Below are 72,089 nucleotides of genomic sequence, written 5' to 3'. Positions count from 1 at the left end.
TTAATATATCTTTATAACATTCAGAGCTTCGTTTTACTTATATGGAGTTTCAAGTCCCCCGCATAGTCATAGACTTTAATGATAAATTCCTGGCTAATTGCAGATACCACTAGGGGGAGCATAGAAGTTTACTGCATACTGTTTATACATTAGACTCAATAATTAAAGTTTACCATATGCCCCTAAACTCTCTCTACTGGTGGCTGTTGGGAGCCAGAATTTAATTACCTAATTGTATGACAGTGTTGGGGATTTGGAGCTCTGTATTAGGAAAACAGGGCTCCAACCTCTATCAAGATATATTAAGAAATTAATAAGCACAGCCTATTTAACCTAAAAATAACATAATATTAAAAGGTGGACCTTCACTTTAAAGTAGCCCTGCCTCTGTGTATTTAAAAGTTCTGTATTTACTGGCATATTACATGTATAAATTATGTGTAAATAAAGAAAAGGCAAGTGCATGGTGTATAAGGCTTGGAATAAACTGGCTACCAAAACGCATCAAAAAGGTATTAAAACCCACTAATCCTCACTACATAAAAGATTGTTCAGAGAATATCTTCTATTCAAATTAATTGGTTTGACTTTGTTAATAGTGACATGAATAATCAGTAACCAGACTAAAAGATTCAGCTAATATTTATCATTATCATTATATTGACCAGCAAAGGGCCAAAATAATCTCCTGCTTAATGATTGATAGTAACATAGTAATAAATACTATGATTCTGAAAATCCTGGAATCAGCCCCCTTTATTAATATTGTAGAAATGGATCCTGGAGCTAAATTTGAATCCCTTTAGTGCAGTGTATAAAACAATGACAGTATGAAGCAAATACAACCCATACCCAATATATAACTCATAATTTTTTGTAAATCTGCATTGCTTTGTATACTGTAATTCTACATATCTAGCGTATTAAAAAAAATGTGTGCAAACCTGATTTACATCTATTGTAGCCTAATAATCCAGAATGTCACCTGTTCGGAATGACAGATGATAAAAGAGAAAAAAGAGACACATCACAGGTAATCCCCAATTTCTAAAAAAATATTTATTTTTTTAATCAGGTATTTCTTATTGAATAATTGGTTTATGTAAAAACACATAAACACACAACTCTCACAAGTAAACAACCCACCAACCCCCATGGGAGACAGCCAGTAAGGTTTAAGTGTCTATTGGTGTCCTAACGGTGTCAAGATGTAACGAGCCAATAAATGTCCATGCGTAAGAAGAATAAGCTCCAACAAGAGTGCATGTCAGAAGAACACACAATCCAGCTATATCTTAGGTTAGACATACAGTATATCCCAGAATGATTTTTACTGAAATTAGAAAGGGCAAACATACAGTACAACAAATAAGAAAGTCATTATTAATTGCATTAGATGTGAGACGCCTCACTAAGCAAAGCCCGGGCCATACTCAGTTGGGTATTTGCCAATATTTGGCTTGGTAAATTAGGACTATCAATCCAACTTTCCAATATAGATTAAAATTGTGATATGCAATTTTCTATCAGATACACTCCATGTTCCAATCCAACGATCCCATTCCTCTCAGAAATACATTTTTCTACTGTGGGAGGACTAGCTTGTATCTAATAGGCTGCAACTATCTTCTGAGCCTGATACAATAAGTGTTGTCCCCTAGGCACATGGACTCTCCTCAACATATCTACCAAAAAAACGTCTATGAATATAAAAAATATAAAGAACACTCCATAGTGCAGAAAAATCTTAAGAAGATCATTTCACAGGTTGCTCACTTTGGAGGTTTGGCCAAATTCAGGCACAACACCATGTAACACATGTGAGGAATAGAGATCAGCCGCTGCTTTCCCTTTAGCCAGTTTCTGAATCCGCACACACCACCACCACCACAGATATTATAGGAAAACAGGAAAAAATGGGATAATGTGCGCTGCTGATTAAAAGCCCAATGCTTGACTGAAAAATAATTATTTTATTGTAGGTACAGCTACAGGGTGACAAGTCCCATAAGATGCGTACTGAAATGACTGGTGAGGGTCCCATACATCCATGGTAGGCAAGAACATAGTGAAGACCAGTATCCGAGTTGTCCTAGGCAAGATGCATGTCATACAATCATAAGGTTTACTGGTTTTCACGGTGGTTGATGCATGCGGGGCTTCTCTCACAGTCAATTAGTGGAGGGCATCACCTGAGAGGTAAGAAGAAATGAAAAACAAAAACAAAGCGAGGCAGAGAAATGTCCTGTATATGGTCAGTATGTCTCCTAAAATCTATCACATTCCCATAAAGTTCATGTAATGATGAATAATGATAAATGTTTTACCTCCTCTGGGCCCAGGTGTCCACCCTCAACCACCCACCCAAATTTTTGCAGAAATTTTGAGCACTATCTGTATTTTAATACATGATGTGAAATTACTTACTTTTCTGCGGATTTTATAATGCTTGTAAGGGCAATATATACATATGATATATGAAAACATCATCTATTGGTACGTTACAAAAGTGATCATAGTATATAGACTGTAGGTTAAAAGATATAAATTGAACTTTTTTGACTAAATATGTAGAACCTCTTGGGCCTAACAATGTAAGATGCTGGACAGCTTTGTAGTAAAAAAAAAACAAAAAAACAAAAAAACAGCACAATCGCAGTGTTAGGGTATGTGCACACGGTAGCAGGCTTTTACGTCTGAAAAGACAGACTGTTTTCAGGAGAAAACAGCTGCCTCGTTTCAGACGTAATTCCTCCTCCTCGCATTTTGCGAGGCTTCTCTGACAGCCGTAAATTTTGAGCTGTGCTTCATTGAGTTCAATGAAGAACGGCTCAAATTACGTCTGAAAGAAGTGTCCTGCACTTCTTTTGACGAGGCTGTATTTTTACGCGTCGTCGTTTGACAGCTGTCAAACGACGACGCGTAAATGACAGGTCGTCTGCACAGTACGTCGGCAAACCCATTCAAATGAATGGGCAGATGTTTGCCGACGTATTGTAGCCCTATTTTCAGATGTAAAACGAGGCATAATACGCCTCGTTTACGTCTGAAAATAGGTCGTGTGAACCCAGCCTTAAAATGGAAACCACGTATTCAATCCATGCAAAAGAAGGGTTCTCTCTCCTTTCTAAACGCAATGTAACATGGAATAACCGCTGGGTAGACGGTGTGCTGCTACCCCTACTCCTGTCCTGGCAGCATCTCCGCATGGAATGGAACTTCATTGAAACACAGAGTAGTGTTTTACTATACTTGGATATTATCTTCACAGTTTGGTATTTATGAAAACGATCTTTTGCTAATTTCTTTCTGTTTATTTATTAAAATATCATGTATAAAAAAGAAAAATGTTTAAATGAAGAACGTCTACCGTGCAGTTGTTGGAAGATACTGAACAGCTACAGAACATCTGCAGTTTTAATCTATAAGGGGTTGCGTTGATAAAATGGAACCTATAGCCACATTTAACTTGATGACTGCACATTTCTTTTCTAGCCATTTAATATTAGATCTACCGTATGTTCTGAATATATCAACAACACAAAAGAAATATGAGCAATTTTGGAACCAGAGCATTGCAGTGAACAAAATATTCCTAAGCCTTCCACAAACCTTTCTCAGCAAATAACTTTATTCATAGCTTCACACACAATACTATCTAGCACAATAAACTCAAGATTTTTGGGGGATTTTCTAGTCTGCACCATGTTCGCTGGGGAAGATGTAAGTGACAAAATGTGTATGGTATTCAACATAATTATGCGCATTACCACTAAGTTCAAATGTGATGAATCATCTGGGGTAATGGTTGCCATTGAATATTTTTTAAGTAAAAAATAAATGCGTTACATATCTGAGATTTTTGATGAATTTGGATGAAAGGTGCAGCTGCAAGGATGCAAATTCACAAGTTGTGGCTTTGAGGATAGATCTGCTAGTATGCTTACGATTAACACAGCTAAATTGTCTCATATTTGTATTACTATGGAAACTTGAGAGGGATCTTCATATAGTTTAAGTAGACTGCCATGAATTAGAAAGTTAGAAGTAGTGGGTGATATATAGCATAGTAAGCCCTTACCGTTTATGTTGAAACAGAAGCATTACCGCCAGCTGCACAAAAAAACATTCTGGATATGTACCATGTGATCCACAAAAAAATTGGTATAAATGGTTTTAAGGCACTGGGATGCATATAAGCTTGCGTACACTACTTACTCAGTAGATCTATCAGTGCTTGTCTATGTATTATTCAATGTGTACTTTGTAGTGTACATATGCATTATTTATGTGTTTTGTATATATTTAATAGGGTTGTCCACTTTAGACAATCTCTTGTTGTTAGAAGAGTCCCCTGGCGGTAAATTGATCACAGTATTCCACTGGGACCCCCTATAATTAGCTGCAAACTGTGCAAAGGGATGCAGTGTGCTCTGACAGTGATTGACTGCCAGGACTTGTTAACTGAGGGAGGTGAGAAGCGAGGCCTAAAAAACAGGAACAAACTTGTAGACTTCGTGTGACTAGAAGACCGAAACACTAACTCCACGCAAACTAATATGGCTGATAGGAAGTAGACTCTTCGTGTTGCAGTTAATAGTTAGAATGCATAAATTGGGTATGTTCACACGTAGCGTAATAGCTGCGGAATCTAGGTCAGATATGATAGAGGAGTTTTCCACAGCAAACCCAACTTGTGTGAACAAATCCTTACACAACAATGAAATGCAGGAACATTTTTAATTTGTCACATTCTTTTTTTCTACTTCCCATTTATATTGTCAGCACTGCTTAGAAATTATTTTTACTTATGCTTATTACTCTTTACCTCCCTCTAAACGGAAATAACTAGTCTTTTACATTCTTATAGGGAATGTGTCATCAGAAAATGACAACATTTTTTGTGCTGTTTTTTTTTCTAATGGTCCATGATATTATCTATATTTTAAAATAATCCCGATATTTTGTAGTTTTCACTCTGGCCACTAAGCCTCACAAAATACTGACATTTCCTGTTCTGTAGAGATTCCTTCTCAGCAGCAATCTCATTAACATCCCAGGCAGGATTACAATGAAAAGTAACACCTATATACAGTGCTGTGAAAAAGTATTTGCCCACTTCCCAATTTCATTTTAACATAATTATCACACTTGAATATTTCATCAATGAAAATTACCCCAGTTGCAGTGGCGCAACTGCTGCTGTAGCAGCCATAGCGACTGCTATGGGATCCGCGGCATGAGGGAGCCCTTGCCGACAGCCGGCACCGCCCCCCCCCCATGCCTGGAGGCTCTGTCTGCTAGCAGCCGTATGGCTGCTACAGCGGTAGCAATGCCACACTCAATGGTGTCTGCATCCTTCGGATGCAGATGCTATTGAACACTGTGACAGAGCAGGGAGGTATCCAACCTGCTCTGCCATAGGCTACTGTACACAGTGGCGTAGCTATAGGGGTCACAACAGTCACAATTGTGACCGGGCCCCTAAGCCCCTGTAGCCACACTGCACTGACCGCGCTGGTCCCGCTTGCTGAATGCTGGAGCAAGGATTTGACTGCTCCTATGTAGTGATGTAATCGCGCCTGTCTGCACCTAGTCACTCACAGCACAGACTGGAGGAGAAGGATCCTCCACCCATCGTGGGAACGGGGATAGGTAAGTAATTATGTTATTATTTTTGTATTAGGCACTATGGGGTAATATACTGGGTAGGGAATGGGGGCTGATATGGTGGCTGCTATAGGAGCATTTTACTATATGGGGGGCATTATACTGTATGAGTGGCATTATACTGCTGGGGCATTATACTATGGGGACAGCTATGGGGGACATTAAACTGTGTGGGGACAGCTATGTATATTATTATACTGTGGGGGCAGCTATGGGGGGAATTATATTGTAGAAGCAGCTATGGGGGGCATGATATTGTGTTGGCATCTATGGGGGGCATTATACTGTGTGGGGGCAGCTATGGGGGGCATTCTACTGTGTGGGGCAGCTATGGGGAGCTTTATACTGTGGGGGCAGCTATGGGGGTATTATGCTGTATGGGGGAATTTGTTTGGGCATTGTACTAAATGGGGGCATCTGTGTGGGCATTATACTGTATAGGGCATCTGTGTGAGCATTATACTGTATGGGGGAATTGTACTGTATGGTGGCAGCTATGGGGGAATTATACTGTGTGGGGGGCACTATGGGAGAATGATACTGTGTGGACTGAACTGGGTGTGTATGGGTGGGGATTGGGTGGGATAAGAGGCGTGGCTTAAAAGAAAATTGCCACTGCGCACCGCATTGCTTGTCCCTCTTTGTGATACTTGAAAGTATAGCACTGTCTACAGGGAGGCTGTATAGCCCTTTCTACAGGGGGTGCTGTATGGCACTGTCTTCAGTCGGGGCTGTATAGCACTGTCTACAGGAGGGGGCTGTATGGCACTATTTACAGAAGGGCATTATCTACAAGGGTGGGCTGTGTGTGGCACCCAGGGGAGGGGGACCCAGTCAAAAGTTTGCTATGGGGCCCTGTGTTTCCTAGTTATGCCCCTCCCCAGTGGCTACTATATCAGTTAACAAAATTCAATTGACAATATGGCAATGTGTAGCAGGCTAGAAGATCTCAAAGGCAGCACATGATGCCAGGTTCTAAAGAGATTCAAATACAGATGCTAAACAATGTCATTGAACTCTACCAGTCTGGAAATGGTTACAAAACCATTGCTTATGCTCTGGGACTCAGCGAACCACAGCGGGAGCCATTATCCACAAATGGAGAAAACTTTGAACAGAGATGTACCTTCCCAGGAGGGGCTAGTCAACCAAAATTTCACCAAGAGCACATCAAGAACTCATCCAGGAGGTCACAAAAGAATCCAGATGAACATATAAAGAACTTCAAGCCTCACTTGCCTCAGTTAAGGTCAATTATACAATTTCACAATAAGAAAGACACTGGGCAAAAATTGCATCCATGGGAGAGTTGCAATGCGCAAACCACAGCTGACTAAAAATAACACAAAGGCTCATCTTGCATTTACTAAAAAAAAAATCTAGATGAGCCTCAAGACTTTTGGGATAATATTCTGTGGACTGATGAGTCAAAGGTGAATCTTTTTGGAAGACATGAATCTTATTACATCTTACGTAAAGCTAAAACCGCATTTCAAAATAGGAATTTCATACCAACAGTCAAACATTGGGGTAGTGTGATGGTCTAAGATTGCTCTGCTTCTGCAGGACCTGGAAGACTTTCACAATTGATTAAATTATGTATTCTGCTTTCTATCAGAAAATCCTGAAGAAGAATGTCCTCCTGCCTGTCAGCTCGTGACCTAAAGCTCAAGCGCAGTTGGGTTAGGCAGCATGACAATGATCCGAAGCACATGGGCAAGTCAACCTCTGAATGGCTCAAAATAAACAAAAGTAAGGTTTTGGAGTGGCCGAGTCAATGTTTTGACTTGAATCCCATTGAGATGCTGTGGCAAGACCTTAAATGGACAGTTCATGCTCAAAAAAACTCCAATGTAAACTTTAAACAATGAAAACAATTCTGCAAAGAAGAGTGGGAAAAAATCTCTGCAGCGATGTAAAAGACGTATCACAATTTATTGCAAACGTTTGATTGCAGTTAATACTGCCACGGGTGGCACAACCAGTTTTTAGGCTTAGGGGGGCAATTACTTTTCACATGGGTGATATAGCTTTTGAATAAATCTTTCTTTGTTAGTAAAGCTTCATTCACATCTGCGCCAGGGTCCCGTTCCGACGTTCCATCTGAGTTTTCCCTCGGAACGGGACCCTGACTGACACAATCGGAAACCAAATGATTTCAATGGTAACGGATCTGGTCCCAATGGTTTCCGTTTGTCTAAGTTGTGCAGGGGTTCCGTCGTTTTGATGGAATCAATAGCGTAGTCGTACCATGGCGCATATGTGAACGAAGCCTAAATGCAATGATCATTCAAAAGCTGCAAATTGAGTTTACTTGTGTTTTCTTTATCTTATATAAAAATTTGTTTGATTATCTGAAACATTTAAATGTGAAAACCCGCAAAAATAGAAGAAATTGGGTGAGGGGCAAATACTTTTTCACAGCACTGTATAGATATCACAGGATCACACCATTGATAATAACTGATGGACGCACCTCTGCACAGATCTCAGAGCATGCCTGAAGGACGCGACCCTTAGAAGTCAATGGGTCACCTCCAGACTATTGTTTTCTATGGACCATGTGGCTGCTGTAAAGCATATATCTGCATTGATTTTAACAGAGCAGAGTAGCAGCTCAGGCAAGATTGCTGCCAGCATAATTATGTACAGACAGTAAAATTAGAAAAAAATCTACAATCAGAAATTAATAACGAATTAGAAAAAAAGAATATGTGTCAGTATCTGGTTGTAATTATTAAAAAAAAAGTGACACATTCCCTTTAAAATAACCATTAAAATAACCATTAACACTGATTGACAGAGCGGACCCCTTATACAGCAATTAGCACTACCCTTCAGAAACAAGTGAGTGAGGACTAAAAAATGGAAATGAAACTGCCTATAAAATGTAAGCTGTGTTCTGGACAGACCTGTTTTGTGTGTATTCTATGTATGTGTACTCTTTTGTGTTTATGTAAATAAGTATTTTAATGTATGTATGTATGTTTATATGTATGTGTGTATGTATGCATGTATGTATGTGAGTATCTATGTGTATATTGTTTATGCTTGTATTTGTATGCCTATGTGATAGTATATTGTGCATGACTGAGTGTGTTTATCCAGTACTTGTATGTATGTAGGTGTGAGTATCTGCATGTGTCATTTATTCATCTTGGCATCTATGTGTACATATGTGTGTGTGTGTGTGTGTGTGTGTGTGTGTGTGTGTGTGTGTGTGTGTGTGTGTGTGTTTTATAGCTTCAATTTGCATTCAAGGGGGCCCCGATCTGGATTTTACTATTTGCCCCATGATACATCCCCCCCCCCTTTTCATGGCCTTGATCTAAAATTAAAGGCCCTATTCCACAGGCCAATGATCGGGCAAACGAGTGTTCATATAAACACTCGTTCCCGATCATTGCCCTGTGCAAACGCTCGTTCACTGGCTGATCTGCTGGTTTATGCAGCATTACATTTTTTCATTGTCGGCAACACATCTCCCTGTGTAAACAGGGAGATGTGCCGCCGACATAATGAAAATTCATGGGGACGAGTGAGCATAGTAACGATTGCTCGTCCCCATACATTATTGATAATTTTTCCTTTTAAAAGAAGCAAACATGCGCCGATCAACAAGCTGCCTGTCTTTTATCGGGACGTGTAATAGCACCTTAAGACCTAAGAATTTGGATAAAGGAACTGATAACTGTACATTTTGCACAATACTTTTTCTTCTTTTGTTGAAGAGACTTGTATTTAAATGGAATTTCATTTGCTGCAGATTAGACGGATTACCAATTTAAGCATTGTATTTTTATATGAAAGGAGTTATGTCACTTGATAATGACTCTGAAACAAAAAACTCTTAAAAGAAAAATGATAGACATAATAATTCAACTTGCTTAAGCACCAGTTTTGGCCAACTGCAGTATATAAACCCTGCATGAATAATTGCATGTGTATACATTTTATCAATTATACTGCAATGTTTATCTTTTTACACTATTTATAGATATGTTATACAATGGCTCTAAAATGTGAATAATAAAATATATTAGAAATTTAAGAATAAAAGCAAACACTACCTTGTTTATAGATGCAATGTATTTTATAAATTGTTTTGTAGTTGTGATAAAATGTGATACTTTGATTAAAGTAAGCAGAAATTAATAAAAGTAATAAATGATCATCTACTGCATTAAACTCTATGTAATTATCATGAAAATGATACCTAATTCTTACTGGTGCAGAATGATGGAAGGTGTCTCATAAAAAACAACACCTCTAAAAACAGCCGCCATGGCAACCACTGATGCTTGTGGGTCCCACTCCTGGGACACCTGGCGACCAGCCACACATTTCCCCAGCAATTGTCCGCTTTAGGGGAAATGTAGTACTACATGGCAGTCATCCAAATGGGCCACCATGTAATACATGGCCGGGATATGTCTGCAAGAGTGGTAACCACTTTTACGTAGTGGCGCTACACTCTCGCTCATAGAGGGGGAGTTCTAAGCAGCAAAAATCACTCTATGATGTTTATTTGCCCTAATAGGGCATATGGACATTGGTTAATTTGCCATAAGACAACCCCTTTAAGATATCCAATGGACATCCAAAATATTCAATCCATTTCTTACTACACCAGACAACTCAATCTATAGATTCTATTCACAGATTTCTAGGCACAAGCCACACAGATGAATAATTCCTTTATTATAGCATTATGGAACTCTCTTGATATTAAATTGAAGATTTAATATGGGAAATAGATCAGTTACAAATTCGTTATTTCAGCTATTCCCTGTGATATTTGTATATTATATGATATCATTTGTAAAGAAGGTTTTAACAATGTTTTGTCTCCTTCTTTGTTCTTTATTTTACAAAAAGTATTTAGGACTTAAAGTTTTTTTTTCCACGAACGACACTTATCACGTACTCACAGGTCAATGATAAGTGTCTGATCACTAGGGGTCCCACCGCTGGCACCTCCACCAGTCACAAAAACAGGGGTCTCATGTCCTCTGTTTGAATGGCACGATGGTTGGACATGACAGCTGCTGCTCCATTCAACTCTTTGGGACTGACAGAGAAAGCCAAGTCCTGTGTATAGTGATCAGTGTCCTTCATGGGAAAACACTTCTATGAGCCATTTATGTCAACTGAAGTACCAAATACACTCTCAACTATATGATTTTCTTTTTTTATTTACTGATATAATTTTCCCTATGTAAAGTAATCACTAGATAATGGTTGCCACAAAGTGATGTCCTTGGTACACACTTGACTGATCTGGCCTACAGTAAAGTGAATAAATATCTGTCTCTGGCATAACTCACCCTTTTCCTAATAGCAGTGTTATGACAAATGTGTACAAAATAAAATACAATAAGGGCTTAATAGAAATATTAATAGTATGGTGCAAAACACAGTAGAACACATTTATATAAACTGCCACAGACAGTTGGTTAGAGTAAATAAAGATAGGGGGAAATTTTGGCCTATTTTAATCATTTTGTTAATAAGGTACATGCAAAAACTGGCCGATTGCCTACAGGTCAAACCAGTCATACACTGTTAAAAGGTAAAATTTGCATAAGTTCTTATAAGATTTTGATGATTTTGATGCACGTGATGAACAGTCTTGGCAAAATTACCCTTTTTATTAAAATGTGCCCCATTGCTCCTTATGCTGTAGAAATGTTAGGACATAGTTATAAAAGCCATAGATACCAGCCGATAAACAACTCAAAAACTGATTTTTAGTTTTCTTAGAACTCTGCATTAAACTTTTCCTCTGTCATTTCTCCTGGAAATGTATGAATAAATTGACAACTGGGGTTTACCAATTGAGTGAAGGGGTCCGAACAACTGGCGTCCACCATCCGGGTTCAGACCACGGTCTCCCATTTGGGTATTCTGGGTATATAGTATGTAGTTAAGAAAATAGCCGAGCAAGATTCTCTTTTTTCTAATGATGGGTGGGGCACCAAAAGAAAACCCCATACAGGGTGTCATATAACCTACGGCCAGCCCTGCAGACATGCCAGAAGATCTCACAAGTCTTTTTTAAATAAAATCAATGATCACTAAATAAGGGCGAATTGATTCTACACTAATAAAATTTCCCAAAAATACAAAACTTTTAAGGGTTCACAGTGCACTAATCATTGCAAAATGGCAGATGCCGGCAAGCGTCGGACACCATTTTACAGATTTAAAAAATAATCACATAACCTTTGGTGGGCTTCTCCATAATCCCAATTCGGACCGAATCAAATCAGACAGCCGATTCAATAAAATTGGACACAAAATGAATTTTCGGGAAATTCGTCTGTCTTTAATGATCACTTTTTATTCAGTAAATCTGCAAATTCTTGAATCCTGTAGATTCTGGTCCATGTTCATACCTTTTTGCTTCACTTCTCTATGTTAGTTTCAATGTGAACTTAACTCTAGGAACACCCCATATTTTATATAATTTCAGTACAATGTTTTCACGTACTATTACAGCTACTTATTCTTACCAAGTCATTTACTTGTTAAATTTTTATTCTATCAAACCAATGTTATTATCCTATCAGTCATGTGCCCTGAAGACAAATAGAACCTTTCATGCTCAGCTGAGTGCACCGTGGCACAGACCATGGGGCTCTTAGAATTACCTGTTTGACCTCCACAGTTCTGGAGACATTGGTGCCATTATTATTGGCACCAATATGTAAATTAGCCTATGTACTGTCAGTGGGGCGTTCCTAGACATGGAAAGGCAGAGGGGTAAGATAGTCAGAGCTGTGACACTGTCCAATCAGCTGCGGATAATGTCAAAGCGCTACTGCTATGTGATCTCTCTTGCGAGATCCCACTGTCTTTTCAACACTGGCTGACAAGAGCTGGAGAGAGAAAGAGAGTACCTGCGCGTGCGCACACACACACACACACACACACACACACACATATGCTGCCGTGATTCACAGCACAAACTCTACTGCCGCCGCCAAGTCGGGGAAGCTCTCCTCCTTTCTTCTGCCAGTGATGAGAAGACAGTATGATCTCGTGTGTAAGGAATCTGGTGGTCTGCAGCTGCTGCAAGGTGGACTGACTGTATTTCGTCACATCAAAACAAGTTACTGTATGTTCCGCTGCATTGTTGTCCAAAGTAATTCCAATGATTCCTGGTTTTGTCTTACAAATACTGAAGCAAAAATACTGCCATGTGAAAGTGGCCTAAAATTGTGAGCTTTTATGGGCAGGGACATCACTTCATTTGTCTTATTGTTATTTTTTTATTATTTGTGTTTGTTACCCCCTTAATTCTAAAGCGTTGCAAAATATGTTGGTGTTATATAAGTAAAAATAATTATTATAGTACTATGTGCAGTAACATAGCTTCCATTTGCATTACCATTGATTTCAATTGTAATGCTTCCGCTGCAAATGGTTTCCGTTTGTTTCTGTTCTGTAAGGTCTCCATTTTTTTGGCGGAAACAATAGCACAGTCGACTACGCTATCGGTTTTGCTAAAAAAAAACGGAAACCTTACGTAACGGAGATAAACGGAAACCATTTGCAACGGAAGCATTACCATTGAAATCAATGGTAATGCCCACGAAACCTACGGTTTTCCTTTGGCTTTCCGTTCATGGGTTCCTCCGACGGAAAGGTCTAACAGAACTGATGAACGGAAGCCCGACGCTGATGTGAACACAGCCTTAGCAGCACAGGATTAGTAACAGTAGCACCAGTGAGGAGACACATAGGATATCGCAATGTTTAATCCCCCTTTATGTCCATGAATATGCATTGACAACTCCCTCGGATATAAGAGAGCAACACTGTTTCTTACATGTCTAGAAACGGTATAAACGTTTCAAATCTGTATAAATGATAAGCTCTACAACTTTCTAATATACTTTGTGTTTCAATTCCTCACCATTTTTAAGATGTACATAAATCCGGAAAACCCCTTCAATGTAATATCTATAACAGGCCCTTCATCTACCATGTGCCATTTATAATACTGGTGTCTTTGTATTTGGCAGAAGGGCTTTTAGTCCGTCAATGCTTCTGTTTATTACTATCAATGTGAATCAGCAATAAAACTTTTTTGTAATTACAATATTATAGGAAAGGGTATGAACTTTTCTTAAGCCTAAAAATTATATTTCTGTTTACTGCGGGATTCTTACATCTTGTATTTGGACTCCAGAATATACTTGACAAATTACAAGGCTTAAATTGTGTATCAGTATTCAAAAAAGTCAGAAATATCGACTTCACTGGATGATAAAAATCCATTAAAAATGCATAAAGCAAACATCTACACTGTACAGGTTAGACAGCTAATCTAAACTAGTGGCTGGGAGAAAGTGGAGCAATTACACATTTATTTAAATAGGAGGTTTATGAGAAGGAAGAGAACGTGAAGCCTTGTTTAAATGCACTCTTGAATATTTATCAGAAATAATACATGTAGTTAAATCATTTATCTGATTTCAAAGAATAAAGTAAATGCAAAAGATCAATTTTCATAATTATACTTGAGAATTCTACCTTTCATAAAAATCTCATTAATAATACCATTATTAACAAAAAAAATGGTTGTTATTGTTATTCTAATTATTAACCCTTTCTGGCTGTTAATGTTGTCACTAGACTTCTAACTAAATAGAAAAGTGGTTCTGTGGAGGTATGCATATATAGAGTGCTTTGAAAAAGTATTTGCTCCTCAACCAATTTCTACTATTTTTAATAATTCTTCCCATTTAAATGTTTCAGATCATTCAACTAATTTTAATATACGATAAAGACAACACGAGTAAACACAAAATGCAGTTGATTATTCTTTTTATTGAGAATAAAGATTTATTCAAAACCTATATCACCCATGTGAAAAAGTAATTGTCCTGTTAAACCTAATTTCTGGTTGTGCCACCCTTGGCAGTAACGACTTCAGTCAATCGTTTGTGATAACTTGCGATGAGCCTTTTACATCAAAGTGAAGGAATTTTATTCCACTCCTCTTTGCCGAACTGTTTTAATTCGACTACAGTGAAAGGTTTTCGAACATGAACTTTCTGTTTAAGGTCTTGCCACAGCATCTCACTAGTAGTTAAGGTAGAACTTTGGCTCGGCCATTCTTAAACCTTAATTTTGTTTCTATTTGCTTGTGTGCTTCAGATCATTGTCTTGCTGCATAACCCAACTGTGCTTGAGCTTTGGTCACAAACGGAGGGGTGGACATTCTCCCTCAGAAGTTTCTGAAAGAGAGAAGAATTCATTGTTCCAGGTCCTACAGCATCAAAGCAGCCACAGACCATCACACTACCACCACCATGTTTGACTCTTGGTATGATGCTCTTAGGCTCCATGCACTCAACCTTAAAAATCGTCCGTGATTGTGGACCGTAATTACTGTCCGCAGTTATGGATTTATTCACTCCTATTGTCCACAGACACCTTCCCGTTTATTTACGGGAAGGTGTCCGGGCCATAGAAAGCTGCCGCAAAAGACAAGACATGTCAAATCTTTTGCTTTTCACGGACCGTGCTCCCATACTTTATATGGCAGCACGACCCGCAAATGCTGGTGGCTGCCCACGGCCGTCTGCGACCGGCCGTGCCCGCAATCGTGGGCGGTGATTATGGGCAGAGCCGTGTGCATGAGGCCTTTTGATGGAATTTGGTTTTAGCTTTACGACAGATGTAACTAGATGTCCAATGACTTTCAAAAAGTTTCTCCTTTGACTCATCAGGCCACAGAATATTATCCGAAAAGTGTTGGGGTGTCATCTAGATATTTGGGCAAATGCTAGATGAGCCTTTGTGTTCTTTTTGGTTAGGAGTAGTTTGCGCCTTGCAACTCTTATATGGTTGTAATTTTTAACCAGTGTATTTCTTATTAGTCATCCTCACGCCTCCTGACGAGAACTTTAGTGAAACGTTTGTCGAGGCGGCCGGTCACACTCCTCACATATCCTCCTTGGTAAGCCACCACCTTACTTTCTTTTCATTTTCTAGAAATCACCTTTCAAAACTTTAGTTCTATCCTGTTGTACATATCCGCTAAAAACTTTATTATCGGCTTTTACACTAATTCAGTCCAAATTGTGCTTATTGTGTTTTACTATTTTTCTATTTGATTTTGTATTTAGCATACCTTCATGCTTGTACGAAAGCCTATTCAGTTGGCTGTGCACAATATTTATTCACTCGTGATTCTCCTTACCTAGGTATACACAGGCACCCATATGTCTGTTGGTGGATACAATTATATATAGTACATTTTAGGTGGCTACCTGTAGTTATTTCCACATTTTTGTGTTACCATTGATATTGTTGCATCATCTTCGTTTTACATTATTCTAAAAAGTTACACATCTATTAGGATCATACATCCATAGAGCTGTTATTTCATTGATGCTGCATAATCCGAGTGTATACTGGCTTGGAGTTGTTTCCCTATCCTTATCTAATTCTGTATTTTAACCTATCTAATTAAATGTATATTTTAATTGCATAAAATCTTGTTTTTGCGCTTTTGTGGGCTACATGACTTGTATTTTGTCGATCAGTTTAATAGGAGAGACACTGCTAGATTTAGAACATTTGCTTACAAATAAACAGAGAAGACTCCACAGAATATGAAAATACAGCACAAATATTAAACAATTATAACTAAATATTCCATTCCTAATATGTTGATCATTTAATTCGCAGACAAAGAGTTGAAAACAAGACTCAGTGGGGGGCTTTACTAAGCAAATTGCAACCAGAATTCTGTCTCAAATAACCATCAAACATGCCATGCACCAAATAAATTATGTGTTTTAGACGCTTTTTATGCCTCACTAGACGGTTTTGAAAAGTATCTAAAAAAGGGGAAGTCATAAAGTTTGCCAAATTTATTAATGGTATGCGTCTTATTTTTTCAGGTCCAGCAAGGTGCAGCAAATGTATTATTCGGTGTTGTGATGGATGGTCAATTTGCTTATATTCTCAGTATTAAATTAAATTATGAATTATCGAGCAGGATGCCAGATTATGCAGAGATGTCATTTCTATTCCATCTGCAATGACCCTCCCCCCTATTTCTGCTTTGTTTGCCTAACCTTGAGATGCTAGCAGTTATCACATTCGTTATTCATTTGTCTCTATCCTAATATTCATATACATATGTGAATATAACTCCCACACCCTCCCCATTTGGAATAAGCTGTTGTATTATTGCCAAATAGAACATGTGCAAGTCTGATGTAAGCATTTAATTATAATATTACATTTGAAATGTATTGTATGTCTGTGATTTTCTCAGTTTGAAATACTCTCATTGTATGCTATTGGCTAAATCAGAGTTATTGTCACATTGCGTCTGATTGGTTAACCTCAAGCCTACATCTCTTTTGAATGATATTATTGTAATTGTTTGATCAATAAAACTCAGAGGACTATTTTAGAGCATTCAAGCAATGTCTGTGTCTCTTACTTCTCTCCGATATATATCGATATTATCTATGATTTGGAGATGGATACATTTCCGGACTGAGTGTCTGTTGGAACACTCGTCTAAAATTTCAGTGTAATATATTTTGAGCCATGACTTCCTCAACAGTGTGTGCCCCTTTGATAAGTTTGGCACAGTTTTTACATGTCTCGTCTAGTTTTACTTTAACTTTAGGGCTGTATTAACACATTTCAGATATTTAATGTAGAAGTACTTCAAAGTTGGGTGTATATACCAGCTGACACCTCTTTCTAACAGCTGGTTTTGGACATAACACTGATCTTGGCCGTTTACCCCTTAGATGCTGCAGTCCATAGGGACCGCGTCATCTAGGCCTTTAGAGACGGGGGAGTACCTTCTGTCATTTCATCACCCCCCCTGTGAGGCAATATTGCATTGCCAATGTGTTGCCATGGCAGCTTGGAGGCCTACTGAAGGCCCCCCTAGATCCTCCATCTTGGTCCTTCCAAGGCAGGGGCTAGGCTTAATAGGAGAATGCAAAAAGTACAATACACTGCAAAATATAAGTATTGCAATGTATTGTGCAAGCGATTTAACAATTGTATGTTCGAGTCCCCTAGTGGGACTAAAAAAAATGTAACAGCTCTTTTACGGCTATGTCTCTTGGAAGGCAGGAAGGAAAAAACAAAAAGGAAAAACAAAACTGGCTGCGGCAGGAAGAGATGAATAAATCTACACCATTGTTGTGTAGTGCAAACAATCTATCACTGCTAATGCTACTATTATTGCTACTATTAGGGTGCAGTCACACGCAGTAGATTTTGTTGCATAAATGTATGCGACTGAAAGCAAGTACCATTCATCTGAATAAAACTTTCAGAAATCTATGCTCCTGTTACATAAACAACCCCATACAGATGAATGTAACTGATTTTCAGTCGCAGAAATTTCTGCCTCAAAATCTGCTGTGTCTTACTGCACCCTTATAGCCAGCGTCAGACTGCAGTTCTTTGTACCATAGTGCCAAGTAATTGGCTCCCAATTTAGTTACAAATAGGTTTTTCTTCCAGACCCGTTATTGTGGCAGAGCCTGGGTCCACCGGAGGATCCTTTTATCCTCTGGAGGCAAGCCCAATTCTGGTAACCGCTGCTAATACCTCCTATTAATGTAGTTTAACCATTGTCCAGATTTCCTTACTATTAGCCTCTCCCTGGGTTTAATTAAATAAATATTAACATATGAACATATAATACTTACAACTTTTATGATCAAAATTGTACTTTCTACAAAGATCTTAGAGGGTTATTCTCATCTTATAAAGTCATTGCATATTGTTAGGATATCCCATCACTTTATGATCGAAGGTGGGCCGACCTCTTGAACTCCCCAACCTTGAAAATGATGGAGCCTCAGCGCTGATTCCATTTTCCCTGCACAGCAGCGCTCCCGAACTTCCCGGCTGTGCAGAGAACTGCAGCATGCCCAAGATTTACACATTTCCAGAACACACTGGGGGAGATACATAAAAACTGGTGCAAAGGAAAAGGGGAGTAGTTGCCCATGGCAACCAATGAGATTCCACCTCTCACTTTTCAGAGGCCCTTTGGAAAATAAAAACAGCAACCTAATTGGTTGCAATGGGCAACTACTCCACTTTTCCTTTGCACCAGTTTTGATATATCTCCCCCATTGTGCTTCTAAAAAAAGGAATAGAGAGTAATTGAACATTTCACTCCAAGGTCAAAGAGAACTTTACAACTTTTGAGTGAGGTGTGTGGCATTTGACTAATGTCAATCATTTCTCATATGTACGGTTGTAACCATCTTTAACTTGATTCTGATAACTTGCTGCAGCGTGATATCACACAACAAAAGCCATTGAAAAGTCATTAAAAAATTCAAGATAAAGGATCTAGCCATTGTTTATTTAATGCGTTAAAAGTCAAGGTAAAGACAGCTACATCTGTATATGCTTTAATTTTATGTAATTAAAAAATACTTGTACAAATATAACAAATACGTGCAGTAGAATACATGTGGTATATACGATTTCTATGAGAATCCCTAAGCCCATGTTGTTGACAGGATGGTGTGAGTTTTCCTTTGCCGTTGGATACATGCCAATCTAATTAAGAAGAAATCCTTTTTGATATTCATGAAGCAGTTTGGTATATAAATGTGAGCAATATTGTTTTGTTTTCATAAACTAACAAGCTAACTTTTGAGATTTTAGACATTTTGGAAGAAAGCTCATTATGTGTGATACCACTTACATTGCATAACTGTTTTCAAATAAACCTGTTTGTTGTTCCATCCTGCATCCGTAACTGGAATATTAAGCATAATGATACAATATTTGCATCATACTTTAGGTGGAAATAAGGCTGTGTTCACACGACCTATTTTCAGACGTAAACTAGGCATATTATGCCTCGTTTTACGTCTGAAAATAGGGCTACAGTACGTCGGCAAACATCTGCCCATTCATTTGAATGGGTTTGCCGACGTACTGTGCAGACGACCTGTCATTTACGCATCGTCGTTTGACAGCTGTCAAACGACGACACGTAAATTGACTGCCTCGGCAAAGAAGTGCAGGACACTTCTTTGCAATGTAATTTGAGCCGTTCTTCATTGAAGTCAATGAAGAGCAGCTCAAGATTACAGGCGTCAAAGACGCCTCGCATAATACGAGGAGCAGTATTTACGTCTGAAACGACGCAGCTGTTTTCTCCTGAAAACAGTCTGTCTTTTCAGACATAAAAGCCTCTCATCGTGTGCACATACCCTTACTGTTTTATCAACTGTATTTGTGACAGCTAAAAAAAGAAATCAACATTGAAATGATCAATGGTTTAACCCCTTGGCGACATCTCAGATACAATTAAGTCGCTGCCGCCAAGGGGTTAGTGCATTGTGAGTGTACTTGGGAGCTAAATCTACATATTTTTAGAATTTTATTTTTTTATTTTCACTGTCTAATTCTAATATCTATGAAACACCTGTGGCGTCAACATGCTCACTAAACCCCTAGATGAATGCCCTCAGGGATGAAATTTCTAAAATTTAGTCACTTCTCAGGTGTTTCTACTGTACTCATACCTCAGGGGCCCTGCAAATGCGACATGGCGTCTAAAAACCAATCCAGCAAAATCTGCATGCCAAATAGCGCTCCTGCCTTTCTGAGCCCTGCCGTGTGTCCAAACAGACGTTTATGACCACATATGTGGTATTGCCATACTTGGGAGAGATTGTTTTTTACAAATTTTGGGGTTCTTTTTCTCCTTTATCTTTTGTAAAAATGAAAAAAAATCTACAATTTAGTGGAAAAAAAGGTAGATTTTTATCTTCACGGCCTAATTCCAATAAATTCTGCACAAGACCTGTGGGATCTAAATGCTCACTATACCCCTAGATAGATTCCTAGACTAGTGTAGTATCTTAAATGGGGTCACTTTTTGGGGGTTTCCACTGTTTTGGTTCCTCAGGGGTTTTGCAAATGCGACATTGCACCCAAAAACCATTCCAGCATAATTTGAGCTCCAAAAGCCAAATGGTGCTCCTTCCTTTCTGAGCTCTGCCGTGTGTCCAAAGAGCAGTTAATGACAATATATGGGGTATTGCCGTACACGGGAGAAATTTCTTTAAAAATGTTGTGGCGCTTTTTCTCCTTTATTCCCTATTAAAATGAAAAAAATCTTAAATAAAACTACATTTTATGAGAAAAAAGTGAAAATTTAGAATTTCATGTCCTAATTCCAATACATTTAGCAAAAAACCTGTGGGGTCAAATTGCTCACTATACCGATAGATAAATTCCTTTTAGGGTGTAGTTTCCAAAACTGTATTTTTTGGGGGTGTTTCCTATGCTTTGGCACCACAAGACCTCTTCAAACCTGACAATGCGCCTAAAATACATTCTAATAAAAAGGAGGCCCAAAATCCACTCAGTGCTCCTTTGCTTCTGAGGCCAGTATTTCAGTCACATAGCACACTAGGGCCTCATGTGGGATATCTCTAAAAACTGCAGTATCTTGGCAATAAATATTGTCTTGGCTTCTCTGCTAAAACCTCCTGTGTTACAGAAAAAAATGGATTAAAATGGATTTTTGAAAACAAAAAATTAAATTTGTAACTTTCACCTCCACATTGCTTTAATTCCTGTGAATCACCTAAAGGGTTAAGAAACTTTCTAAATGCCGTTTTGAATACTTTGAGGGGTGCAGTTTTTAAAATGGGGTGACTTATGGGGGTTTCTAATATATAAGGCCCTCAAAACCTCAAAAATATAGGTTTTGGTAAGTTTCTTGAAAATGTGAGAAATTACTGCTGAAGTTTTAAGCCTTGTAATATCCTAGAAAAATAAAAGGATGTTAAAAAAAATGATGCCAACATAAGGTAGACATATCGAAAATGTTAACTAGTAATTATTTTATGTGGTATTGCTATCTTTCCTACAAGCAGATACATTTAAATTTAGAACATTTTTTGCAAGTTTTCTCTAAATTTTTGTGTTTTCCACAATTAAATACTGAATTTATGGACCAAATTGTTCCACTAACATAAAGTACAATATGTCATGAGAAAAAAATTCTCCGAATCACTTGGATAAGTAAAACCATTGCAAAATTATTACTACATAAAGTGAAACATGTCAGATTTGAAAAAATGGGCCGTGTCCACGGGACCAAATATGGCAAAGAAAAATTGGATTACGATTATTAGAAACTAATCTCTAAAACATTAAAGGGGTTAACCTTTTCAAACAAAGCCCTGTCTATACGACTTTTGGGACCACTCTATTAGTCATCGTGAAGAGCCACTGCAAACCGTGGCTCCTACTCTGAAGGACTCATTTACGTATTACATTGTTCATGTATTTTATGGTTGCTCGTTCAATTGAATGGGTTCCATCCTAAACCACAGAAATGTGTGGCAGCTCACGGATTTCCCTAGTGATAACAGTTGATTGCTGCGGGTTTCAGCTACCAGACCACCAATGATCAGGTAATTGCCAACAGGTCCTTGATTAGAGCGAGTGTTAACCTATTTGATGACTTTTAACTGATGATGACAGACAACAGTCTTCCAGAGCTATACTATAGCTTATGCTGCTACATGATATTACGTCTTATTGAAAATATTTCAGTCGCATTAAAAGTTTAATTCAATGTAACTGTTGTATTTAATTTTTATGCACCTTTATATTCACCTTCTTTTATGCAATCATTATATCCATTGCGCCATTGTATCCTCAAAAATGTATAATATCTAATATTGATGGTCATCGTTTAATTTAGTTTCCTTTTTGGAAAACACAATTGTTAGAGAAAAGAGGGCAATTCATGAATTTCATGTGACTGTAGGCACACAAGTCATGGGCTAGATACTACATTAATAACATTGTCATGCTGACATCGCTTGAAAGGGAATTAATCAGATTTTTATTATATACATAGGGGACATTGATCATTCTTTTTGTGCTCTTTTTCTAGCAAAGTTAGTGCGTCTTGGCTGGAGTGAGTTAGCTCGGCACATTTATCTTTTGTGACTTTTTGTAAAAGGGGGCATTTTTGGAGCAACTTGATCCTATCACAGAGATGGCATAAATTGACATAGAGGAACCAATAAGGGAAGATACCCAGTCACCACAGATAAGAATCTATACCTAGGTGACTCAGGCTTCCAGATCCCCTCCAGACCCACCCATGCCGATGCCCAGCAACTAAAAATTACTTTTAAACCAGGTCACGAGGGCGCTCCAAAATAAATTAAAAAACATACTCACCGATCCCTCGTCACTCCCGACTTGACTCTCTACTTCGAGCTGCAGTGATGACCTCCCTACACAGTGTGAACACTGCAGCCAATCAATAGCCACAGTGTAAACCCACTACAGCCAATGATTGGCTGCAGCGGTCACATGTTCCTGTGTCGGAACATCATCGCTGAGGCTGGAAGTAGAGAAATGTAGTGGACCGGGCAGCCTCAAATGTTTTTTATTTTATTTAGTGAGTGTGTTTTTTTATTTATTTTGGCACACCCTTGTACGCTGCACGGGGAAAGATACAGTGACAGCATTGCAGCTTCCCCGGAGTCCCCAACAGAGCTTGAGGATTTAGAAAGGCGAATCCTCCTCCTCCCTGGACACTTCGCCACAGCTCTTGGCAATCCTGTCGCGCTCATCGATTATTCAACTCCTGCAGCCTCATTTTTCTTTTTCTTCCCCCTATACACACAGACAAGGCTATATATATGAATCTCCCCTGGTCTCTGCGGGAGGGGCTGTACTCCATAATTTCATGGAAACTGTAAAAATCTATGAGATTTCTCTTTCAATTGACCCCATTAATTTCAGCTGTCATAAAGTGCACACACCCCACTGTGCTGACTACATGGGAAGTGCAGGAAGGAAGTGTGGATCTGCAATCTGACCACACCAGGGAAGGTATTACAAATAAAAAATAAATAGTTAAAACTTTTATAAAAAAAAGAATATACACATTATTTATTATCTATATACTTGAACCTTATTAATTAAACATAGCAGTATGGTTTGTAACTTAAAGGATCACTCTTTAAATCTGTTTTTCTAGGACCGATGCCGCTCTCTCACTCCTTGTTGCCTTACCTGCCTCCGCTGCCCTGCATCTCAAAATTTATTTTTGCCATCCTTATTTCTGGGCGCCTCTTTCAGTGGCATTGCAGGTAGGGCACAGGGCATGTCACATAATGCTCTCTATATATGCTCTGTTTTGCAATAACTTCTTCTGCATGTTGAACAATCTTCTTTTGCTGAATATTTTTTGTTCCTGTTTCATAACCAAAATGATAAATAAGAAATTAGATCAGATTACTAAATATGATTTATTACAAACATGATTGTAGAACTACCATATCATGGTTTTTAGATTGCTATTGCAAAGGTTTATAGTTGGTCTTGATTCATCAAAATTCAATGCATATTCATTTCTGGTTTGTTTAATGAAATTATGAAGATGCAAAAGTTTTACTGCCCCATTATGTGTTCACCATTGCTGCCAAGTAATAATCATTTCGTAGCTATTTTCTAAGCAATATTATCACTTGAACATAATGTTCAGAACAAAATTTACATAATTGGTTTTATTATAGTGGGCAGCAAACAATCAGTTTTAAAAGACTTTCCTAGAAGACAGACACACACAGATAACTGTCTGTAGTGGCTGTTGTTGGGGCATTCCCCATGTTATTAAAGGACCCAGGAAAAATAATTTGTTCAAGCAATTAAATTAATCTGCTAATTAATAACTAATCACACATTTTCTGAATTAAAGACATGTTCTATCTGGTAAGAGCAATGCTGGCTCCTTGGATATTTAAATTACATGGTGTGCGACTTCAGTAATGGCCTAGGCACTGTATGAATTTGCCAGGCAATCTCATGAAGGTTACAGCTTTACATACCACTGATTAGGACTCCATCTTCCCAGCGGGGAGTTCAGAAGCTATCAGTGCACCAGTTTCATCCTCAGCGTCCCTTCAACTTTAGAGATACATTAACTCTTTTAGCAATATTTAGTTTTCCACGCATGCCGTTCATTTATATTGCATGTTTTAGACCTATTGTTCAAGGTATCTTTACAGTTGAAATCGCAAAGGTTGATAAATAAATGCAAAATAAAGAACTTCTTTATGACCTAGGTAAAAAAAAGTAGTATATAAAATCCCTAGTCCTAACTATTATTATCTTCATTTTCTAAGCCCAGAATTCATTCTTAAGGCCCTTTTACAAGGGACAATATTCGGATGAATGAGCATTCGAATGGTCGTTCTCGATCATTGCCCTGTGTAAACACAACTCTTTACAATTAAATGAAAGCATTTTATTAATTGATATTGATGAATCCCCCCTTTCCTTATAGGACATCAATGATGATCAGATTTGGAAATGTATAAGTGCTTAAATGTTATGATCGTTTTTAGTTAGGGCAAAAAAATAAGAATTTTTTAGCTGCACGGTTTTGTTAAAAAAGATATTTGAAGTCTTTCTTTCATTACATAGTTACATAGTTACATCGTTTGTACGGTTGAAAAAAGACACATGTCCATCAAGTTCAACGAAGGGATGGGAAAGGGGAAGTAAAAAATTTCTACACATAGGAGCTAATATTTTTTTGTTCTAGGAAATGATCTAAGCCTTTTTTAAAGCCATCTACTGTCCCTGCTGTGACCAGCTCCTGCGGTAGACTATTCCATAAATTCACCATTCTCACAGTAAAGAAGACTTGTCGCCTCTGCAGGTTGAACCTTTTTTTATCCAGACGGAGCGAGTGCCCCCTTGTTTTTTGAGGGGGTTTTACATGGAACAGGGTTTCACCATATTTTTTGTATGTCCATTCATATATTTATATAAGTTAATCATGTCCCCCCTTAGTCGTCTTTTTTTCAAGGCTAAATAGGTTTAGTTCTGAGTCCATGCCTCTGTTAATACACGACAATATCTTGCTGGCCTTAGAAACAGCTTATTGACATTGCATGCTGTTATTTAGTTTATGATTTACAAGTACACCCAGATCCTTCTCAACAAGTGACTCCCCCAGTGTAGCTCCCCCTAGGACACATGATGCATACAGGTTGTTCGTACCCAGGTGCATAACTTTGCATTTATCTACATTGAACTTTATTTGCTAAGTGGACGGCCAAACACTTAGTGTGTTAAAATCAGCTTGCAATTCACAAACATCTTCCATAGTCTGAACTATATTTCATAGCTTGGTGTCATCTGCAAAAATAGAAATAGTGCTATTAATCCCATCCTCTATATCATTAATAAATAAGTTGAATAATAGTGGTCCCAGCACTGAACCCTGGGGTACACCACTTATAACTGGGAACATTTACCACAACTCTCTGGATACGGTCCTTGAGCCAATTCTCAATCCAATATACTTTCTAAACCTATAGTCCTTAATTTACCCATTAGATGTCTATGAGGGACAGTGTCAAATGCCTTTGCAAAGTCCAAAAACACTACATCCACATCGGCCCCTCTGTCTAGGCTTCTGCGCACCTCTTCATAAAAACAAATCAGGTTGGTTTGACAGCTTCTGTCCTTAGTAAAACCGTGCTGGCTATCACTTATAATACTATTTATTGTCACAAAATCCTGTATATAGTCCCTCAATAGCCCCTCAGACATTTTCCCCACGATGAATGTTAAGCTTACTGGTCTATAATTACCCGCGGAAGACCTAGAGCCCTTTTTGAAAATAGGCACCACATTTGCCCTGCGCCAGTCCCTTGGCACTATACCAGTCACTAGAGAATCTCTAAATATTATGAAGAGGGGGACAGAAATAACTGAACTAAGCTCCTTAAGAACTCTAGGGTGTAACCCATCTGGTCCCGGGGCATTGTGCACATTTATTTTGACTTCGCTACGACCATATCTACATTCAGCCAGTTCAGTATATCAACTGATATATTAACAGCACTGGAACCAGCTACATCAGCTGCTCTTTCTTCTGTTGTATATACAGAGCTGAAGAACCCATTTATTAATTCTGCCTTCTCTTGATCCCCTGTGACCAACTCCCCATTACCACAATCTAGGGGTCCCACTTGTTCAGACCTTGTTTTTTTTTGGATGTATATACTTGAAGAATTTTTGGGGATTTGTTTTACTATCCTTGGCCACCTTCCTTTCATTTTGTATTTTTGCTGATTTTATTACCTTTTTACAGATTTATTAAGCTCTTTATAATTTACAAAGGCTACAGCTGTACGCTCAGATTTGTTTTTTTCTAATGCCCTTTTTTTGTCATGTATTGCCTTTTTTACAGAAGGTGTAAGCCATGTGGGGTTTCATTTTAGTCGTTTATACTTGTTACCTATAGGAATAAATTTTGCAGTATAATTACCCAAAGTAGATTTGAAAATCTCCCATTTATCATTTGTACCATTATTTGACATTAGTTCTTCCCAGTCTATATCCTGAATTGCAGCCCTCATCCTGGGGAAATTGGCCTTCTTTAAATTTAGTGTTTTTTCCATCCCAGCCTGTGTTTGTTTTTTACAGTATAGGTAAAATATAACTATATTATGATCACTGTTACTGAGGTTTTCACGAACATTGACATTCCCAACAAGCTCTGCTTTATTAGAAAGGAAGAAGTATAGATTTCACCTGACTGTATGTACCTTAAAACTATAACCTATTAGGGAAGGGGAGTTGATATATGACTGATATATTGTGAAGTGGGAACAAATGTGCCGTAAATAGGACAGCCGCATGTTGTGACATGGTAGAAAACATACTGTAACAGTCAATACAGAGATCACACATCTTTTACAACCGTTTTTACTTCAAGACATATATTTTATTTTCTTATTTATTTTGTTTTCAAAAATTTTTTTAATACTAATTAATGCAGACACATTTTTATGATGTGTTAAAAAATTCTCATGGTTACATATATTTAGGTCACACTACCACATTATCTCACTAGTAAGTATCTACTACATCAATGCAAAGGAATAATAATTATTTCTACAACAGACAGATACTGGAATATATTATGAAATAATATTAGAAAATCCCTCCAGATTTTGAAGACAATTCCCATCTAGTTAATCTGTTCCGACAATATATTTCAAAATTTTCTAGTTGAAACAAGACACGGTTAATAAATTAGATCAAGAATACTTTCTAATGTTCATCTTATTATTAATATTACTACACTATAACCAATTACAGTGATTACTACTATAGTTGATTATATTTCAGTAAGCATAGGCCCTGACAGCTTTTCAGCTTTCTTCTACAAGAGACTAGTTAAAGAGTCTCTCTCACCACATTATAAGTGCCCTATCTCCTACATAAGGAGATGGGTGCTATAATGTAGGTGACAGCAGTGCTTTTTATTTAAAAAAAAAACGATCTCTTTTCACCACTTTATTAGCAATTTTAGATTTATGCTAATGAGTTGCTTAATGCCCAAGTGGGCGTGTTTTTACTTTAGACCAAGTGGGCGTTGTACAGAGAAGTGTATGACGCTGACCAATCAGCGTCATGCACTTCTCTCCATTCATTTAGTCAGCGCATAGGGATCCTTTTAGATTGCTATGTGCTGTCTTATACTAACACATTAACAATACTGAAGTGTTTAGACCAGGGGTTTCAAGCACGCGGCCCGCGGGCCGCATGCGGCCCCTGGGGCTGTCATCTGCGGCCCGCGGGACACAGAGCCGCTAGACTCTGGAATTCCCTGACATCGCTGTCCACATATGAACAGCGATGTCTGGGGCTTCCCCAGAGCCGGAGTCCCGTGCAGAACGCTAGTATCGGCTCTGCTCCTGTACTCTGTGGAATTCCCTGACATCGCTGTCCATATATGAACAGTGTGTCAGTGTCTTCCCCAGAGCGGAGTCCCGAGCAGAGCGCTAGTACAGGCTCTGCTCTGGGACTCTGTGGAATTCCCTGACATCGCTGTCCATATATGGACAGTGTGTCAGGGTCTTCCCCAGAGCGGAGGCCTGAGCAGAGCACTAGTACAGGCTCTGCTCCGGGACTCTGTGGAATTCCCTGACATCGCTGTCCATATATGGACAGTGTGTCAGGGTCTTCCCCAGAGCGGAGTCCCGAGCAGAGCGCTAGTACAGGCTCTGCTCCGGGACTCTGTGGAATTCCCTGAAATCCCTGTCCATATATGGACAGTGTGTCAGGGTCTTCCCCAGAGCGGAGTCTTGAGCAGAGCGCTAGTACAGGCTCTGCTCCGGGACTCTGTGGAATTCCCTGACATCGCTGTCCATATATGGACAGTGTGTCAGTGTCTTCCCCAGAGCGGAGTCCCAAGCAGAGCGCTAGTACAGGCTCTGCTCCGGGACTCTGTGGAATTCCCTGACATCGCTGTCCATATATGGACAGTGTGTCAGGGTCTTCCCCAGAGCGGAGTCCCGAGCAGAGCGCTAGTACAGGCTCTGCTCCGGGACTCTGTGGAATTCCCTGAAATCCCTGTCCATATATGGACAGTGTGTCAGGGTCTTCCCCAGAGCGGAGTCCCGAGCAGAGCGCTAGTACAGGCTCTGCTCCGGGACTCTGTGGAATTCCCTGAAATCCCTGTCCATATATGGACAGTGTGTCAGGGTCTTCCCCAGAGTGGAGTCTTGAGCAGAGCGCTAGTACAGGCTCTGCTTCGGGACTCTGTGGAATTCCCTGACATCGCTGTCCATATATGGACAGTGTGTCAGTGTCTTCCCCAGAGCGGAGTCCCGAGCAGAGCGCTAGTACCGGCTCTACTCCGGGACTCTGTGGAATTCCCTGACATCGCTGTCCATATATGGACAGTGTGTCAGGGTCTTCCCCAGAGCGGAGACCCGAGCAGAGCGCTAGTATTGGCTCTGCTCCGGGACTCTGCGAATTCCCTGACATCGGTGTCCATGTTTGGACACGCGATGTCTGGGGCTTCCCCAGAGCCGGAGTCCAGTGCAGAGCTCTAGTACAGGCTCTGCTCCGGGACTCTGTGGAAATCCCTGACATCGCTGTCCATATATGGACAGTGTGTCAGGGTCTTCCCCAGAGAGGAGTCCCGAGCAAAGCGCTAGTACAGGCTCTGCTCCGGGACTCTGTGGAATTCCCCACAGCAGGAGTCCCAGTGATGTCAGGACCACAGCTGGAGTCCCAGGAAGAGCCTACTAGCGCTCTGCCCGGGACTCCAGCTCTGGGGTTGCCCCTGACATCTCTATCCATATATGGACAGTGATGTCAGGAGCAGAGCTGGAATCCCTGGCAGAGTGCTAGAAGCGGCTCTGCTCCGGGACTCTAGCTCTGGGCAAGCCCCTGACATCACTGTGGCAGCATCTACAGAGGGCACTGCGGCAGCATCCACAGAGGGCACTGCGGCAGCATCCACAGAGGGCACTGTGGCAGCATCCACAGAGGGCACTGCGGCAGCATCCACAGAGGGCACTGCGGCAGCATCCACAGGGGGCACTGCGGCAGCATCTACAGAGGGCACAGTGGCACTATCTAAAAAGTGACTGCCCAATCTTGACAACTGTGTCTGCCAAACGCTGCCAACTGAGCCGCCGGAGTGCATTTAGCGACACAAACTGGAAAACTGGATTGTTGAAATAAGCACGTGGAGAAATATCTCAAATTTTAAACCTAGCGGTATTATTATAGTAATGTAGTATTCATTTTATAGTAATGTATTATTATTATTATTATTATTATTATAGTAATATCGTGTTATAGTAGTTGAAATAAGTAATTTATTAACAATGATTTTGTGTTGTATCAAATTTGAAAGTAATGCGTCCCGTCAACTTCCCATTTTTCTATATGCGGCCCACTTACCCTGCCGAGTTTGAGACCCCTGGTTTAGACAGTGAATAGACATTCCACGGGATGTCTATTCACAATCTCTGCAGAATACAGGGAATCCTCCAGCTCACCTGAACATTGCAGTCCCACTGTCAGTAGCGCTTGGGTCCTCGTGTCGGCACACGCGATAAATGGACGAGAAGGAGAGAGGAATGGATCCAGCGCTGAGACCAAGTAGGTTTAAAACGGAAACTTCTTCCAAGATTTATTGGTGCAAGTAACACAAAGGAGTGAGTTAAAAAGTAGACAAGCAGTGTTCCTTCTGGATACGGTGGCTAGTTGTAGGGAATAGGCGGGTGCCTACGCGTTTCAGACGCGATCTGCGTCCTTAGTCATGGCTTCCTACGAAACTCTGTCTGGTCCAGGTAAGGTTTATATCTGGTCATTCATGAGGGGTAAATTGCGGTCCAAGCTAATTACTGTCCAGGTAATTTGGAACGCTTCTCCATTTTGTTTCCAGCAGACCAATTGAATGACTGCAAAGAAAACGTGACCAGAGACTACGAAACAGGTGAGATCAATGTTATACTCTTTATATCCAATGCTAATTTTAAACATTCGTTCATCAGATAGGTATATAGAAAAGACCAGAAAAACAGAGTTTTGTCTAATTGAGGACAAAGTGAGTTAAAATATACACATATAGGTGAAAATGTGGTTTACATAAAATTGTTACGAAAGCAGTGTGCTGAAAATAGATAGAGCTATTAGTGCGGTGTTGTTTCTTAAAATTCTTCATGTTGCATTCAGGAGTACCTAAAGTATACTGTTTAGTTATTTCGAGTACGACCGATGTGACCGAAGTCTGCAAATATTCATTATTAATGTTGTTATTTGACCCCGTTGGTATGTATCAGTTCTATTACTATTTTTATTATTGCATCCATTTTTTCTTGATTCAATAATTTTTGGCACAAACATATCAAGTTGGTTTGATTTAAATTGATTTGAATATCCTTGAAAGTAAGAGGGCAAATACAGGTGTTATAATTGCGTGAAAAAATGGTATTAAAATAGGATGATTCATTCTATTGTTGCTATGTAAGACTGAGGGAACCAATGCAATTTGTTTTGGATTCCTATATAGTATTGCTATTTAGGAAAGAAGTCCGAGTCTAGAACAACTTGTGTATTGTCATTATTGCTAAGTGTAAATATCCATTAGTTATACGATAAAATAAGATGATTTTTCGTTATTATTTTTCATTTTTTGTTTATTGATTTGTTTATTTGTTTTTTATTTTATATAAGAAAAAACGGTTATTGAGCGTGGAGATGCATATGTTTATAACCTGGCGGATGAAAATTAATGTCATGTTACCTGACTTTGTTAATTTGAATACCAAGATAAAGGAAGGAAACCTAGTAATCGAATATGATATCGGTTGCTCATTGTTAAATAAGGGTTTATTCCGATCCAAACGTTACCTAACTCGCCTTACACTGCGGGTACGTGTTTTTTCTCATTAAAAACTGGTAGTGTTGTTGTTGAAAATAATAGATTGATTCAGTTAATTCTTCTAAGGAATTGTTAGAAATAAATTTTGATGTGGATATCGTTGTGCAATTGTTTCTTTCCCAACGAGTGGATGCCGACGCAATATTACTTTACTCTGTTGATTTGATAAAGAAGAAATAGCAATCCATTTGTTATTGGTTTAGGATTCATTTGGGTAGGAACTTGACCTGATTTGTGATAGATTGCGGGTATAAATTTTCGCAGGTTGCGGGTTATATCATTAGTCAATGGTATTAGTTGAAGTAAGAAGAAAATACACCATATGGATCAATGTATATTTTGAATGTTTGAGTATTGATTATTAATAATGGAACATTAATTCCTTTCTCAAATTAAGACCTTTGGGCACTCTGGTTTGTAATCTAAAAATCCAGAATGCCTCTCTTGTATGTGTTTTGTGTACAATGTCTCCTCCTCTCTTCGGGGTATGGATTTTTTCGATAGCATAACATTTGAAACAATTGGTAGATCTATTATGTCGATGGATAAAATGTTTGGCAACATTAGAGATGTTCATGATATTCGGGTTGCGTATGTATCCCAAATGTTCTAATATCCTTATTTTCATTCTACGGTTGGTGCACCCTATATATTTGAGATTGCAGTCGGTGCATTCAATGATGTAAATTACAGATTCTGTATTACAATTGATGTAGTTATTGATAGTAAATGTGTTTATGTTGTTTGTGTCAGTAAACACCTTTTTTAATAGCACATGGGAACAGACCTTGCATCGGTTATTCCCACATTTGTAGAAGCCGTTCTGTTCTAGCCAGGTGGTTTTGGCTATCTCCGGGTTGAAAAATGACGGTGACAGGGAGCTGCCCAAAGATGGTGCCTTTCGTGACACTAATAACTGCTTTCGTAACAATTTTATGTAAACCACATTTTCACCTATATGTGTATATTTTAACTCACTTTGTCCTCAATTAGACAAAACTCTGTTTTTCTGGTCTTTTCTATATACCTATCTGATGAATGAATGTTTAAAATTAGCATTGGATAAAAAGAGTATAACATTGATCTCACCTGTTTCGTAGTCTCTGGTCACGTTTTCTTTGCAGTCATTCAATTGGTCTGCTGGAAACAAAATGTAGAAGCGTTCCAAATTACCTGGACAGTAATTAGCTTGGACCGCAATTTACCCCTCATGAATGACCGGATATAAACCTTACCTGGACCAGACAGAGTTTCGTAGGAAGCCATGACTAAGGACGCAGATCGCGTCTGAAACGCGCAGGCACCCGCCTATTCCCTACAACTAGCCACCGTATCCTAGAAGGAACACTGCTCGTCTACTTTTTAACTCACTCCTTTTTGTTACTTGCAGAAGAAGTTTCCGTTTTAAACCTACTTGGTCTCAGCGCTGGATCCATTCCTCTCTCCTTCTCGTCCACAATCTCTGCACTTCGTTACTGTTTCTGTAGTAGTTACAGCAGAGGAACTTTAACTTTTATGGTCGAACCCTAGTCAAGTCTTGAAATCCCTTGAGAACCAACTCTATGATGCAACCAAACTCACAATTATCAAATATCATAAAGCAACCTAATTTTTAGAGCAATTTCTCTATTTAATGTGGGTATTAAATTAATCACGAAAATCTTAGCCAACCAACTGAAAATTTCTATACATGCTAATAACCTTGGCCACATCCTGTCAAGCAAAAAAGTTTGATTTGTCCCTTGGCATCAACAAGGCCTTTTGTAATGATGGGGTAGGGAGACAGACAGGTGCGTACGCTCAATATGTGCACGACAGACAAACAGACAAGGGTACACAGAAGCTAAGGGAAATGGGGCAGTTGCCCATGGCAACACCGTGAGCAACAGGAGTAGTGAACGAGCCGAGTCAAACCAGGAGTGTACGAGGTACCAAACGCAGAGCAGGAGCGTAGTCAGTAAAGCCAGCGTCAAAACTAAGCAAGGTCAATAATGATAGCAGGAGCAGCAGAGCCAGGAAACAGGAAAGAATCACAGGCAGACACAAGCAGGAAATTAAGGTATAAATAGACTGAGGGCTGGAGCTTGATCCGTCTGGCCAGGCTGTGATAGGTTCTCCCACTCCTGAGCCTACCAGCCTGAGTGGTAGCAGATCGAGTCACTCTACAGACTTAGGAGCAGGTGCAGACTGATTAACCACGGGCATTGACACAGAAGCTGTGTCTGGCAAATCCTTTACACCTTTGACTCAATTGCGTATGGATTAATGCATATAGTCGTGCAGAAATTAGGCTTTGACCTCCATATTATCCCTATTTTTTTTCCTCGTTACTTCATCTGTTCTGCTAAAGTACATTATGCTGGCTTCTATTCGGCTCAGAATGGGGCACCAGACAAAATTGTCCTCTATTACTATTCCCATGCTGTCCATTGAATGTGGTAAGGGTGTATTTATTCCCATCCTCTTCATCCTTGCTTGCAATGCTCATTGGAGAAAATAGGATATAAAGCAGGAGCGTAGCTAGCGGGGGCAGGCGGGGCATATTCCCCGGGCGCAACTCTGAGGTAGCGAAGGCGGGGGCGCCGAAGAGCAGCCGTACCAAACATCTGATCACTGCTGACAGACGCCATGTATGCCGGGGCTGCTGCAGCAGCGATCACTGTTAGAAGGAGGCAGGAGGTCTTGCGGCGGCGTTCCGACTGGGGACGGTGCCGGCCAGGGAGTGGACTAGTCCAGTCATCTGACCTCTCACCCAACCTCACGTCAGTGACATGAGGTCATTTGACTGGACTGGTGCACTCCCAGGCCGGCACTGACCACTGTCAGAATGCCGCTGCAAGACCTCCTGCCTCCTCCTAACGGTGCGTCACGTCAGGCAGAGCGTAGAGTGGTAGAGGTAGGCTACCGCTACCAGTTTCCGCTCTGGCAGCAATATGGCACTAATTACTAGGGGAGGGCGGTTCAGAGGCACTAAGTACAAGGGGTGGGGACGGGGTTTGTGTGGCACTAAGTACAAGGAGGGGTTTTCTGGCATTAAGTACAAGGGGGAGGGTGTTGTGTGGCACTAAGTACAAGGGGGAGGGGGTTGTGTGGCACTATGTACAAAGGGGGGGACATGTGGCACTAAGTACGAGGGAGGCAGTGTGGCACTAAGTACAAGGAAGTGTGTGGCACTAAGTACAAGGGAGGGCTGTGTGCAAAATCTACAAGAGGGGGCTGTGTGTGGCACTATATTAAGGGGGCTGTGTGGAGCTATCTACAAGGGGCTGTGTGTAGTGCTGTCTACAGGGGGGCTGTGTGTGGCGCTGTCTACAGGGGAGCTGTGTGTGGCGCTGTCTACAGGGGGGCTGTGTGTGGCGCTATCTACAGGGGGACTGTGTGTGGAGCTATCTTCAGGGGGGCTGTGTGTGGAGCTATCTTCAGGGGGGCTGTGTGTGTAGCTATCTACAAGGGGAATGTGGCACTATCTACAGAGGGCTATGTGTGATGCTATCTATCGGGGGCTGTGTGTGGCACTATCTACAGGGTGCTGTGTGTAGTGCTATCTACAGGGGGCTGTGTGTGGCACTATCTACAGGGGGCTGTGTCTGGCGCTATCTACAGGGGGCTGCATGTGGCTCTATCTACAAGGGGCCTTGTGTGGCACTATCTACAGGGGGCTTTGTGTGGCGCTATTTACAAGGCGGCTGTGTGTGGCGCTATCAACAAGGGAGCTGTGTGTTGTCTGTTTCATTTATTTTCTTTTAACTTATTGTTATGTTAAACTACCTTATGCTACTATATTGCTTGTAAAATCTAGAAATGGTTTTATGCTTGAGTTACATTAAAAAATAGTAAACAAAAAAAATACACCTTATTGATTGGTAGAGAAAGCAAACACGTCGATGGGGAAAAAGGTGTCGGGAAAGAAGTTGTGGGGGGTAATCTGAATCTTTGCCCCAGGTGCTGGAGAACCTAGCTACACCTCTGTATAAAGGAAGTAGAAGGAATGTGTGTTCACTATAAGCTCAGCTTATTAACAGACAACATACTGCTAAAGCTCACTGAGTGTCACATCTCACTAATTAACCTATCTAAGTCCTCTCCAGCTTTGCCTCTAGTCTCACAATAAATTCTGTTGCAAGACTGTTGCGACGAGGAGAAAAATGGAGCATGCGTCCTGCCACTCTATAAAAAGCTTATGGCACCGATAAAGCCAGCCCAGCATTGTTTAAATCCCCCGCATGCTGGCCTTAGTGCCAGTTATCAGTGTTTTTTCTCTAACCTGGTTTTCCGATCCTGAACTTGATCTTATACTTTTTGTTCTGACCTGTTTCTGTCCCTGACTACTCTCCTGGGTAATCCCCTGTACCCCACCATTACCGAACCCTAGATTGCCTGATTGCCCTCTTGACTACTACTTCAATACCTCATACCCAGTTCTGCTACATTACCACTACTGAGCCCTGGCTTGCCTGACTACCCTCCAGACTACTGCTCAGTGTCATGTACCCAGCTCTGCTATTCACAGTTATCAAACCCTACATTGTCTGACTATCCTCCTGAACTCCGGAACTGCACCGCGTACCCAACATTGCAACGTCATTGTTACTGAACCCTGGATTGTCTGACTCCCCTCCCAAACTCTGTAACAGTACCACGTATTCAACTCTGGTAAATATCCCCATTCCAGATCCCTTATTATGGAAGTATTTATTCTATTTCCTGGAACTTGTTGTTGGACTGTTACCCATAGACAAGCGTATTTCCAACCTCACTACTAGTTGTTGGGCTCCCCTTTTGCTGACGTTATCCAGAGAATTAACCTCCAGGCTAACTAGAAGCATCCAAGTCCTGGGGACAGGCAAGTACTTTGACCCTAACTGAAGTTGTGAGAAAGGCGGGTGCTATAGGTGAATTGTGCTTCCTGGTTGGTTCTTTTTCTGGGTATTGTAGGAACTAGATCATTACAGTTACATACTTTACCATCTAAAAAAAAAAAAAAAAAAAATATTTTAGCAAGGATCCAGACCTCAGCTACCTAGATACATCATGTACATAATTAGAGCAAAGGGTAATATGGACCACCTCAATCTCCAAAAACACTACCAAAAATTAATGGTCACCCAAATGACACTTCTTCTCACTCATACTGAAACACCTAGTGAGTTTTCCACAAAATGTCCAATATAGAATACTTACTTACAGGGGGTGCTTAAAAATTTGTGAAGCCTTCAGAATTCTGAAAAGTAGATAAAGAAAACCAAATGAAAAAAAGAAGTAAAAAATATTAGACTGTCATTTTTTTTTATTAAGGAAAATTATCCAATATCACATATCTGTGAGTGGCAAAAGTATGTTAACCTTTAGGATCAGCAGATAATTTGAAGGTGAAATTAGAGTCCGGTGTTTTCAATCAATGGGATGACAATCATGTGTGAGTGGGCGATCTGTTCTATTAAAAGAACAGGGATCTATCAAAGTCTGATCTTCACAACACATGTTTGTTAAAGTGTATCATGGCACGAACAAAGGAGATTTCTAAGGACCTCAGAAGAAGAGTTGTTGATGCTCATCAGGCTGGAATAGATTACAAAACCATCTTTAAAGAGTTTGGACTCCACCAATCCACAGTCAGACAGATTGTGTACAAATTGAGGAAATTCAAGATCATTATTACCCATGTATAATAGTCTGTGAGTTAACAAAGGAATCCAAGGTAACCTCTAAGCAACTAAAGGCCTTTTTTCACATTAGCTAATGTTAATGTACATGAGTCCACCATCAGGCGGACACTAAACAACAATGGTGTGCATGGCAGGATTGCAAGGAGAAAGCTGCTGCTCTCCAAAAATAAAATTTTGCTAAAGATCACCAGGACAAGCCAGAAGGCTATTGGAACAGTGTTTTGTGGACGGATGAGACCAAAATAGAGCTATTTGGTTTAAATGTGAAGCATTATGTTTGGAGAAATGAAAACACTGCATTCCAGCATAAAAAACTCATGCCATCTGTGAGACACGGTGGTGGTGGTAGTATCATGGTTTGGGCCTGTTTTGCTGCCTCTGGGCCAGGACAGCTTACCATCATGTATGGAACAATGAATTCGGAATTATACCAGCAAATTCTGTCAGGACGTCTGTCCGTGAGCTTCATCTGAAAAGAACGTGGGTCATTCAGCAAGATAACGACCCTAAGCACATAAGTCGTTCTACTAAAGAATGGTTAAAGAAGAATAAATTTACAGTTTTGGAAAAACCATGTTAAAGTCCTGACCTTACTCCAATAGAAATGTTGTGGAAAGACCTGAAGCGAGCAGTTCATGGGAGGAAACCCACCAATGTAACAGAGTTGAAGCTGTTTTATCTGGACTAATGGGCTAAAATTCCTCCAAGTCGATGTGCGGGACTAATCAACAATTACCGCAAACGTTTTGATGCAGTTATTGCTGCACAAGGGGGTCACAACACATGCTGAAAGCAAAGGTTCACATACTTTTGCCACTCACAGATGTGATATTGGATAATTTTCCTCAATAAATAACTGACCCAGTCTAATATTTTTTACTCATTTATTTGATTTGGTTCTCTTTATCAGAAATATAGAAAATTCTGAAGGGTTCACAAACTTCCAAGCACCACTGTATGTGGATTCTGTCATGATTCCAGCCCTCTATCTTCATTCTTCTAGTGAACAAAGTCCTGACAGTCAGTCAAGCTTTTTTCCCCCTATTTGAATCTCATGCAGATCTGAAGCCACACAAACATGTCTTGTGGGACTGTCGGTGGAAAGTCACACAGTGGGCCACCCGGCTTCCCCTTATTAATCTGGGCTGCATTTTCCAATGCTTTCCGAGGCCGCTCGCCCCCCAGCCAGGCACACAAGATCCAAATGCTAGTTAGCACCAAGAAGTTGTGTGCGGCGGCCACGCCGCACACAAAGTCCTGACGCTGGCTAGCATCAGGACATTCCTTGCAGAGTTCAATGCTTTAAGAGTGCTCCTTGTTGTACTTACGCTTTAAATGGCCCCCTCCTCATTTCGCTCAAGGCAGCAGCCGGTTCCAGTGGGCAACAAAAGGTGATGGCGGTGAGTCAAGTCTATAGACGCAGTGATCACTTATATCCACTCACTGGCTTGCACAATTCTTCTGCTTCTCCCCCATATTTGGAAAGTTCCAATGCCTGTCGAAGAGCCTGCCATAGCAGTGAGTCTATTAGTTATAAAAATCTATGTATCCCCCATTGTGAGAAATTATTCTAGACTATTGTTCCTGGTAAGGGTTGTTGCAGTCTCCTACAACCTCCACCATTCTCCTAGGGGCCCCTCCATGCATCCCCCACTCTCTAAGGGCCCTCCATTTAATTCAATAAAATAAATTAGGAAATGTTGCTAATACTAGAAGGACAGTACTTTTTAATACTGAAGGCTACCATGGGAAATCATGTATATTTATAGCTAATACATTTAAGTCCTGTGTGCTAAACCTATAGCAAGAGAGATTTGTCTTTGTTTCCTGAATTCAAAAGCTGAGTGTCTATTATAAGTTCAATTAGCCATACATTTTAATAGCATAATCCTTTCCAAATTGAAATGACTTATATTCTTCAAATACATTAAAGGTTCAGCTCCTAAATGGTAAATTATATTCTAATGATGGAACAAAAGACTTTCTAACAAAACAACGATAGCTGTTTTTTTTTAAATTATGTAGGATACATTTTCTAAATTGCAACATGATTTTCAGCTACACACTTTTAACATCTATGCTGAATCACATGAGGAGAGTAATATAGATATTGAACTATAAATTATATTATCACTAAAAGGAAAACATACAAAAGGAACAATATTCCTTTTTTTTATTCCCAGAATAGCTATTTTGAATAATCAAACTGATAAATTAGCTAATTGCAGACCCCATTATACAGGGCCTTTAAAAAGTATTTACCCCTACAACATTATTCCTGTTTTATTGTACAGCAACATTGACACAGATTTACTATTCAAAGTGCGTCAAATTGAGCCAGAATTCTAGTGCACATGCCGTGCGCCATATATCTTAACTGTTTTAGGCACTTTTTGAGTCTCGTCTGACATAGGGGTGTGACTTAGAGGAAAATGTGGGCATGGCCTAGCTAAAAGGGGTTGAGGCTTAAATGCGCCACTGTGAGCCAAAATTGCACTAAAATTTTACCACAAAAAACTGGCGTAAACAAAGCTAAGAGGTGGTATATTGAAGAGAAAAGTGTCTATTATGTCTAACAAGACGCGCCAATTTTATCATACAACGTGCACCACTTTGATCAATTTGAATGCACAACTATTTCCTCTCTTCTTTAATTAGTGAACGGATGTTTAGCCTCAGTTACCACCTTGATTCTTCATGAACAGGTCTCTTATCAGTTTTTCACATGTAGACACTACAGGTCTACGCAGTCTTTCTTTACAGAAATGTTCAAGCTCCCTCAAGTTGCTTGGGGCTATGAGTGAACAAATATTTTCAAGTCTAGCCACATATTCTTAATTTGATTATTCACTGTTATAGGGACTTTATATTACCATCGAGATCACTCCAAGTGCTTTTAAACAGCTTACACATTAATTACTCTTAGCAATTATATATTCCATGCCTTCTAAAATAGCTACCATTACACTATAAATTATTCAATAAATGATTATTGTAGTTATTGACTAGTTTTCTTTAATGTTTTCTTCCTTAAACACTAAAGTGATCCATCTTTTATTAACATGGGAACTATAGTATCTCTTTAAAGGCTTGTGCAAATGTTTATGTTGTAGAGAAAATATTTTAAACTAGTCAGAAACAATTCGCAAGCGGAAACGCAAGATAAAGTGACATGTATCATATTTTCAAATACGCACCGCAGGTCAGTTTTTGTGCAGAAAATGCGACATGTAGATGAGATTTCTTGATCTCATTTACTTTGCTGGTCCTGTATTAGGGCATGACCACACGTGGCGGATTTCCTCCGCAACTGTCCGCATCAATGCCGCACCTAATCCGAGTTGCGGATTACGGCTGCGGATCTGCCCAAAATGTGCAGAAAATTGATGCGGACTAGCTGCTGCGGACTGCGGGAAAAGTGCTTCCCTTCTCCCTATCAGTGCAGGATAGAGAGAAGGGACAGCACTTTCCCTAGTGAAAGTAAACGAATTTCATACTTACCGGCCGTTGTCTTGGTGACGTGTCCCTCTTTCGGCATCCAGCCCGACCTCCCTGGATGACGCGCTAGTCCATGTGACCGCTGCAGCCTGTGCTTGGCCTGTGATTGGCTGCAGCCGTCACTTAGACTGAAACGTCATCCTGGGAGGCCGGACTGGAGACAGAAGCAGGGAGTTCTCGGTAAGTATGAACTTATATTTTTTTACAGGTTGCTGTATATTGGGATCGGTAGTCACTGTCCCGGGTGCAGAAACAGTTACTGCCGATCGCTTAACTCTTTCAGCACTCTGGACAGTGACTATTTACAGACGTCTCCTAGCAACGCTCCCGTCATTACGGGAGCCCCATTGACTTCCTCAGTCTGGCTGTAGACCTAGAAATACATAGGTCCAGCCAGAATGAAGAAATGTCAAGTTAAAAAAGCAAGACGCATCCGCAGCACACATAACATGTGCATGACAGCTGCGGACTTCATTGCGGAAATTAGAATCTCCATTGAAGTCAATGGAGAAATTCCGCCATGAGTCCGCCACTGCTCCGCAACAGACAGAGCATGCTGCGGACACCAAATTCCGCTCCGCAGCCTATGCTCCGCAGCGGAATTTTACGCATCGTCTAAACGAACACTGCTAAATTAAAGTGGAAGTCAATGGAGAAACGGCTCCGCTGCGGATTAACGCTGCGGAGTGTCCGCAGCGGAATTTAAGTGAAATTCCGCCACGTGTGAACCCAGCCTAACACTGCGGATTTGCCGCACGAAAATACCCGTGACAAATTTGCACGTAATAAGTATCGTGTGCATTTGGCCTAACAGAGATTTGCATATGAGGTTTCCGCAACCCAGTTAACATGCTGTCAAAAATTTTCCACGTGTATTTTTGTCCGCACCATGAAAAGAAATCCACCACAGCAATAAGTAGCATGCGATTTATATTAGGCTGGGTTCACACAACCTATTTTCAGACGTAAACGAGGCGTATTATGCCTTGTTTTACGTCTGAAAATAGGGCTACAATACGTCGGCAAACATCTGCCCATTCATTTGAATGGGTTTGCCGACGTACTGTGCCGACAACCTGTCATTTACGCGTCGTCGATTGACAGCTGTCAAACGACGACGCGTAAAATGACTGCCTCGTCAAAGAAGTGCAGGACACTTCTTTGGACGCTTTTGGAGCCGTTTTCTCATAGACTCCAATGAAAACAGCTCCAAAAACGGACGTAAAAAACTCAGCGAAAACGCTGCGAAAAACGTGAGTTGCTCAAAAAACATCTGAAAATCAGGTGCTGTTTTCCCTTGAAAACAGCTCCGTATTTTCAGACATTTTTGGTCACTACGTGTGCACATACCCTTACATGGAAAAGCCGAGGATGAGCAACTTTGAATGACAATGGGACTTAGGCCTTGTTCACACAGCTTTTTGCATGCAGAAACATCTGCCTTGAAATTCCTTCAGGCTTTCTCTGCCTCCCATTGATGTCAATGGGAGGTCAGAGACGGAAATGTCTGAAGAAAGAGCATGTCGCTTCTTTCTCTCGCGGTAAAAAAAACACCTTCGCCTCCCGTTGAAATCAATAGGAGGCGATTTCGGACGTTTTTTGCCGCGGTTTCCGCTGAAAAAAATGTGGCAAAAAACTCTGTGTGAACAGGGCCTTATTCTCGTGCGGATCTGCTACACGCTTGTAGCATCTGCGCCAGGAATCAAAGGGAAAGCCTCCGATTTTTGCTGTGGAAAAACACATTGAACTTTAATGGCAACGTAAGAGCAGAGCATTAGTGCTCCTTACTTCCTCACAAGCGCTTCCCCCTCCCTTCCCCCTTCACATCGTGTTGTTGCCCTAAGTTTATCGTGTAGTCAGGAAATCTCCTACCATACAGTATAAACAACGTAAACGATAATTCACAGGGCTCCATTATGTCCTTTTAGCCTCCGTCGGGCTGGTGGACGTCGGTTTACCTTATTTTTGAAGGATGAAATTGCGTAGTAGACTTTGTTATTCCAGAGTCCCCAGGCAGCATCACGAGTGCTCTACCCGTGGACTTTGTCCCTGGGAAAGCTCCTGACATCACTGTCCATATGTGTAAAGTGACATCAGAGGTCTCTAGGGCCGGAATCCCTGGCCAGAGCATTGTCGACGCTCCGGCCGTGTACTCAGGCTTTGCAAAGCTTCGGACGTCACTTTATGTATATGGACATCCCTGGGCAGAGCGCTAGTAGAAGGCTCCAGCTCTGTTCATGGGCAGTGACTTCAGGAGTTTCCCCTGGGCCATTCCCCAGGTGACGTATCCCACTGTATGCCATACAGTCGGATACGTTTTAGCTAAATAGATCAAAATCCGGAGCATTAACCGGTCACTGTCGGCTCCATGGTTTCCTTCACTGTAATTTTAAACCTACAAAGAACCTCAAAACAGGGTAAAGCGAAAAGGAGAATCCCCAATATGACTCTCAAACAACCTACAAAGCGCGGAAGCGCAAGGGACATAGCATCCCAATAGAATATGAAGATAACTACCAAGAATAATAAAAAATATACATCTTTATTATTACATAACGATACATGGTATTACAATAATAAATACAACAAGAGTAACGGATCATATATCAGGAGAAATAGCAATCAGGTACAGATGACAACATACCATGAGGGAAACAAGAGACAACCAAACTCTGAAACACGTCCCAATACTAGACACGCCATGCGCACAAGTGTGTAGGTACTTCTACTCAGTACCCTCATTTGCCCCCCTCCTGTGCTGGTCAACTGTGCTTACGCCTCTATTAGTAATTTGGGCTATTTAGCCATATTTTAGTATGGGTTTTCTACAATAAAATTCTATTTTAATCGTTCATATAGGCAGTGATACAATTTCAATCAATTAAGTGAACGGATATCTCTTTATATTGATGCAACAATTGTTGTGTAGTGTCAAATGTATACAGAGCAGCTCTATCGGGTAAGACAGGAATCTGTCAGGTCCGCGTAACTGATGGGTTCAGTGTCAGTGGGTCCTGTGTGTTTTTGACACACAGGATCGAGCTGTTAATGATCACATCTAAGCTCATAACTTAGATGTGATCGATTACAAGTGGATCCTGCGTGTCACGGACCCGCAGAACCCACTGACACTGAACCCATCAGTCCCGTGGACTTGACGGATTCCAGTCTTAGCAAACGATAGAGCTGCTCTGTATACAGGATAAAAAGCAACTGTATCTCAAAAATTAAGAATAATTGTTAATGAAATGTATTTAGGAAGTTGCCAATCACACTGACGGACAATTTTATTTAAAAATAAATAAATAAAAAAAACATGTCAAAGGTGTACATAGCCTTTAAGAAGAAAGGGGAGATGCTTTCTAAAAGATTTAGGGAAAGACTGGTCATCAAATTCATGCCCTTAATGGGGTACAATGAGGTACTAGTAGTCAACGGCTGTGTCCTGTGTCTAAGTTTGTGTAAGAAAATCTATGGAAGTGTTAATTATTACAACTCATCTGTATTGTTTTGTTCACATCCCTCATAACATCCCATTTACTTTATAATCAACAAGGTGAGAGAACAAATGTAGTATTTTATATAATTAGGTTTATCTAGTGACATGATGTTGCTGCTCTTTTCTTACAAATTAAAAGTAACATGCACACACACACGCCACTGTTTCTGTTTCTTTGTTGCCTAATTTAGATAACTGTTTTCTCTGCAGTGTTGGATGGTTCATCTCTGATATGATGAGTTTTATCTGAGCAAACAGAAGTCTTTTTAATCAAAGAAACAGTATGATAAGTCGAAAATGAGCCATCAGTGAGTTTGCCAGAGAACAGTACTAAGGAACAAGTTTCTGTCCCTGAGATTGAAGATCACTATTCGTTACAAGTTATACAGTTATTAGTACTTTTTAATAATTTTTAGCTTGAAAACAGAAAATAATTTCAGTTATAGCCATGGTTTTTTTTAAAAATAAAATAAAACATGCATTATATTAGAAGCGTTGCCCTCTCACTGTTTAACCCCTAATAGACTGGGCCAATTTAGGCCTTGAGGACCGGAACAGTTTGTTTGTTTTTTTCTGTGCATTCCGGCGGTCAGAACATTTTATATTTTGTTCGGTGTAGCTATCTTTTGCAGGACAACTTGTACTTTATTTAGGTGCCATTATTTGGTACATATATATTAGCTTTTAATTTATAATAATTTTTATTTTGGCAAACATGCAGAAACAGAAGTTCCACTGCAGATTTTTATTTTTAAACAGCATACACAGATCATCATAGAGGATGCTATAAATGTATTGTGCAGGTTGTTACAGTTGTCACGTTACCAAATATGTGTATATTATGTTATGCTTTAATAATTATATTTAATAATTTATACGTTTATTTATTGGAAAAAATGCTCAATTCTGTGGGCGTTTTTTTACTGATGTTTCTTTATTTAACATTACTTTTTTTTTATTTGTTTTGGTTTTGTTTTTTGTTTTTTTCCCATAGCAGGATTTTTAATTTAAATTTTGATTTATATTTATTTTTTAACTATAATGTACTGGCATATATCTATATTCCAGTACTTTAGCCTGTGTAATAATAGTACTCAAGCAGTTGATAGGACATACCTAAGTATGCCCTAGCAAAAGGAAATATGGTCAGACAGCCCAATCAAGGTATGGACCCCGATTGCATCACAGGAATTTCCTATGACACGATCAAAGGGGGCCCTTCCTCTCACTTTTCCCTTTGAATGCATGACTAGGGATATTAGCCAAACTGGTGAAAGAGACGGCCTGTAAAAGTCCCTACACCAGTTGGATCTCCACAAGAGGAACCAGTACCCCCCGAGAGCTGCATTCAAAGGTATCAAAGGCACCAAGCCAACCAATACCCTGCTCTATACTGAGGAGGAGCAAGAACTCAGAAAAAGATGTCTGCAGATGGTTGTCTCTATTGTTGCTGATATCACTAGTCATATTGAAAGCTCTCCAATGGGTCAGATATTGACTTAAAGGGGAACCACCTATAAGTGGCACTAGAGAAACAATTGTCTTCCTTCTAAAGAAGAGCAAATTTGTATACTTTTTCCCAAGAGGGATTGCCTGTAGGACTCCCTACACTGGCTGGATCTCTGCAGGGAAAACCAGTACTGTCCCCCCCCCCCCCCCCAAATCAGTTTGCATCATTTCATTTGAGAAATAAAAATAATTGCTTTGCTTTGATAAAAAAAATCATAAAGACATATAGGGTTTAAAAATCTGTCATCTCCCTATAACGTAAATTGGAACAAAGGGGTATTTTTTTTCTTGCTTTTTTTTTGCACATATTCCTCTATGTATGAGGCATCATTGATGGGGAAAATGAGAACCAGTGTAGAGAAAGGGTCTAACTTTACATAAAAGAGCTTTGGAGAATGGCAATTGACTTTGTATTACCCTGAAAGATTAGTCTACAATAAATACAGCAATAGTAGAAAGTTCTAAATAAAAGCTCTTTGGACTTACCATTATGTGCTTAGTACATTTGACTATTATAGAATTTTAAATGTGAAAGGAGAAACTATGGTATCTTGTATTTACGCACATTTAATTGATGCTTCGGTTATTTTGAAGCTTTGCAATATTTGCGTTTTACTGAAAACATACAAATCTTTTGAGCTTGTTACACTATGCTCCTGACAGAAATGAAATACATTTTAGTCTAATTGGTTTTATTATAAAAATTATAATTTCAGGATTCTATTATATGTAAATATAAATTGTAAATGTAATGGTGTGCTAAAGTAAAAGGTATATTATATTTTATTTTCTTTAATTGAATAAGTTTATATTATGATACATTTTGTCTAAACAAACCGTTTATATTCCTTCAAAAACAAATTTGTATTAGGAATTTTCAAATGTACATGTAGTTTTTCAATTTCACAATCATTTCCATTTTTTTCTCCTATATTTTGGCACATTCAGACTTATTATATATATTTTAGACTGAAAAGAGGTTGTTGGACCACATAAAACTGACATTGGTTATATATTTATGTCCACATTTGAATACCATTTTACAGTTCATACATAGATAAAATTTACATATAAAATTTAGTTACTTCGTAAATACATTGTAATATATGTTTTGTATTAGTCCTGATCTTATAATATAATTTGTTATTGTATCATCTACCTTCAGAATTCAAATTTTTGCTATCAGAAACCCACTCAAAATGTTTGATGAGATCCTATAATGCAGGAAGACATTTCGTTTTCCCTACTTTCGATTACTATACATTTCCTGGTGTAACGACAACTCTTGCAAATCACTAGAGCAAGTAAGGAACGCTGGCAATTTTCCACTTAGAAGCCTGTAGAATTGTGAATGCAGTGCTGGACTATAATACAGGCTGTAACTATCATTACAAGATACTTAATGCAATGTATTTACAAAAGTACTCAACTTTTTTTGTAGATAATTTCCAATAGTAAATTTTAAACTAGTTTTCCATTAATTTGCGTAAATTCTTAAAAACGAGAAAATAATATATAACTGAAAATGTAACCATAGAACTAAGGCTTACAAATTAAGGTGTGACTGTAGTTTACCCAAATGTCCAGTGATTAAGGAGGTGATTCCCATATGGAATGAAGAGTTGGTGTTTTCCAATGATCACTGGTGGTTTTATACCACACATGAGTTTTGTCTACCACACGTATGTACAAGTAAGACATAACAGAGTTGGAGGACAATCAGAAGCAAGAAAGGGTGCACTGCAGTACCCAGGTGTTATTTAGTTTGGATAAAAGGGGACTTAGGGGTGAATTAATAAATATGCAAAAATATATCATGTCAGTACAGAGATCTGTCTAATGATTTATTTATATCCAGGCCTGTAACTATGACAAGGGGACATCCACTACCTCGAGAGGAGAGAAGGATTCATCATAGTTGGGTTTTCTTTACTGTAAGAGAAGTTAGACTATGGAACTCTCTGCCAGGTGAAGCTCTCATGGTTAATTAATTCAAAGAGTTAAAAGGGGTCTGATCTTTCTTGAAAGTAATAATATTACAAGTTACAGCATGTGTACTAGATTGCAGGAGATGGGTAATTGATCCAGGGATTATTCTAGTCAGAAAGGGATTTTCTAATTCTAAGATGAGGAGAATTGGCTGTTACTTCCTAGAGATTCGTTTTACCTTTTTCTGGATAAACACTGTTGAACTATATACACTTATGTATTTTCACAACCTTACTATGGTACTATAAAAAAAATAAAAATTGTTTTGCCGAGCTGCTTTTTGTTCGTGCAGCAAAGAGGAGAGGGATAATACTCTGGTTTTATGTAGTCACAACTGAATTATAGGTAAGCTTTAAATTGCAGAAAAAGTCATATAACTGGATCATGTTTAGAAAAAGAAAATAGTCGAGTGTTCACTTTGTATAAAATCATATTATTACTGCCTTTAAAGGCTACGTACATTTTTGTGTTTTTTTAAAAATCACTTTTAGAATTGACTTTTATTAAGAAAAAATATATAGTTTGACTTCTGCAGCTTCAATGTATCACAGTGCATAGAAGCTGTAGAAACCCATTGTGAGCTGAATCTGTCAGTAAGCTACACTGACGGCTTGGCTAACAGCAGCTCCTGTGCGCTCCTGAGCAATATTCTAAACTTAGTTCGGATCAAGTCAAAGTGGATACATGTTTTTTTAACAATAAATTGATTTCAATGAAAGAACTTATCCTAAAGGTTTACATAGCCTTTAAAGGGGTTTCCCATGAGGGACAATTATGACATATCCACAGGATTTGTGAGCTTTTTGTGCTCACGATGCCTCCCGGCCACTTCCTGAATACATGGTCGGGACATGGTCGGGAGTTACGGAAACAGCGTAACTCGCTGAGCTACGCTGTTTCTGTAACTCCCATAGTAGTGAATGGCAGTTACAGAAGCAACGTAGCATGCGAACTACGCTGTTTCCGTAACTACTATTCAGTTCTATGGGAGTTACAGAAACAGCGTAGCTCAGCGAGTTAATCTGTTTCCGTAACTCCCGACTATGTAATCAGTAAGTGTTCGGGACGCAGCGTGAGCACAAAAAGCTAGAACAGGGTTTAGGGGATCCCGTTCTAGAGATAGGTGCAGGTCCCAGAGGTGGGATCTATCTGACATGTATTGAAAAACCCATAGTTCTATAGCATATGTGGGTTCTGCCCTTGCAATTTATCTTAGTTTCATGTATTTTCTCCTTATTGTAAAACGTACTATTTCTTTGAAGAAAAAAAACTTGCTCTGCTCGTTTTATTTTATACTTCATAAACACAATATAGTGGATAAAATATAAATGTTTATGCATATATATATATATATATATATATATATATATATATATACATATATATATATATATATATGTATACATACATATATATGTATATATATATATATATATATATATATATATATATATATATATAGTAAACAAGAAAGCAGCAGCACTCACACGGAAAATCGATCAGGTGCCCAGCAAAACGTCCCGATCCTCGGACGCATAGTAGTATATAAAGAAAGAAAATTTGCAGCACTCCAATGTGAAAAAAGTGGTGGTTTATTCAATCCAAAAACAACAGCAACGTTTCAATCCTACAATAGGATCATTATCAAGCTTGATAAAGATCCTATTGTAGGATTGAAACGTTGCTGTTGTTCTTGGATTGAATAAACCACCACTTTTTTCACATTGGAGTGCTGCAAATTTTCTTTCTTTCTATATATATATATATATATATATATATATATATATATATATATATATATATATATATATGTGTGTATATATAGGTATATTACTTTTATACCCCATCCTGGTAGTAATTACAAAATTAAAGAATACTTGAACGTTGCTAAGGAGCAACTGACTGATTTGTATAGGGTCTATAGCAAGTATTTAAATACAAATTCTAGTCATTACATAATGATTACCGCTTGAAAGATATCAATAAAATACCAGTAATGTAGAGGTTTTAAAAATGTTAAAAGAAAATTCCCATCTATAAGTTCTATATCTGTACAGTGTAAAGACCTTGTGCTCCGTGTTAGGCACTAACTCCCTGTATGCTGTTACTATATATTTTCTAGAATGTTGCACCGAGAGGCTGTTATTTCTGACCAGGAAATGTGTCACTCATATGTTAATCGCCTTTCCCTACATAATCGCACAGCACTAAGTTCCACTTAGGCCTCATGCACACATCCATGTTGGTTCGTGATATACGCATACTTCCCAACTTTCAAGTATCACAAAGAGGGACAACTGATGTGGCGCGTGCGGCACGGCGCGCCAATTTTTTTTATTTTAAGCCACGCCTCTTATCCCACCCAATCCCTGCCCATACACACCCGATTCAGCCCACGCAGTATCATGCTCCCATAGTGCCTCCCAGTATAATACCAAATAGCTGTCCCTACACATTATAATGCCCTCTTGCTGCGACCATACAGTATAATTCCCCCATAGCTGCCACCATACAGTATAATGCCCCATAGATGCACCCATACAGTATAAAGCCAACACAGATGCCCTCATACAGTATAATGCTCACACATTCTCACATGCAGTATAATGCCCATACAAGTGCCCCCATGCAGTATATTGCCCAAACAAATTCCCCCATACAGCATAATGCCCCCACAGCTTCCCCCATACAGTATAATACCCCCATAGCTGCCACACAGCCCCCCCAAAAAAACAAAAATTGGACTTACCTTGCCCCGTTCCCGCGACGGACAGCGCTTCACAGCCTCTGGACAGGACCCTTGCGTAGGCCAGCGTGATGCAGTGATGTCATCACGCCAGCCTGTGGGGGAATTCTTCCCAGCGCCTTATGGGCTGCAGGTCTACCGTGGCCTGCAGCCTATACTATTAATTTGTAACTGTGTCCTGAGGAAGCAGATACAATTGAATGTGGCTGTCGCTAGCACCGGGGCCCCCCGATGCTAGCGACGCCATCGGGCATGAGGGGGCTCGTGCTGCCCGGCCCATTTGTTTCAGGTGGCGTGGGTCCCCTCATGCCTTGAGCCCTGTCGCAGCAATGGCAGCAATGGCTGCTATAGTAGGCAGGGGGCCCCAAAGAGGATGGGGACCCTGGGCAATTGCCCAGTTTGCCCTCCGTAACGCCGGCCCTGCCCCCTGCTATGCTGGGAACTGCAACACAACCCTATTCACTTGAATGGAGCTGTGTTGCAATTCCCTGCACAGTGGGTGGACTAGAGCGTTGTTGTGCAGAATAAAGCTGAAGGGAACTTGGTCCCTTTGTTCTCAGAATTGTCAAAGTTCCAGAGAAACTTCATATTAAAAATCATATTGTTATTGCATATCTTAGCTAGTTATAGCCTATCCTATCAATTAAATGTTTTCTTTAGAACATGATGCAATACAAAAGCAAGGAAATATGGATTAAACAAATAAAAGTTATTTTACATTTGTAACATTTATTGTTTAATTTATGAGGTGATTCAATAAAGTAACCCATTGGCTCGAGAAATTGACCCATTTTTCTTAGTGAGAGTCCTTGTGTAAAACATTTGCTATTATTTTAAGATTGTGACCATTTTTAGATGTTTCACATAAATTACAGAAACTTGAAGACTTTTTGTAACCCCTTCCCGACAATTGCCGTATATATACGGCAGAGGTCGGGGACTGAGCCCACCCTTATAAGACTAGCGTCTTGGCTGTTTGTTGCAGCCGACACCTCAATGTAACGAGCGGGATCCCACTTGTTTAACTCCTTAGATGCCATAGTCAATAGCGACTGCGGGATCTAAGCTGTTATAATGAGGGGGAGGCCCCTTCTGACGTCCCATCGCACTCCCACAACGCTCCCGCAGGGGGTCGATCGTTGTCATGGCAGCCTGGGGGCTTAATGGTCTGCCATCTTTGTACTCCAATTAAGCCGAGCCAGAGGCAGGGCTTAATAGGAGCCTGTCAGAATCAAAATATATTGCAATATATTAGTATTGCAGTATATCATGCAAGCAATCCAAAGGCAATGTTTGCCTCATCCGTAAAAGCTTAAACTATTGCAATATAAGATTATTTAAACCGCACGGTGAAAGCTGTAAAAAAATAATAATTTATGGTCACCTCATATCCCACAGAAAATGGAATAAAAAGTGATTAAAAAGTTGTATGTCCCCGAAATGGTACCAATAAAAAGGTACAGCTTTTAAATTAAACCCACACATCACTCAATCAACGGAAAGATAAAAAAATGATGTCTCTCAAAATATGGTGACACAAAACAAATTTTAGTTTTAACAATTCGTTTTTTCCTTCTAAGGCCATGTTCATGCGTGGCAGAATTTTTCCACTGCAAATGTTGGTGCAGATTCGGGGCAATTACACAACGAATCTGCACCAATATTTGCATATTTGACAGATAACTCAGACGTTGCAGATATCACAGCGGACTTGCCACAGATTTCAGTTTTTGCATTGCAAAGGCTGAAATCCGTAGTGAGATTCCACTGCTTCTCTGCAACATAATGAGCATGCTGCGGAGGGAAATTCTGCACTGCAGCCTAATTATTGCACAGTTATTTTCCACAACGTCTGAACTAAGTTTCCTAAAAATTTATCTTTGTGTAATATCTTAAAAAGTTGTGCTTTTTTTTCTCAGTCATTCATTTGTAAATTGCCTGACGAAGGAGCCTGTGTGCTCTGAAAGCTTGCATATAGAACTTTTATGGTTAGCCAGTAAAGGTATCATACCTACTATACTTTTGTCTTTTTTGACACAAAAGTATTTGACATTCCTAAAAATGTATAGAAACAAATGTAAAAAACGACTGATGCAGAATTCCACCACGTCTGAATGTGGCCTTAGAGTAGTAAAACATTATAAAAACTCTATAAATTTGGTATCGTCATAATTGTATTGACCCGCAGAATAAAGCTAACATGTTGTTTTTACCGCATAATGAACATCGTAGAAACAAAACACCCAAAAAGCAATGGAGGAATAACTCTTTTCTTCCCATTACACTCCACAAAGATCTTTTTTTCCAGTTTCCCAGTACATTATATGGTACAACAAATGGTGTTGTGAAAACTACAACACGTCCCACGAAAAACAGGCCCTCATATAGCTATATCAATGGAAAAATAAAAAAGTTAAGGTTGGGAAGAAAAAGAGAAGATCAAAATAAAAAAAATGGCTGCGAAGGGAAGGGGTTAAACTATTTATTTCAAGTCTATTGTAATTGTCTTTAGTGTTTCCTCCAGAAATAAAATTTAAGATCGAATAAGTGCTGTTCCTTGGAAAGCTATATTATATTCACAGTTCTGTTATTCTTATATTCAGTACAGGATTTAGAATTTAGGAGCCTGTAGTCTCAGTAAGATTCTGATTAGCGTTAATAATAGTAAAACAAATGCTTGCATGTATATATTGTAAATATTCAGTGAGGCTTCACCAAATCCCACTGCATAAAATACACTTAAATTCTGAGTAGGACTAGGTACCCTTTCTCACTGGGCTGACCAAAGGCATATACCTCTTTAGCCTAATGGGATATCCAGCCATGCATATATTATATTTTACTACTGATTTACTAGTGATTCAGCCGCTGCTGTGTGGGATCTACACCTGTGTTCACCAGCAAATTCAGTAAATTTTCGCCATGATTTACTCGGAATGATCAAGAAATGCTGCTCGCAGTGAAATTTACAACAAATTTTGCTGCTGAGTGCATGGCTTTCGCTAGACACCAGTCATTCTCTTTGTCCTGTGGGTAGGAGTTCCCCCTACGCTAGCTGTGTGGACTGTCTTGAGGAAAATTTATAGCAGATGCTTGTAAAATACTTTTTACATCAATCATTTATTGGTGGTTTGAAGAGTCATGGTGTTACTGGCAACCCACCTTAAGACTGGACATACTGTTAGCTGCAGGCTGACACGAGGCACTGCGTCGTTCTTCCTTCTTCGAATATGTTCACACAACCTATTTTCGGCCGTTTTTCGGGCTGCAAACGGCAGAAAAACGGATGAAAAATCAGAGCGTTTTTTGCTGCGTTTTACGCGTAAAAAAAACGGCAGCGAAAAAGAAGTGCAGGTCACTTCTTGGGACGTTTTTGGAGGCGTTTTTCAGTGACTCTATCGAAAAAAGCTCCGAAAACGGCCTTAAAAAACGCTGCGAAAATCTTCAGTGGCTTCAAAAACGTATGATAATAAGGAGCTGTCTTTCCCTTAAAAACAGCTCCGTATTTTCAGACGTTTTTAGTCTAGCTTGTGAACATACCCTAAGTGGGCACTGTATCTGCTTGTCTGGAGCTGTGCTGTCTCCAAGACGACAGGACTGCACGACTCTCCTCTGCTTGAGCTACTTAGCTCGTACCACAGAATTGGAGCTCTGCAAGGTGTGTGGTGTCATTTCTCCTGAACCCTGAAGGGGAACTACTCCAGTGTTGCAGTGGACCTGTTTCCAACCCAGATATGTTTGAATGTGAAAAGTTTAACACCTGTCAAATGGACCCCGACTGTCTATTGGGGACTGTCCTAGGAACTGCGACCTGGGAATCTTATGGCAATGTTTAAAGGGGTTTTCCCATGAAGGACATTTATGACATATCCACAGGATATGTCATAAATGTCAGATAGATGCAGGTCCCACCTCTGGCACTTATCTCTTGAATGGGGCCACCTAATCCCCATTCTATCTTTTTGTGATCACGCCGACTCCCAGTCACTTCCTTATTACATGATCGGGAGTTATGGAAACAGAGTAACTCTCTGAGCTACGCTGTTTCCATAACTCTCATAGTAGTGAATGGCAGTTGTGGAAGCAGCGTAGCATGCGAGCTAGGCTGTTTCCATAACTACTATTCCGTTCTATGGGAGTTACGGAAACAGCGTAGCTCAGCAAGTTACGCTGTTTCCGTAAGTCCTGACCATGTAATCAGGAAGTGGCCGGGAGGGAGCGTGAGCACAAAAAGCTAGAATGGGGATTAGGTGGCCCCATTCTAGAGATAGGTGTGGGTCCCAGAGGTGGGACCTGCATCTATCTGACATTTATGACATATCCTGTGGATATAGTGTATAAGGAAATAAGCACTAGTTCAGACAGAAATGTCAAAAAGTAGAAAATTGTGCTTTATATCTTTTCAATGTCAATTGACAGAAAACAAATGCAGCACAATTGCCAAATGTGAATAAAATATTTCACCCATCTAAAGGTTAGAGTCCTGAAAATGCCCTGGTTAGAAATCCATCATAGTCTTCTCAGTTAGATCCAGGGCATTAGCCGATAGCAGAGAGAACACACGTAGAGGATTGGCGTCTGACAACACCTGTGTGACGTTTTGGGGTTCCGCCCCCTTTCTCAAGCATGCCTGTCGGACGGTCCGTGCTCGTTTAAATAGTGATCCATCAAGGTAAGTATAATCACTATAATATACAACATTTTACAAACACGTAAATATTTAAAAATGTGTAAATAATTTTAGAGCAAGCATTGAGTTTGGCATTGAATATTAGAGAAATGGATTGTAAAAAGTTTTTTTTCTAAAAGTTTCAACAAATTCTTAATAAAGGGTTAAATTATATTTATTTTTATCCCTTTATTATTTCCATGAAGGAGTTTTCTTTTTTTTTTTTTATGTGTGAAAACCAATCCATTAATTCAATGGTCAATAAATTGGATGTAAAATTAGAACGATGTCTCAATATTAAAGTACATAGTGTTATTTAAATTTATTTATATTGTCTGTTTCTAGTTTATATAATATTATAGAGATAACAATTTATACTTTATTTATGGACTATGCAATTATTTGGAGGAGATAAAAGGCAATAGTGTAATCTTAGAATATGTTATATATTATGAATTGCAGAGGAGAATTATAAATATACTCCAAAGTTACATGTTTCATTCATACCTGTAGGGTTAAGGCTGGGTTCACATGAGCACATTAACGTCCGTAATGGACGGACGTATTTCGGCCGGAAGTCCCGGACCGAACTCAGTGCAGGGAGCTGGGCTCCTAGCATCATACTTATGTACGATGCTAGGAGTCCCTGCTTCTCGGCAGGACAACTGTCCCGTACTGTAATCATGTTTTCAGTATGGGACAGTAGTTCCATGGAGAGGCAGGGACTCCTAGCATCGTACATAACTATGTGCCCGTGTGAACCCAGCCTAACACTTTTCATGGTATGTATCCAATATACCTCTCTTTGTAAAAGATTTCACCTTAAGGATTCGTCATCGTTGCCCGTTATTTCCGCCAAAACGCACCATTTTAGGTCATAGACCTTATGTTTTGCATCAAAGAAATGCTTCGCCACAGTAGTTTCTCCGTGTCTTCTTTTTATTGTTATTGTGGGGGTACTTTGATCTCAGTTTTTTTGTCCAAAAGTATTAATTTCTAAACGATGTTCGTTTATGCAAGTTTTTATAAAACACATGGTCTGTCCTATGTTTACTTCTTCACAGGGACATTTTAGAAGGCAAATGACGTTCTTGCAGTTACAATTGAAGTACCTCACTGTATTGTTGATAGAAAATGTCGTTCAATATATAATTAACTATAGATTCACCGCCTGAAAGAACGATTAAAAGAACATTTTATTGATAAATCGTATAAAAAATTTCTCAAAACGGCCAATATATCCAAGAACAGGCAAAAGCAAGTGGTCAGCGATGGGAAAGCGTCAGGGGGTGATGGTACGTGTATTACACCTAAAGACCAATCTCCCTTATTGTATTATAAATATTCACTGAGCCCTTGCCGTTAATTTCAACTGATCCAGTTGCCTTTACGATTGATGAATTGTGGTTTTTCTGTAAATAATTTTCCATACTTAGGTTCGTATATTAACATATCCCAGTGTTTATTAATAGTTTTTTTTTTAAATCAGTTTAGCGTGACTATCATAAGTGGAGATGAATAGATGTCTCTTTTTCTCATTTTTATTTGCGTCTTTTCTTTTCCTTAAATCTTCTATTTTACCATTTTCAATTTCTGATCCTATTTTTTCTAATTCATTTTTCAATAGATTCTTTCAACGAATTTGTCAGTGATTATGGATTTATGTTTTCTATACTCAGTATCTTTACTACAGATACGTCTGGCTCTGATAAATTGGCCTTTTGGTATACCTTTAACCCCTTCGCAGTCCTTTTTCAGATTTTCATTTTAGTTTTTTCCTCCCCACCTTCCAAAAGCCTTTAACTTTTTTATTTTTCCATCAATAAAGTCCTATGAGGGCTTCATTTTTGCGGGATGAGTTGCAGGTTTTTGTAGCACCATTTATTGTACAATATAATGTACTAGGAAACGGGGAAAAATGATTTGTGGTAGAAAATGAAAAAAACAGCGATTCCTCCATTGTTTTTTGCCCATCGTTTTTACTGAATTCACTGTGCAATTAAAACAAGATGTTAACTTTATTCTGTGGGTCAATATGATTACGGCGATGCCAAATATATATAGTTTTTTCTATCTTTTACTACTTTTACAAGTAAAAAATAAAATTTATTTTGTGTCGCCAAATTCCGAGAGCCATAACTTTTTATTTTTCTGTCGATTAAGTGGTATGAGGGCTTGTTTTTTGCAGGATAAGCTGTAGTTTTTAATGATATCATTTTGGGCTACAGGCGACGTTTAGATCACTTTTTATTTCATTTTTTGTGGGAGATTAGGTGACCAAAAAAATAGAGATTCTGGCGTTTACAATTATTATTTTTTTTACGGTGTTCACCATGTGGGTTAAATAAGGATATATTGTAATAGATCAGACTTGTAGGGTGGCGGCAATACTAATTATGTTTATTTATTTCTTTTTTTACTATGCTCTAGGGGGGAAATGGGAAAAGGTTTTTTTTTTGAACTTTTAGTTGAAACATTTTTTTTTACATTAAAAAAAACCTAGATTTTACTCATTTTAACTTTTTTTATTAGTCCCCCTAAGGGACTTCAAACAGCGATCATTAAATCGCTTGCACTATATACCGCAATACTAATGTATTGCAGTATATCATGATTCTGACAGGCTTCTATTAAGCCCTGCCAGGGGCAGGGCTTAATAGAAGGGCTTAATAGGAGTACAAAGATGGCGGACCTGGGGGCCTTCATTAGGCCCCCAGGCAGCCATAACAACCATTGCCCCCCCCATGATTGCGTTGCGGCGGGCGCGATGAGCTGTTAGAGGGGGTCGCCCCACTCTTTCTAACTATTTAAATGCTGCGGTCGCTATTGATCGCGGCATTTAACGAGTTAAACTAGCGGGATCGTGCTCGAGCCCGATGCCGCTCGTTACTCTAAATTGTCGGTTGTAACATACAGCCGACACCTGCATCGTATGGAGCGGGTTCACTCCGTGAGCCCGTTCCATACTTCCCATACCCGACTTTGGCGTATGGATACGTCAAATGTCGGGAAGGGGTTAAATGTCTGGGGGGCATGGGCACTATCTCGTCTCAATAAATGATTCCTATGTGTTGGTTTATAGAACAAAGTTGTCGTCAGGTGATTATCCATTGTTTTATTAATTTTAACATCAAGATATATGTTAAAATACTGAAAATTACTTAGATTGCACACCTCAGGTTAGCCTGCACCAACATAATAATGGTCCAAGTCATTCATTGTTCTTGCCAGCTGCCAAACTACTCCTGCATTATGCACATCTCCTTCTCCAACAAGCCTGCATAGGTGCTACTGAAGTCAGTTCTCGCAGCGCTATACTTTTCGGCTTTACTGTACCTAAAACACCCCGCTACGCTATTTTACCTTCTCCTGACCCCCAGCACGTAAGACTACTCCTGCTTCTGTATGCATTGCTACTCCATGCTCCCCTTTCACTACTCATTTCACTATATCACTTTCCTTTATGTGGTCCCAAAACCAAATACTGGTCTCAGCAATCCTTGATTTAGGTGGCAGTGATACTAGATTAGCTAAACCATTCTTTCTTTTTTTTGTTATTATTATTATTTAATTTTTTTTATTCTGTATTTTTTTTAATATTTAATTCATGGTAATATTATGATCACTTTTTCTTTATTAGGTATACACATATTTGCTTACCTTATGGTATCTTACACGTATTTATTCTTATTAGCTTATATTGGGATATTGAATTAACAATACATATTAAAAATTAAAGGGTGTGTTTTTTCACTAGGTTTTTGTGAGGCTTAGATTGTATTCACATTTGCTTTCATTATATTTTTCTTTTTCTTTAGTTTTTGAATTTGTAAGAAACCAAATGAACTGCTGCAACCGTTCCTCATATCCCCCCTCCGGTACATCAATATCAAGGCTATCAAATAGAATAGAAGTGAAGAATTAGATGACCTTACTCTACGTGTCAAATACAGAAGTTTATTATTATTGTCCTGTAAAATGGTTCTTGTCTTTAGGTCATGTTTACACAAATGTAATTTAATCCTTTAAAATATATATTGCTTTAATTATTGCACTGAATGTGGCGGTGTCCTTGACATTTGTAGGGTTATTAAACAAAAATGTATATTAGGTTTTGATACTCTCTATTGTGGGCTATTTATTCATATAGACATGTGAACATTTGGTTAGCTTATGTTATACACTACTATATGATTGTTGTCTAATTTTAGGGTTATTTTTATGGGTTTCTTTATGGGTATGTAGTTAGGTAGATGGGATATATAATTTTTTTTTTTAAACTGTATTGATGGGTACAGTATTCACTGTTGTTATATGAATTTATAATTCTCTATTTGACTGATATATATTTGTGCACAAATATAAAAATAGTTTTTTTATTTATAAATAGTTTTGTTTTTTTGTTTTTTTGCTGTACAGAATAATTTTGGGTATATATCCCCTTTTCTTTGCCCTAATACAGGCAGCTGGTCCATTGTGGAGATGCCGCGCGCTTTATGTAGGTACCTTTGTTGCAGTGGTGTAACTACCGCTGTAGCAGCCGTAGCGGCCCCCCCATGGCCGGAGGCTCCACTAGCAGCCGCTATGACTGCTACAGTGCGATGCCACTGAAGGGGTTGTTCCTACAAAAGACATGCCTCCCCTATCCACAGTATAGGAGATACATGTGGGATCTCTGGGACGCTCAGCGATAAGGAGAACGGGGGACTGAAATTCCCCCGAATTTCTCCATGACAAACCTCGGACTAACGGGGTCCGTCGGCAGCTCCACAGAAACTATTGTGCACTGCTCATGCCTGTGCGCATGCGTGTCCAGCGCTCCTTTCATTTTTATTGAACTGCGCAGACCCCGGAAGTCCGACGTTTGCCATTGTGAACTTTGGTGGGATTTCGGTCCCCCGTTCTCCTTATCACTGCCAGCGATCACACATCTATCCCCTATCCTGTGGAAAGGGGATACATCTCTTTGTAAGACAAACAATAGGCCGCTTTTTTGGGGGGGTTGGAGGCTTTATGGCGTTATCTACGGGGGGGCTGTATGGCGTTACCTACAGTGGGGGTTAGGGGCTGTATGGCATTATCTACAGGAGGGGGCTGTATGGAGTTATCTACAGGGGGCTGTATGGCATTATCTACAGGGGGCTGTATGCCGTTATCTACAGGGGGGGCTGTATGGCGTTATCTACAGGGGGGTTTGTGGCTGTATTGCGTTATCTACAGGGGGGCTGTATGCCGTTATCTGCAGGGGGGCTGTATGGCGTTATCTACAGGGGGGCTGTATGGCGTTATCTACAGGGGGGCTGTATGGTGTTATCTACAGGATGGAGGCTGTATGGCGTTATCTACAGGGGGGTCTGTATGGCGTTATCTACAGGGGGAGGGCTGTATGGCATTATCTACAGGGGGGCTATATGGCGTTATCTACAGGGGGCCTGTATGTCGTTATCTACAGGGGGCTGTATGGCGGTGTATACAGGGGGGCTGTATGGCGTTATCTACAGGGGGAGGGCTGTTTGGCGTTATCTACAGGGGGGCTGTAAGGCGTTAGCTTCAGGGGGCGGTGTATGGCGCTATCTACAGGGGGCTGTATGGTGCTATCTACAGGGAGCGCTGTGTGGCGGAATCTTCAGGGAGGCACTATCTACAAGGGGAGGGGCGCACAAGTCAAAAGTTTGCTATGGGGCACAGTCTTTCCTAGTTACGACCCTGCTTTGTTGGGTGCCTGCATGGAGTTGTGATTACCTCTCCACTTTGTACCTGTATGATGGGGTTAATTTGTGGTTGAGGTATGTGTATTTTTTACATTTACACTTTTTATGCCCATGTGACAGAACAATTAGCTCTCTTCTTTTCTGCGCATGTGCCAGCCTTCGGCACATGCGCAGTTTTGATATTTTTTACTTTTATATATAATTTTCGGTCCCATGTGTACTGTGGGCAAGCTATAACTATCTAACTGTCTATGTAAAGGGTTCACTCGTCCATTTATTTACCGTGCATGCGGCGGTTGCTGGCGCTGCTTTGATATTCATGTCCCATGTTTACTGTGAGCAAGCTATTACTTTCTATCTGTCCATGTGATGGGTTCACGTGTCTCTTAAACCACTGCGCATACACCGGTTTCCGGCACAAGCACTGTTTTGTCATCCTTTGGCCTATGTTTTGAAAGTTTCAGATGAATTTTTCTGGCTATGCGCCAATTTTTGGCGCATTTGCTGTTCATTTGCCAACCTCCTTTTTTTCTGCTCTTGCACCAATTTTTGATGCAGGCACATTCTCTACAACTTTGACTTATTCCTTTGGGCATGCGCTGAGTGTGGATGCATGCGCTGACCCTTGTGAGTGTGACGCGGAGGAGCCTTGACTCTCTGCGCAGTACTGGGATTTTTCCTTGTGCCTGCGCAGTTGAGTCTACTGCTCCTCTGCGTCTCAAGGGTAGTGTTGTGTGTGTGCACCGTATGGCGCACATGCCATTTTCCTGCACAATGTGCATGTGTATATTATTATCCACATTTATCCTTGGGGCGTATATATACTTTGTAACACTGCAGAGATGCAGTAGCTTGTCTGGGACACTGCCACATGTGTTGCCTAATTCAAATGGTAATTTTAGTAATTATTGCATTCAACACACCTGTCTATATGTGTATATATAAAGGACACCATATCAGTCCATTCTATACCCCCCTGAGAAAGCTAGGTTTCTCCTGGCAATACGCCTGGGGCTGGTCTGCAGTCGCGACCGGGCCCCTAAGCCTGGGGGGCTCACGGGCCTCCATTTCCATACAGCATGCAAATAAATTTTCTGTGCCGTGAAGCCGGCACTTCCTGGTTACGGTCACATGGTACACTTAGTGTACCATGTGACCGTGTTGTCACGTGACACGTCTTCCTGCCAGTACAGTGGAAGAGTCGGTGCGGAGGACTCCAGGTGAGCTGCAGAGTCTGTATTGTAATGTGTTGTGTTGTATTGTGTTGTCTTGTAATGTATTGTAATGTAATGTGTTGTGTTGCCTTGTAATGTATTGTGTTGTGTTGTCTTGTAATGTGTTGTATTGTGGTGTTTGCGGTGGAGAGGGGGGCCCGTTAAATTACAGTCCCCCCTCTCTCCACCGCAAACTGCACAATACAACACATTACATTACAAACTGTGAGTCGCGTTTCCATGGGGGGTCGTGTGAAGACCGGGGCGTTGCGAGTCTCTCACCGAGGTCCCGATTCCATTCAATGCTGGAGCAAGGAGCTGATGTCTCCTTGCTCCAGCATTCACTGTGCCCTGAGCGTCTCCACGCAGACAGGCGGTATGTAGTGACATCATCGCGCCTGTCTGCTCCGAGTCACTCATAGCACACACCGGAGGAGGCGAAGGAATGGGGATAGGTAAGTAATTATGCAATTTTTCTATTATGCACATATGGGGGCATTATACTGTATGGGGGGCATTATGCTGCATGGGGGCTGATATGGCATGGGGGCTGATAAGATGGGGGAGCATTATACTGCATTGGGGGCTGATATGGGGGAATTATACTGTATGGGAGGATGATATGGGGACATTATACTGCATGGGGAGCTCATATGGGGGGCATTATACTGTATAGGAGCTGATATGGAGCGGCATTATACTGAAAGGGGGGCTGATATGGAGGGGCATTATACTGTATGGGGAGCTGATATGGGGGCATTATGCTGCATGGGGGGCTAATATGGCATGGGGGCTGATAAGATGGGGGAGAATTATACTGCATGGGGACTGATATGGGGGAATTATACTATATGGGGGCTGATATGGGGGCATTATACTGTATGGGGAGCTCATATGGGGGGCATTATACTGTATGGGGAGCTGATATGGGGGCATTATACTGTATGGGGAGCTGATATGGAGGCATTATACTGTATGGGAGCTGATATGGAGGGGCATTATACTGTATGGGGGGCTGATATGGAGGGGCATTATACTGTATGGGGAGATGATATGGGGGCATTATACTGTATGGGGGCTGATATGGGGGGCACTATACTGTATGGGGAGCTGATATGGGGGCATTATACTGTATGGGGGCTGATATGGGGCCACTATACTGTATGGGGTGCTGATATAGGGGGCATTATACTGTATGGGGGGGCTGATATGGGGGCATTATACTGTACGGGGAGCTTATATAGAGGGGCATTATACTGTATGGGGAGCTCATATGGGGGCATTATATTGTATGGGAAGCTAATATGGGGGCATTATACTGTATGGGTGGCATTATACTGTATGGGGCAGCTATGTGTGGCATTATACTGTGGGGGCTGATATGGGGAGCATTATACGGTATAGGGCTGTTATGGGGGGCATTATACTGTATGGGGCATTATACTGTGTGGGGGCAGCTATGGGAGCATTATACTGTGTGGGGGCTGTTGGGAAAAATGTCTGGGCATAGGCACGCGCAGTGGTCTGATGATGGTGGTGTTGGGGAGGGATAGGGGGGCCCAAGCTGAATTCTTGCACCCGGGCCCATGAGCCTTTAGCTACACCCCTGCTTGTATCTATTGTCTTATTCTTATGATGTTTTAGGTATGTGTCTTTTTTCATCGCATGTCACTTTTATTCATGATGTTATCCTGTTTTAGGAATTACCACAGGTATTGAAGTGGGATCCTTATTAGGGCCATTCATGTGTCTGGTCGATCTGATCTAGTTTGGGGATTTTGCACACTTTACGGTGTATTTTATTATGGATCACTGTTTTAATTCTCGCATACAACATTTTTAACTTGTTTGTCTTCTCCTTTTTGGTGTCAATAAAAAATGTTGTTACTGTTTTGATACAATTTTGGAGGTGCATGTCAAAATTTTTTTGCCCTATTTTCTCTGGTAGTTTTAGTTGTTTGTTCTAGGGCATAGACTTTGCACTCCATAGATAGGCGGTGTGCCTGCCCATTCTTGGTTTTTCATAGAATAGCTAAACTCCAGTAGCAGAAACAATATGGAGGGTGGGTGATAGCAGCAAGATAGGTCAGGAAACAATCTATGTTCAGTACACTGACCAGCAACAACAGATTACAGAGTAAGGCTATACATGGTCTGAAAAAAATCAAAGTTTGGTAGACAAATAAGCAGCAATAGTTTATAGAGTTAGGGTATGATCACACGGCTTATTTTCGGAAGTTTTTCGGGCCGTAAAGGGCTGAAAAACGGCAAAAAAATCGGAAGCAGAACGCCTCCAAACATCTGCCCATTGATTTCAATGGGAAATATAGCGTTCTGTTCCGATTGAGCATTTTTTCCACGTCACTTCTTGAGACGTTTTTGGAGCTGTCCTGGTTAAGCTTGTGGATGATCACAATTGACTGGGAGACTATTTTGATGTTCACTACTTTTTAGGCTTCACAAGGAGTGGTTACATTTTGATTTCGTCATGTCCCTATTGTTCTCTGTTATCCTGGATACCCCCGGAGGACATATTAATTGGTCCTGCAATGTATTCTCCTTTCGCTCCCCATACTGCCATTTATATTGTCTGCCTCCTGAGACTTATGTCCAAGACCCATCTGAGACGTTTACTTTCCGAGTTTGATCCGAATGTCAAGTCACTAATCCCTAGCGAGTACCATACATTCTTGGACATTTTCTGTAAAGAGATGGTGAACTTTCTCCTCATCCGATCTATGATTGCCTGATTGATCTTCTTCCAGGTGCTGTAAATTCCTTTTTCCCTTGTCTGAACCAGCATTAAAATCCCTTAGGGAATATTTACAAGAGAATTTGGATAAGGTATTAATCCTGCCTTCTACTTCTCTGCTTCGGCAGAGCTCAATGTTATTACCATTAAGAAATGCTATTCTGTTCGACTGGAGCCCGAGTCCCTTCAAAGACTATGGTCTGCCCGAATAGTCTCTAAATTAGACTTGAATGGTGCTCATAACCTTTTCCGCATCCAAGAAAGCGACAAGTGGAAGCCTGCCTTTCACACCCGTTATGGACAATTTGAAAACCTGGTGATGCCTTTTGAGCTCTCTAATGCCCATGTCCATTTTCATAATTTTGTTCATGACATTTTCTGAGATTTTCCGGTTCCTGGACAATTTTTGTTATTGTGTATGTGGATGACATCCTCATCTTTTCTGCATCATTAAACAAATACCACATACATATGAAAAAAAATTCTTAACCGGTATAGATCCATAACCTTTCACTAAGCCAGTGAAATGTGAGTTTTATGAAGAAAAAGTGGAATTGCTCGGCCTTATCCATCCCATCACCGTCATCTCGAAGAAACTGCTTCCTACCAAGAGAAATAATGATGTCCCCGATTAAGAATTATTAGCTATTAAGCTGACATTAGAAGATTGGCAGCATTTATTGGAAGGAGTGGCTTATCATATTTTAATATATAAAATGCTAGCTGTGTTGTTAACAACTTCATTTTTAATTGGCTGCAGTGGTCACATGGTGTAACTACTACAGTTAATCAGTGGCAGGTTGAAGCAGACATACATAGTGCTATCTGTAACTTCTGAGGCACGGCTTCTCAGCCTGCCTCTCATCTCCCTGCATTAACTGTTCCAAAGGGAACTTGTCACCAGCATTTTCACAACTAAACCCACAGCACTCTCAGGTAGGGTATGAAATTACCTTTTTAACTTTCCATCTTTAATGTTAAAAATCACCCATTTACCTCTAAATAATCTTCTCAAATCTGAGGCGAGCTGTTATCGCTCAGATGTATTACTCTCAACCTTCTACTTTCCCCCTACTTTTACTACTAGAGATTATGATTGTAGTAATACATTGTGCAACAATTGATTATTCTATTTGTGTCATACCAAAAGCTGTTATGACTGGATTGATATTCCATTTTTATAAGAGACCTGACTGTCTCTAAAGTGACACTTACTATTCAAAAGTTTTAGGCAGTTGTGGAAAAATTCTGCAAAGTAAGAATGCTTTCAATAATAGAAGTGTTAATAGTTTTGTTTTTATCAATTAACAAAATACAAAGTGAATGAACAGAAGAGAAACTAAAACAAATTAATATTTGGTGACCACCCTTTGCCTTCAAAACAGCATCAATTCTTCTAGATACACTTGCACAAAGTCATGGATTTTGTAGGATTATAGTCAGGTGTAAGATTAACAAATTATACCAAACAAGTGATAATGATCATCATTTTATTATGTAGGTTGAAACACAGTCATTAACTGTAACAGAAACATCTGTATAGGAGGCTTAAGACTGGGCGAGGAACAGCCAAGCTCTGCTACCAAGGTGAGGTTGTGGAAGAGTTTCATGTCACGGATCCACCATTGCAAGACTGAGCACAGCAAAAAGACACCAGGTGGTTACACTGCATCAGCAAGGCCTCTCCCAGGAAACATTGAGGACCGTTGACGCAGTGGTCGGCCAAGGAAACTTAGTGCATGTAATCACCAGCAGGTTTGTGGACCCACTGGACTACTCCACCGGATTGGCACAGGGCGACATCTAAAGGTGTTGTCTAAGCAGCCTCCCTGATCTTTACCCTTTAATCTCCACAGGGATCTGGTCTTCGTTGCGGGGAGACTGCCAGGTCGGTACCTCTTGAGGTGGTCCTGGCGGAGTAGCTACTGGCCAAACAAAAGCTAGCAGATATAGGCAAATCATACTATGGTGGTAGCAGGATAGAGGCTAGTGCCGGGTTACTGGAAGTAGGCTGATGCCGGATTACTGGAAGCAGGCTGGTGCCAGATTACTGGAAGCAGGCTGGTGCCAGATTACTGGAAGCCCTCACAGTGTACAGGATACTGACAGGTTATGAACTCATGATACAGGATGACAACAGGTAACAGACTCAGGATACAAGACACAGTTAGGAAATGGACACAGGATACAGGATACCAACAGACAATGACACAGGATACGGAACCTTTGCAGTGTAACATAAGGTTTGTCCAACTTTGCTCAGGCACTGGGGCAAAACTTTTAAAGCCCTGGGTGTGCAGGAATAGGCTGGGGAAGTGTGCAGTGGGCCATCATTAGCCCCAGAAACCCCTGAAGATGCTACATAGGTAGTGAAACATGTCAGGGGGGGGGGGGATTATTTTAATACAGTGCATAGCTGTTAGATTCAATTCAATCCACTAGATAGGGGAGACTTAGCGTTCTGCAGCCGCTGACTCTTATTGCTATATATAGACTAGATACATTCACGCTATTTATAGCTATCCTACAGGCATTGAGCCCAGGAGTTCAAGTTCCAGCAGCTTGCACTGAACATTTTAATACTTGTGGTTCTTCAATTTGCTTATATTAAAAGCAATAACGTTTTTTCTTATTTTTACTTCTATAGGTAGCTGGCAAGTTAGGGTTTCACTTGCCTTCTGGCATGTGCCCACCAACTACCAGGGTCTATTTGTGTTGTTTGTTCAGGAATAGGTTGGGGACACTTATACTGGTGCATGCAATGTCCCTTTGAGAAACGACAAGAAGGCGCACATGCACTCTATGGGCACAGTACAGGTGAGGCAGGGAGCAGAGTGATGGCGTCCCTGGGAAGGAAGGTGCCGGCAAGGATGAACAGACCGATGGCCGCAGTCACCGGTAGGAGAGAGGAGAGAGATGCCAGCGGTCAGCGACCGCCCTGGCGCTACAGTGCAGTAGATCAAAGATACATCATGCTTACATCCCTTCGAAATCAGAAGATGTCCAGCAGTGCCATAAGCTCAGAACTAGCAGAAACCAGTGGGACCTAGGTACATCCATCTACTGTTCAGAGAAGTCTGGCCAGAAGTGGTCTTCCTGAAAGAACTGCAGCCAAAAACCCATACCTTCAATGTGGAAACAAGTCCAAGCGACTCAACTATGCATGAAAACATAGGAACTGAGGTGCAAAACAATGACAGCAGGTGCTCTGGACTGATGAGTCAAAAATTTTAATATTTGGCTGTAACAGAAGGCAATTTGTTTGCCAAAGGGCTGGAGAGCAGTACAATGATGAGTGCCTGCAGCCAACCATGAAGCAGGGTGGAGGCTTCTTGCAAGTTTGGGGCTGAATTTCAACAAATGGAGCTGGGGATTTGGTCAGGATTAATGGTGTCCTCAATGCTAAGAAATACGCGCAGATACTTATCCTTCATGCAATACCATCCGGGAGGCGTCTGATTGGCTACAAATTTATTCTGAAGCAGGACAACGTCCCCAAACATACAGCCAATGTCGTTCAGAACTATCTTCGGCCTAAAGAAGAACAAGGAGCCCTGGAAGTGATGACATGGCCCCACAGAACCCTGATCTCAACATCATCGAGTCTGTCAGGGATTACATGAAGAGAAAAAAGAATTTAAGGAAGCCTACTTCCACAGAAGATCTATGGTTAATACTCCAAGTTATTTGGAACAACCTCCCTGCCGAGTTCCTTCAAAAAATGTGTGCTAGTGTATCTAGAAGAATTGATGCTGTTTTGAAGCAAAGGATGGTCACACCAAAAACTGATTTGATTTCTATTTCTATTCTGTTTATTCACTTTGCATTTTGTTAATCTATAAAAAATATTAACACTTCTATTTGTGAAAGCATTCTTACTTTGTACAACTGCCTTAAATATATGCACAGTACTGTATATTCCCCAATAAGGACCCCCCCCCCCCCACTCAAACTGGAAAAGAGAAAGCACAGCTTTATAGTCAGATTAAATAGCTATAATAAAATAAAAATGTTAATACACCAGAGAAATCAAATGTACAAACCAAAAACACTTGATGAGTGTTGGGCCTTATTCACGACAGGGATTATCAGCCTGGTGACCGATGTTTTTTTTTAACAGCCGTCACACTGCTGCATTAAAATCAATGCATGTCTATAGGGCTATTCACACAGACGTTTTTTTAACGAACCGTGTGAGCGACCTGGGAAAAAATAGTACAAGTCCTATTTTTTCCCGTTTTCCAAGATCCCTCAATAGAATCAAGTCTATAAGGGATCCGTGAAAACAGGTCCTGCACAGGTGCAAATCGGCCATTAAAAACGTCCATTTTACACAACCAATTTGACACCAGGTCGTATTAATAAAACCTTAAGGGTATTATCTGGGACCATAAAAAAAAAAAGCACAAATGTGTGCAATCAGCATTACACATAGCTAAATTCACTCTGCGTCACTCACACTTCAGTGTAACGCTATTGCCGCTCTGAAACTGCTGTGTTAAGGGGCGGAACACTTAGCCTCATACCATTCTTTTTCCTGAGCTCTTGTATGCACGCCCACCCTTCACTCTATGTATTCCCATATTTACAGCTGTCATAATTCCAGGTGCTACATGAGATTGCCTTCTTTTACAATGCGCAGTTAAACAAGACAGCACTGTGGAAAAAGGGAGCTGGCTTTCTTCCTCAACATCTTCCCAGTTCCCATGCAGTCACATGCTTTGATGACGTGCTGACATAGAGAAGAGGAAAGCTTTAGCAACCACTTTGGACTGTGTCGGCGCATCATTAAAACGGAAAGAAGTACTGAACTTTCGGGGCCATGTGACTGTATTTTCATACGTGGAATTGGCGCACAACAATAATATATCAAGTGTGTAATAATTCACCTAATTTTATTTTACTACATGATTGTCATAACATTTTCTGTTACTGGATAACCCCTCTTAAGTTCCAATATTTATATGAGTCCCTTCTATGACCATGCTTATATACTGCCGAAAGAATCCCAAACGTTGTGTAAGAAGTTAGGGCCAAAATAATAAAAATAAGCAAGTTGTTAGCCAAAATAATATCCCATTTGTATGCCAAGATCATGAGCATAAGCACAATGGGTTCACCTCCATAAATTATCTAAAACAAGATTAAAGAACAAAGGAAAAATAATGAATAATGATAATAAAGAATAATAACAACAACCAACAATCATATAAAGAAAAATATAATTGTAAGGAAATATAATATGTGTTGAAAAAAAAAGGAATGAAATATATAAAAGGTAATATATATGTGTGTACCAGACCTTAAAGTGTGTTCAAATCAAAGTGATATGCTGAGTGTAAAATATGTGATAAACATATTGAACTATGAAACTAATGTGAAAATTATATATACAGTAATGTACCAAAAAAAAAGAAGATGACAAAACCTAGAACAAAAAATATTGGGGAAAATAATTATCTATAGAAGTAGAAAATAAAAGAAATCAGCACTTTGGTAGTTTCAATATGATGTGGGTGCCAGCATATCCAACCTTGTTCCAGTGTCCAAGTAACACAAAAATAGAAGAAAAGATTCCAGCACTCCAGGAATTTGAATACACGTGATCTATTTATCCATGAAAATAAATACGTTTCATCCCTCTCAAGTTGAGAAAGTCCCTCTGATAATGTTGATACGTTGTATTTATCTACCCATCACATGTGTTCAAATTCCTGGAGTGCTTCGATCGTTCCTTCTATTTTATATATACAGTGTATATATTTATATATATATATATATATATATATATATATATATATATATATATGAGAAGGGTGATAGGACTAAGCATAAAACTCTTTAGATAGAACCGAGTAAATAGGAGTTCCTCGTTGATGCCATGGGTAGCCACTGTATTTAATTGAATAGTCCACCAGCACTTCGTAAAAATGTTCCACTGGGATTGCCACCCCTTACATTAAGCTGAATTTTCTCCAGACCTTAAGTCCTAAAGTCTTACCCCTGTAGTTTTGCAAAAAAATTGTGCTAAACAATGTTAAAGCCTTGTCCTTGGTCCTGTCACGATGTGTCAATAAAATAGTTGAGATGTGCTTTGTGCACGTTTCCACAATTCTTATGTTGTCTGTCCTATATATTTCTGGACATGAACAGATTAATGCATACACTACACACTGGGTCTTGCAATTATTATATTGCCAAAGTGGAAGTGATGTGCCATTTGTTGGGCTAACAAAGCATTAAGTAGGTACCATAAATTGCCATATTTTGCAATCCCTACAGGGGTATGAGCTCTTTAAAGTAATGCTCGGCCCCAAAGAAATCTTAGGTTGTGTAAAATGACTTTGGACTAAACAGTCTTCTGTAGTCCAAATCTCAAATATTTCTTTAACCTAGTGCAAGCTTTCAACACACCCCAATGTTGTTATTTTTTTTTTTTTTAAATCAAAGAGATTTCATTACACTGATTGTGGTACATTGTGATAAATCTTACTTGTGCTTTCTTACCTTTGGTTGAAGAAGTTCTGCTAGGGACATGTCTCGTGCTTTTCTGTAAACTGAAGATAAGGTATTCTTGGGATATCCACATTCTTTGAATCGTGTGGTAAGTTGTCCGGCTTGAATTTTGAAACCATTAGAGTGCGAACAGTTTCGTTTGACTTGAGGAATTGCCTAACTGTAATGCCTGTTTTCAAATGCCTGAGAAGTCTGAATGTGACTAATCTGTCAATGTTAATTTAAGATCCCAAAAATTCACTATGGACTCAAAAATCATATATTTCAGGTAAATGTTAAGACTATTATCATTAAGAAGAATAGATACATTTCCAACAGGGAGCCTCAGTGCCCTGCCATAGAAACAAAACATTGTCTATGAAGCGAAAAAAT

The sequence above is a fragment of the Rhinoderma darwinii genome, chromosome 2 (genome assembly GCF_050947455.1).
Source record: "Rhinoderma darwinii isolate aRhiDar2 chromosome 2, aRhiDar2.hap1, whole genome shotgun sequence".
Taxonomy (NCBI): Eukaryota; Metazoa; Chordata; class Amphibia; order Anura; family Rhinodermatidae; genus Rhinoderma; species Rhinoderma darwinii.
This window is presented reverse-complemented; position numbering follows the sequence as displayed.